The 60,948-nt window shown below is 39.8% G+C and overlaps 1 protein-coding gene across 1 annotated transcript; it reads right to left on the reverse strand.

Moving 5' to 3' along the window:
• Positions 1 to 5,013: 5,013 nt before the first annotated feature.
• On the reverse strand, positions 5,014 to 59,494 carry CPE (carboxypeptidase E; the record flags this gene model as incomplete). Its single annotated transcript, XM_084204598.1, has 9 exons — positions 5,014 to 5,251; positions 6,651 to 6,769; positions 9,081 to 9,180; positions 11,157 to 11,296; positions 17,722 to 17,900; positions 18,915 to 19,036; positions 19,949 to 20,116; positions 21,902 to 22,098; positions 59,215 to 59,494. The coding sequence occupies 9 exons, from the start codon at positions 59,492 to 59,494 to the stop codon at positions 5,153 to 5,155; spliced, it is 1,404 nt and encodes a 467-aa protein (XP_084060724.1). The 3' UTR covers positions 5,014 to 5,152.
• Positions 59,495 to 60,948: the final 1,454 nt, after the last annotated feature.

The following is a 60,948-nucleotide window of genomic DNA, read 5'->3' on the forward strand; positions in this document are numbered from 1 at the left end:
TTCTTGGCAGCCAAGTCCTCTCTTGAGTGTTGTCCATAGTTCCTGAAATGTGTTTAATTTACCTTTTGTGCAAGGGGTGCTGGAATACGGGGGAAGGACGTTGTTTCTACACCCTGGGATACCAGCACGTGCACCACAGCACACTGCAGAGCTGATGCTCTGCTGAGCTTATGAACTGGATTCTCCCATTGCAGCATGGCCTGGCAACACTGTGGACCCCTCTTTTGCTGCCATGCTACTGGCAGGGGAGATATTCATCTAGCTCTGTGTTTTGTCTCTAAATTAGGGCCCTGATCACATTCTTGATGGGTGAACGTAACAAAAATAGCACCCAGATTTACCTTACCTTTCACTGAGCAGCAGTTCGAAGGCTTAAACAAACTAGGTTGCAACTGATCCAGCTCACCTCCATGATTTCTACCTTGTGTCTTGCAATGAAACTTAAGTTCCATAACCAATTTTGCACATTGTGAAAGTAGACTTAATTTCTTATTTATTATTTTGTATCTTTCTCCCAGAAAGGATGAAAACAACTACTGCTCATGCAGAATGAGCAGCCCTGACAGCAGATGGTTCTGACTACTCAGATTCCAGGCTTAAAGGTCTTGTAATATCAGGAACCTTTCCAGAGTAGCTTTACCTTAACACTAAAGACCTGGACATACTGCACTCCTGGAATCCCACAGCCACATAACCCTATCCAGCCCTTACTAAAGAATAATTAGAAAAAAGGTCTGTAAAATCCACTTATTTCTCAACACCAGAGTGCTTCCAATGCATTTCCAGATGTCAAATTCCCTCTACATTCCCAATGCAGGAGCCAAATTCTTCAGCTTCTCTCTTTGACAATTTCCACTGTGCTCAGGGATGTGTGATTACAAAAATCTGTACTGGCTTAACCAAATATGAAAGGAGAACCAAGATAAAACAACATAGATTATTAACAACTAATTCAGGGAAAATGTAGCACTGTGATAAATGATGCCTAATCATGGACCTGTTTAAGTCATTGCTGAAACAGAGTGCCTGTGGCAGAGAGGTAAAATAAGGAGGGATGAAGAAAGATCAGCATTGTGAGGCCATTTAACTCAGTTAATATACTCCCATTATCACAGTTAATAAAATCAAACGGCAGTTGTTTCTAAATATCTCATTTTTATACTGCTGATTCCAGTACTTGCTATACTGCTGAAAGCCTTGGTCTCTGGATGTGTAGGATTACATCAACTTCTCTGTTGTCATCCACTTCTCCCCCTAAAGCAGGCTTTAGGAACAAAAACTTGAAGCAAGTTCACTTGGAACTCTCAAAGCTAAGAGGCAAACAAACCCACTGTTTTGGGTTTTTTTAATGCCATGGATTTCAGAAAATCTCCTGAGTGTTTTTGTTTTCTGGGTTTAATTATCTAAGTCAGAAGTAATGGAAGAGAGGCTGTGTCAACGGCCAAACCAAACCAATGTGCCAGTTTAACAAGCAGTAAATTATTCATAACAGACACAGCTCTACACAAACAGAAACGTACACAGGGAATAAAATACTTGCAAGGAGCTGATCAGAACAAGTATTTTGCAAGGTTCAGGAAGGTAGAAAGCAAGCACTGCAGCGGCATTTCTCAGTCCTGCATTTCCAGAGCTAACCACAAGCAGGAAACAAGGCACTCCTCCAGCCGAGCAGGTTTACTGGGAAGCTCTGGAGAGCTGCTCTATTCAGAGAGGCCATCATTAAACTGCAGCTATTCTACAGCCTCCACAAACTAAACACAGACATGGGAGAAAATCAGCTCATTGGAATGACACCTTTTAACTTTAAATTCCAGCTCCACCTAACCTTTCTCCTCTGAAACCTCTTCCTTTCATGGCCTAGTTATTGTTCCTAAGACACCTGTTATAGCTGTTAAAAAAACCTCAGAAAAATCTGGTAGCAATCCTATCTAACCTACCACCTCAGTTTTAATTTACACTTTAATTATGTCATTAAAGCTCAGGACTAGCCAAGGCTGCTGTATGTGAATTCACATACATGGATGTGAACACCACAACCTAGCTGGCCAACACAATTCAGATGCAGTGACTTCATTTGACTGGCTTCTATTTTTCTATAATCCTGACCCCTGCAGTTATAAGGAATGTGTAGTACCACAGATTTGCAAACCCACTGCACAGTGTGCTTTCTAATCCCAAGGATCAATACAGAAAAAGATTTGTAAATACTGTAAGACAGACACACAGACATACAGAAGTGTATGCCCTGTGCCCCCCAACCCTGCATGGAGGCAGAGCATCTCATTCATGTCCCTTACTTGATTTGAAAGCCTCCATGGGAGAAGTGCTCAGAAAGATGTGTACTCCAAAAGGAGGATGTTCTGGCACAAAGTTGAGGGGCTGTGGATGGCTCTCAGTGGGATATCAGCACTAATCCTGGTCTCCTGTCTCTGTTCAAACATCAAATTAACTGGCAAACACACCCACTGAGGATGTTTATGGCACACTTTGCAGACATGCACAGCCAAAGAGGTCACATTTTGAACCTGCAAATTACTCACACATTTTACATTTTAAATAAAACTGTAGATTTATTGTACAATAGTACAGCATGTGTCTTTTTAACCAAAAGCTCAGCATCACATAACACTTTAATCTTCCATTAAACATACACAGTCCTACAACACAGCTCAGCTCAGCAAGCTACATAATGAATTAATTTATTAAGAGTCCTGGCTACGCTGTTCATAAGGATGTTTACCTAGAGCAAGAACAGTGGCAGTGGTTCTGGTGCTGTAACATTTAATCACTTTAACCTTTTCTCAACACAGTAATAGCAAGCAGTCATCTAGAGCACAACAAACAGATACTTAAGGGACACCACATTTAATTGCAAATGTATGAAACAGTACACCAGGGGATCTCACACACATCACACAGGTGTGGATTAGAAACCTGTTATGAGATCACTTTGATGTAATGTCTGCACTAACTATGCCACAGGAAGACTGGATGCATGACAGGCATCGTATCATGAAGTGTCATTTGGATTGAAATTCTTAGGTTTGGAAGAGGCAGACCAGGGTGTTCTGTACAAATATACACTTGCCGTATTACATTAGCTTACACTCCTGTAGCCATTTGCCCATGTGACAGCAACGTCTTGTTGTAATTCAATTTTATACCATTTACTTCAACTTTACCTGGTTCAATTAAAAACAAGATCATTACAGACACAGACTGTGTTCTGTGCCACATCTTGGCCTTTCAAATTGCCATAGACATCCAAGTCAGTGTAACCAGGCATCCTTTATGCATGCTTTTGTGCACAGCTAGCTACAAGGTGTTATTAAGACACATTCAGATAAGATTCTTTATTTGCCACTGGGGTTTTTCATTGCAATGGAGAATCAAAGCTCATCGCTATATAATGACTTAGAGTAAGTAAATTTCCTCTGAAATTTGGAGTTAGACATCTACAACCCCAATGAGCTGCAGGTCACATCACAAACTCTTCATCAGAGAGAGAAAGTTTATGCTTTTTTATTGCTGTTCAGTTTACCATTGCGTGTCAAACCTTAAGCCTGTTCCTTAAAAGGATCAGGTGCTATTTTTAATAAAGAGTTTAAAATTCTCAGAAAACAGTATTTGCAGTAAATTTTTTAATACCCAAAGGAGGTAAATTTGGATCCTGCACCTGAATATGTGATTTTTCACTTACAGCAGGAGTGTGATAGTCCACCCTTGGTTCCGAACGAGCACCAGCTAAAATAATATGCTAATCAAAACACAGAGAGTGGTATTAAAGAAACAGAGGAAGGAAATCTCTATCAAATATCTGATCTTGAATTAAAATAGACTAGCAATATATGTAAGCTTTCAAACAGACAAGATGCTTAGCTTATCTCAAGTAGCATACCAGGAGTCACTTCCGAAGAATTACACCAAACTTGCACCTACTATGGTCCACGTGTATTCTCTGGCTCTGCAAATTTCACTCATCTTGGCCAAAATACTATAGCGTGTTAATTAAAGTTTAAAAAATCAAAAAGGGACCAAAAATAATTGTTTTAAATCAAAGTTGCTTTTGTATCACCTTCAATATTTTTCTGAAAATTTCACCACACTGAAAAAAATTTCACTTATCTGTCTTGTTTCTAGTTTTAGATAAGACTAGCCAGCAGAAGAAACAGAGCTTGAAACAAATCCATTATTGACTTGCAACACTAAAAATACAATCTCAGTAGATTTCCAGTTCATTGTCTAAACTGTAATATTTTGATAGCCTTCAGTGAAAAGATGAACTCTTAGCTGATTATCTAGACATCACTGATACAAGTAAAGATTGTTGAAAAGGTAATTATTTAATTAAAACAGACTTCACCTGAAATTATTTTTTTCTTGCCGTAAAACAAACACGAGCAGCCTCTATAAATGAAATGCACTGGATCTTCTTCTTCCACTCAGAATTTCTAATTTGTTTAACAAGTAATGAGAAATAATTAAAACCTGATCGCCAAACATTATCAACTGTTTAAGGAAAAAAGCTCTGCTTTTTCCTGAATTCATTCTATGCCATCTTTTAGTAAAGAGTTTACGCAGATTCTTTCTGCTTACTAAAATGAAGTCAGCTTGTGTTTCTTACATCTTTAAATAGCTCCAACACCAGAGACATACAAAGTGTTATACTGAATTTTAATCCTTGTAAAACATTATTTCACCACACACTGTTATTATAAATCTTTTCAATAACATCCATTATAGAGCTCAGTAAAGAGCACTGTCTACTACTATGCACTGTCAAATATTTCTGGCAGCATTGGTAATCGACTACAGCATATTTATTTCTTAAAATCAAGTGTTAACCTACGTATTCTGAACTTGCAAATAGTACACAACAAATTTTACTGTCATATAGGCTGCATATTCATTCATTTTTTCTGATTTTTATAGAAGAGTAAATTTTCTATAACAATATGAAAGAAAATTAATAACTTATTTATCTACCTAGGAGGCTAGTAGTTATTTGTAATCATATTAATCAAAAGATGACTGAAAAATTCAAAGTTAATTATTGTGAAGTGCACAAAATCTAGAATATAGGGAGTTTCCACAGTACATTATACTAAGTCAACATATAATAGATTAAAAGCTGTAAAGCCAAAATCATCATTTAAAAATTTAGTGTTTCTGACATCATCTTCCACCATTCCATCAACTCTTCTTTTTCCTCTTCTTTTCTTTCAGACAATGACTCCAGCTCAAAATCAACCTGATTGAGAGAAACAATCAAAAACATCAGTAAGACTTAGAGATAAAGAATAGTTAGGCTTTTAAGAGTCATTTATTGAAAGAAGATGCTTAACACAAACACAGGGCTTAGACAGGTACCTTCTGGTTCAGGCTGGGTTTATTCCAAAGTGTCTCAAAGCTGATTTAAGTATGTGCAATACTAGTATATTAATACAGTAACTTATCCAAAAATACACACAGGTGAGAAAATTTCCTAAAGAACCAGAGATCTGTCAATTTGTATTTGACTTGACTAAAAATTTCAGAAAGTATGGGCCAATGAAATTAAAACTGAATAATAGCCAGCCACATTAATCATATGGCATATTATAAAAAGCATCATCAGCATATTGCCAACACAGATCACAGAATATTCTGAGTTGGAAGGGACCCACGAGGGTCATCAAGTCCAACTCTTATGAACTCCATTCTCTCACCAGCTGAGCTAATCTCAGCTAACACCCAGCACTGCAGACCCCCAGCATTTCAAAACATGTATGCAATTTTACGCCATCAAAAAGTTAGGAAAGCTCAGGAGGCTTTTCCTAACACATGGCTCATTAATGTAGATACCACGTGCTAGTTTCACTGAATTCACAGAAAATGGCTAAGTTGGAAGAGACCTTAAAAATCATCGAGTCCAACCCAGCCCTAACACCTCAACTAAGCCATGGCACCGAGAGCCACAGCCAGTCTTTTCTTAAACACATCCAGGGATGGTGACTCCACCACCTCCCCAGGCAGAAGACCATTCCAGAATTTTATCACCCTCTCTGTTAAAAACTTCTTCCTTTAGTACATCTTAACATGTGATTCACACTAGTGAAATAGCACTTATTTTAAATACCTCCACATCTGCTCAGAGAGTTAATTAAAAATGTTTCTGAGGCCCTAGATGCAGTCTAGGTCTTATTAACCTCACATACTGGATATCTATGCAAAGCTGTGGCTCATTGCTACCAGCACAGAGCTGGCCACTGGTTTTAACCTAAGCAGGTATTCATTTCACAAATCAAATTTTAAAAATGTCTAAACCAAAGCCTCAACATCTCTTACTTGTTGTGTTGTGCTATTAAAAGATAATCCATAATATTCTCATTGGCTATTCAGACATGTACCAATAACAGGTTATCTCAATATTTCCCTTCTCTGTGTCTTTTTATTATAAATAAGAATGCCAAGAGATTAAATGAGTTTACAGTGAGATTGCTCTCAGTGGCTGGTGCATCAAGTGCTAGAAGAGTAATTTCCAGACTCTCTAAATTAACATGTTCTGGAATATCCTGAAAAATCACCTCCTCCTTACATGCACACCACAAAGGAAAAAGGGACCTTTTAAATGCATACTAGAGGATAAATGAACACATGTGAGCACTTACCACAACAGCAGGGCTGAAGGGCACAGCCACTTTTTTAGTTATTGCTAGATAGCCTGGTGCTGAGGCCGTAACTTTGTAATTTCCAGGCACAAGCAATCTCCAGTAATCACCATCCTTGGCTGTGAAGAAGAAGAAAAGAACCCAAATAAATATGCATAAGACTAATTACACAGCTAAGAAGAAAAGCTCATATGTCAGTCTTTTATACTCCTGTCAGTGCTTTCTTTTTGACTGCCTGACTTCCTTCTTTCTTCCTTCTTTTCTCCTTCAGTAAAAGCACTGTGTGTGTGTTTGTGTATATATATATACAATAATTGCTTCTTTTCAGGTAATCAAAAAAAATTTTAATTTTGAAGTTGTGCTGAAGCCCCCATGAAATATTATGCCTGCTGAGGCTGAAGGCTCTCCATCACACTGAAGAAAAGGACATTATGGGACATTATTCCACTTTAGAAGCACCCCTCAGCCAATGTAAAGACCCTGCCAAGCATCTGAGATTCTGTTTGCAACATGATACAGATTTTTAATGTTCCTCAGTGTTCTGATAATCCAAGTGTAAATACATTTTATTCTCATCAAATTTAAATAAGTGGGACTACTTTTCTCATTTTACAGAAAAAGCTACAAATCATAATTTCCTAGAATATTGCATGTGTATCACCCTTGAAGCGTCACTATCCACATGTTTCAGTACCCAGGCATTGTCAAGGGTTTTTTCTTTGGTTCAGAGAAACAAAGAAATGGAAGCTTGATCCACTCAGGTCAAAGAAAGGCTCCTCCCACACTGTTACTATTATAGTTTATATTTTCCAGTCACAGAATCAAAACTCATCATCATCTTCTCTAGAAATGACCCTATTCCATTTTCACAAAGACTCAGATCATCCCTGTACCAGCAGTAGACAATTATCTGATTTGTCACAGGCTAGTAATTTCAATTTCTCTACCTCCAGAAAAGATTGCAGAGCTGTTCTAAAGTTCAGGTAGCAGTGCCATTTAGAAGATTTGTCCATGCCCTTTGTACTAGTGCCTTAAATGCTTTTTCACCACATCTGCAGCTACACAGTGTACAAAGGGAAAAATTACTTAAATATCTGCTATTTGCATGGTCAAAAAAAAAATGTGAGTAGTCAATCCACTTGTTCCCAGCTTTTTCTCTTCATAAAACAGAATGAAAAAAAAAAAACCCAAACTGCTGTAGAACTACAGCAAGGATCTATTCTAATTTCTGTCACTGGAACAAAGCAGAATTTCAACTCATGAATAAAGAAGCAGGAGAAAAGCCAAAGAATATTTCTCCCTCATTTTGACTGTGCTAATATTCAAGTACTTGTTTTCATTCCTGTTTTGACAATACATGACTTTAAGTCTTACACACACACAGTGATGTGAAAAGATATATAATTAGATGCAATTTTTGTATCATAGAAGCATGAGCTCCTCTCTCTCAAATACCTCTTTGCACAGTTTATCCCCTTTTTATTATGCCTGACAATTTATTTCCAGTCTCTCCACATTTTGCCTCCTTGTTTACAGTGACAGAAGGTAACTCATGTTCCCACAGACTGTTCTCCTGCTTGGCAGAAGTGCTGGGGGTCTCTTTGCAGGTGACGTGCAAACACAAATCAGAGGAGACTGAATATTCTACCAGTCCTGTTCCATAATATTCTTTCAATATAGTGAGATATATCATCAAGGAAATGACCATAAATTAAGCTCAGGAACAAAGCAGTGACATTTACTCATTGTTTCTCTCATTGGTATCTTTTGCAAATCAAAACATGTCGTTCAGGACAGGAGAGCATAGGTGTACAGGGAAGGCTGAAAGTTGGCACACTGTGAGAGCCACCTTCTGAACTCACTCCTACAACAAAGCACATCAGCACTGAAGAGGTGACACGTCATTTTCTGTCAACACCAACCAACACAATGCTTTCATCTTTTAGAATCACCCTTCTGAAAAAACGTCACGTAATTGTAAACAGCAGAGAGAATTTAGCTTTGCTGAAGGAAGTTATGTAAATTGGAAATCTGTCAAGAATTTACATACCAAAAGGTATGACTGCATTGTGAAAAATGTAACACCTTTGGACTAAAATTTAGCATTCCAACTGAAGGCAGCACTGTTCTCAGGGCTTTAAATCCTGTCAGAGCTCTGAAACACTATTTGCTTCACAAATCAGAAGACAGACTAGAGCATTAATAACTAAGAGGCACCTGAACCAATTTACACCAGAGACCCATGAAGTAAAAAAACTACTCTGAGAGCAAGACACAAGTAAAGGATTCATTAAATCCTGCAGGCAACCTTGAGGTACAACATACCATCCTGTTTCAAACTTTTTCTCCCTCAAAACTGCAGTTATAAAGATATGAAATGGCTCCAGGTTGCTAAGCCAAGGAGAAGCACCGCTGAGGTACCACACTCACCTGATGTTACATCATGGCTTATCCCCTCCACAGAAATTGTAGCATTTGCTATTGGATTGCCCTGAAGGTCCTTAACAAAGCCCTTCACTCCTCGATGAATCTAAAATAAATAAGGTCACCGACAAATGGTAAACAAAAAATTCTTAAGAAAAGATGGTGTTTTTTAGCAATGGAATATCTATTGATATATTTAACAAAGCATGCTGTGAACTCCACCAGTCTACAGGCTGACCACTATAAATGATAAATACTAAATATCATAATGGAACAGGGAATTAAGAGGAAAAATACTTCAGCAGGCAGTTATAATAATATATCTGTTCAATGCAAGTAATTCTCAGAAGTACACAGCAAGTCATAATACATGTCAACATTGACTTGCAAACCTTTGTTATATTGGGGATTAATGAATGCACAGAAAGGCTTTGAAAGAACAGCCTACAGAAACCTTTTTTTAAAAGTTTCATCAACTGTGAGAATGTAGAGCTAATGATATTATCTCTTAAAGGTGAAGCATTAGCAAAGTAAATGCACTTTGAAGTCACTTGGACTTCAGTGGGCAACCCCTCTGTGAAATGCTTGAACTTTCAGAGTCCCAACACTCCCTCCTGGGCTGTGGGAGAAGAGCACTGGTGGGTCATGTCCTTGCTCCTTCAAGCTCCAGGTAACAGCCCCAGCAGTACCTCATCTGTCTGCTCCCACTAAACATGAAATTAAAATGCTGATATGATCTCAGTGTGCAGAGAGACCAGTCCTGACAGTGTATCTTGGGCACAGCCTGAAAGCAAACTCCTCAGAAGCAAGAGACTGAGGATCAACTGCCTTTTCATCTCCAGAAATAGGGAAGTCTTGGTGCTGGGGATGAGGGGATGTTGGCAGCCTCTGTGGAGATGCATCTCATTATGAGCCTGGAAACAAAGCAGCAAAGTACTGTGAAGTTCAGGCTTCTCTCAGATTCCATGTCCTTTGAAAAGGCTTGTGGATCCTGAGTTTTATTTTGAAATATTGATGTTCCCCTTTACGACCCTATAAGGTGAATTCAGCTGCACCTGAGTTCAGCTGACGGATTTAGTTCAGAGTCCTCTAATATGCAATCTTGGAGAAGCCTTAGAAAAGCAGAAATTCCATATTTGCACTGTCCCCAGCACTCCCAGGGGAGCTGGAGCATCTTATCCTGCAGGAAGATAAAAACCAATGCCAAACAGACCATCTGAACCTCAAGGATAAAGCCAGTAGCCCTGCAGGAGCAAAGGAAGCTGGCAAAATAGTATCTTATACATGAGCAATTTTTAAAATGCAGTGACAACATTGCTTTCCATGAGTCAGAGAAAATTAACTCCTGTGCAGAGGAGCGGAACAATTCGAGATGGATGCCATAAAGAACAGGTAAAAACCTGCAGAACACGTACAGCTTTTTCCTTAGCCTAATGTTTTAACAGCATGGTATAACACTTCAAATATTCAAATATTTCAGGGTTTTAGCTAACTGAAGCATTTCTGCATAATTAAGTCCTTAAAGAAATGAATGTATTAATTAATGGGTTCTGCTAACAAAGTGTGCTCCTCTTTTCACAATCTCAGGTGTGCAACACTAATAATATCAGATTTATTTGTAGTTTTTAACTACAATATTCAGGTTTCAGAAATTCTCTGTGGTCCAATCCAGCTGTCCAGGTTCCTGTACATCCACAGAATGATCCATCCCACATCTGCAAACACACTGGAATATCTGCAGGGGGCAATCCATCACTCTGAGCACACACACCAGCACTGGGGCAGTCAATTGTAGACTATGGAGATTTGTATTTTTTTTCATTGAGGAACCCAACACAAATAATTTAAATGTCAGCAACAGCTTAAGTAGGCTGAGAGGGATTCTATACTGTAAATTCATCCTTCTTTTCCACTCTTCTTCCACTTATTTAGAAACATCACACAGGATTTACCACCACAGAGACAAATAAGAATTAAAGCAACATCTGAATTAATATGGTATTTTGAATTAGATGTTCACAAAGCACAAAGTTTAGCAGCTTTATGCACAATAGCTGGTTTTGCCATCCTCTTCTCTGTTACCTGCTCAATGTAATTTATAAGAGAGTTCTTGTTGTCCTCCCAGTAGCCCTTCAGAGTTTCTTCAGGTGGGAATTTTTCACAGCTAAGCTCCACTGTGATTTCAAAGCAGTTGCTGCTGAGGTAATTGAAATCCTGCATTCCTGCAACGCCAGAAAAGAGAGACAGTGATGCATTTCATGTTACTCTGAAGTAAATAAAGGGGGGGACACAGGAAATGCTGGGACTATTAAGAAAAGAATAGTTAAAAATACAATTGATGCAGCTCCATTCCATCTGCCTAATTTTGAATTCAGAAGTTTTAAATCAGAGAAACCAATGGGACAAATAATTCCAAAATACATTTTCCTGCCAGGGAAAGTTAAAAAAAGCCTTGATAAATAGGCCGTATATTTCTACTTGATGCTGCATGCTACCTGTATACTTTTAACTCACACATTTTTGGATAGCTGGCATATTAATTACATTTTTTCTCTTTGGGAAATAAAATTATTTTAGATTATCGATGAAATATTTCTGTATTAAAAAACAACCAAAAAAAGATGCTCACCTTGTAAGCCAAGAAGAATGACGATTAATTATAAATCAAATTAAACATAATAAAGTGACATTGAAAAAGTGATTTATAAAGATGGGTCAAAAATGAGGTATTTTTCTGAAAATATAACATTTCACATTACTAACATTTTACATTTCCTTGTCAAGATTTTCTGCATAGATTTCAAATATTCTCCACCAAAAAAATTAAAATTATTTTTCCTATGAAATTTATGTATATGGAAATTTTTCTACGGATAGGGTTTCTCCAACTCAATGCCTCTGCAAAATCAATATTAGATAGCCTTTAAAAGAGAGGAGAAGCATCACTATAAATGCAACTTTAATAACTGAAATTTTAAAACATAAGTAGCACAATGGCATCATCACTAAGAATAAAAACTCAATGGAGAATATGTATTCTTTTACATTTCTGAGCCCCCTCCTGTCGCTGTAGGACATGAAAGAACACACGCACACACCGCTTTCAGGGTGAAGAAGAAAAAAGGCAGTTTATTTTCTGACTCGAACATTTATAGTTTTACAAAGGTGACAGTGGATTGGAGGGTGACAGTGACACCTCTCCACTCACACTGGTTTAACCAACAGTCCATCAACTCTCTCCTCCTCCATAAAGGAATGCAAAACAATGAGTTGTTTACAGAAAGTGTGTGAGAAAGTTCGCTACAAGAATGTCAACATCAGAAGGCTTAGAGAATCTCAAAAAACCAGGGTGACACCCTCCCTCTTACTACATGGGTATATTGGCTATTTGCTTAAATTGGTCAACCAAAATTGAAGGTGGTTTCCAGTTTTGTAACTGGATCAACCAACTGGAGAGGGACAGTGGCTGTTCCCAGGAGGGTTATAAATATATATGTTTTGCAGAAGCTGCTGTAGGACTATCTCTCCCCTCCCCATTCTGTTTAGCTGGCAGTCAGTGATTCTCAAATGGAGGCCTGAAAAGAAAGCAGCCACCAAACCTTTTGAGCAGCCCATGGAGGTCACTGAGGGATTCAGAAGTGTTTCTAGGACAGCTAGTTCATGCAGCTCTGTGATCCCCCTGCAAGCTGCATGTCAGACCTGAGGCACTTCACTCAGCACCAGGGCTGTTCACAGGTCCATTACTGCTCAGAGAGCTGGTGTCACATCCCAAAGAGAGCCCCGAGGATGGCAAACAGACTGAGTCAGGTGGGATTTTGCCAGCACACTAAGGTGAAGACACTCTTTTCTGCCAACCAGGCAGCAAGACTCCCAGCTACTGACAGGCACAGGGATTTTTCTGACTGCTAAAAGAGCCTTTTTATTTCTAAGCCTTCTTTTCATCTTAGAAAAATGAGGACACAGAAGGCAAAGGCTCCTGGGAGGGATGGCTCTGATGTTCCAGCAGGCAGAACTCTTAGATGGACCATTCAGCAATACACAGCAAGAGAGCAGTGGAGTCATGAGTAAAATCCTGACAGCAGTGCTGACTATCATGCATTTGTTCTGGACACTAGATAATGCTTCTTTTGTTGATTTTTGTACTTTTTCTAAAAGAAAGAAAGAATACATGAAGAGGAGAACAGGGAGCTGAAGGGCACAATGTAATTTTACTGTAGTGACAGAATTCTACACCATTACTGTTCCAACATTTCTGTTCCAATTCTCAGAAAATTTCTCTTTCCTCCCAGAGTATTACTCAGGCATGCCCTAGTTTCTCAAGAACAGAAAAAAGAAGCAATATATTTTCCAGTTTTGTGCACAATGTCCATATCCTATAGTTTGTTTCCCAGGGCCTGGGTTTCTCCAAGGTTTATGTGTTGCTCCTGAAAAAAATCATCTTTTGTATCTCTGGGACAGAGAATGTGATGAAGCTGGCCATGATCTAAACTACAGCCTACCTACCACATACACAATCTGGAGTGCATTGGGCTGTGCACTCTTCACCTCCCTGTTCACAATGGTGATTAGGTGCAATACACAAGAAACTAAAACATTTCTAAAGGTTTATTGGATAGTGCAGCATTTTTGCTGCCCCTGGTCAAGTCTTCAAAGTGCCCTATCCGTGGCATGTATCACATGCATGCACATCTTCACACTCTCAAAGCCTCTCACCATGACAAAGTGTAGCACTGACTTTCTCACACTTCAACAGGAACTGCCCTCTGAAGATCAGAAAGGCTTAGATACCTCAGATATGACTGAGGTTCAGCAATGAATGCCCTTTACTGCTGACCATGAGTAGGACTTTGAAACTGAGAACACAAAAGCTTCTCTGTTGCACGACTCCAGTGACTGAGGGACTATAGTGTCTTTATGTTACTGCTTACAAAAGTAAGCTTGGAATATGGGAAAAAAACTAATTTCTTCAGGTTTTAATAAAGGAACACCAAGCCTCATAAATGAAGTGGAATGCAGGGTGTGCTCCTGGCATCCAGGCATCAGAATTACTTAAGAATTTGAACTGCAAGCTAGAGCACCAAGGTAGCTCAGCTTGTTCACAGAGAAAAGACAGTAACCTTTAGCAGGACAGGATGTACTTGAATGGGAAGAACATGAATCCTAAAAAAAAACCTAACACTACTTCCAAAACTGGTAATCCAAGTTAGGAATTAATTGAGTGCCAAGAGTGATATGAGAGTATCTGAAAATTAAAAGAAGACACTTAAACAATAGCCTAATGGTACAGCAAAGTAAGCTGCTTTGGAAAGCTATTTTTGTAATGACAGGAATCTGATTAGACCCAGGTGACTCTGTAATGACAGAAAAAGCAGAGCAGGCATGTGGCTAGGTAGTCATTGATTACTGTCTGTTCTTCTCATTTATGGTTCCAGATAGGTACTCCACACAAAAGGTATGTTAAAAAGTCATTAAGGACGCTGAAAAGTTATACAGTCAGCAGCTAAGGAAATGCCAAAAATTAAAGCTGTTTGTGCAAATTTAGTTTGGCTTTCTTGTGCATGAGTGAAATCATTAATTACACGCTGATAGAGAGAAGGCCTCCATTAAAACATCGTGGTTTCTGTGCACAAACTTGATTCTCCCCAGTCTGATGGCTAAAAGAGCCATTCCTGAATACAGAAGACTGCCAAACAGTAATGTTGAGAAAAACCTCACAGAAACTGTAATCAAAAGAGAGAAGGAAAAATCAAATATTCCTCTACGTCATCCGCTCTCTCCACCCAAAAAGCCAGAAAGGGGAATTGCCACCTTGCATGAGGTTGGGGAGGAAATCCTGAGGTCAAAAAGGAAGGACAGAGCATGAATGCAATGGAGGGTTCCTCCTTACTTCCACTTGGAGCAAAGTGCTATCACCAGATGTCTCTGCCACAGATGTTGAGCCTTCCTACTGAAAGAATCCAGGTACTCAGAAAGCCACGGAAAGCAACCCACAGTCACATGAGAGCCATCTGCACACCACCCCTGCAGACTGAAAAATCAGTGAGGATGGCTGCTGGCCCACCTGTCTTTTATAGAAGGTACAAAGCCCTGGGGATCAATTATAGGGGCAAAGAATTGATGTTGCACAACTGGGGAACATTTATTTATTATATATTATATTACGTTACGTTATATTATGTTATATTATGTTATATTATATATTATTTATATTATATATTATTTATATTAGATATTTATTATTATATATTTATTGTTATATATTATTATAATATTTATTATATATTGTAGAGCAATAGCACCTATAGTAGTTCACTAGAATGAAAAATCCTCCTTTCCTACTGTCAAAGGCAGAACCTAGGAGATGGCCAGGAACAGAGATAGCAAATGGGCAGGAGTGGTTGCTGGAGCTGTGTTTAGTGCAGAAAGGAATCTTTAGTAGAAGAGTGAGAAAGGAAGGGAAAAGGGGAAAGTGGGGCACAAAAGCCCAAAGGAGCCCAAGGGTGCAATTGTAGAGGAGTACCAACTTAGCTCCAACAGGAGCAGATGCAATGGAGACAAGGCCTTCGGAGTCTCTTTTGATATATTCCTAACTCTGGTAAGGATGTACAGTGGAATACTTTCCCTAAAGCAAGATAAATGGCTTTCCAACAGTTTATGCTGCTGCTAACTCGGAGTTCATTACCACATGGACAGCAAAAGATCACTGATACCATCAATAACTGAATTGCCACATTTTGGTTTTCAGATGGAACTTTTCGTATCCAAACTTCCCAGAAAATTTCCCTTGAACTGAGCAGTGTTTAGGCATTCCAGCACTAGACATAGAAAGAGCAGAACTCTTCTCACTGAATTATATTTGTTTTTTTATGTCAGCAAACACCACCACAGAGGTTTTGTTCAAAAATCACATCTTGCCAGCTGATTTCTGCATTTGAAAAAACCCCAAACCAATAACAGATTCAATCTGCATGGTGCAAAGTATATTGTTGTCTCTCTATTTTTTATTAGTTGTGCCATATTAGGATGAGAGATCCTGCTTAGCACTAGGATTACTGCTTATTAATGTCTACACAAAGATGAGAAAAAGAAAGGCCTCACTTGGGAAATTAGCAATCTAACTTAAAATAAGATCCAAAAAGAGGAAATCAAACTTTCCAAAGACTTTTTCCAATGGAAAAATGTGTCTTTGCCATATGCTGTTTAATCAGAATCAAAGCATTTCATCAAAACAGTGGAAAAACTGCTTTTCATAGCATTTTCTTAAGGAAAAATAAGCTGAAGTTAAATATATCTACATTTTTATAGTTAATATTTAATATTTCATTAATTTTAACTGAATTGAAACAAATTTTAACTATTTTTATATTTTATATTTTAACTGTTTATATTAATATTTTTCAGCTTTTGCAAACTTCAGTTTTCAAGTTTTAATGGTTCCAGGAATTTTTTCAAGAATTTTAATGGTTCCAATTTAAAGTCTGAAAAGCTTCACACAAAGAGATATTTTGGCGTTTTAGTTACATTCAGAAATGTCAGTATTTTACTTCATACTCGGCCCCTGGTGATCACTGGCTGTGTGAGCACTAGCAGTTGTTCTTTTTCTAATTTCTTCACAGGAGCTTAAATATTTTCTTCTTTTAGTATCACCTTTACTGTAAAAGAAGCATTTAGGCTACCACTTAGGCTGTCTAATGCTTTGAGATTCCTATTCACTTCAGGTAAAAATTTAAAATTCATTCAGAGACTGTAATTGAATGTCAAGATAGAAGCAAAGAATAAAACAGTTATGTGTGTTCAAAGTCATCCAGCATAAATCAACAAACCCAAAGCACAGGCAAATCCCTCCAACACAAGCTGGCTCAGAAATCTTCAGCTCAGTTTTCATTCCAAGTTTAGCAGAGGCAGAACACTCTAAGATTTAGATATCCGAAGACCTGTTCGGCTCAGTTTACAGAGATATCAAAATTCTTAATAGAAAGGAATGCAATGTCTCATTTGAATTAAATGTCTCATTTCAGGCTCCTCTTCTGGACTTCTGGAAAATTAATCTGGACGTGCCTGTAGTAGCTCTGCTGCTCCTCTTAGCACAGAGGCTCTACCAAAGTCTAGGGAAACAGCACCTGGGCAGGAACCAGGCGCTAGCCAAGCCACAAAGTAGGGAGATGCAAATACAAGCACCTTCATGGCTGGTTTTGTTCCCATTAAAATCCAAGGCCAAAATCCCATTTCCTATAACACTGCAAAACCAGGCAACCAGGCTTCCCCACTTCCTTCAGCTTGGATGCCTTCATTATTGAGGTCAAATGAGCCAACAGCCTGCCCTATTGAGGGTTTGTCAGGGGATTTTTCACTCTTTTTTACCCTTCCCCCCCAAAAAAACTCCCTTAATATTTCATGATAGCAGAGCTATCACTTGTCCACTGTAGAACTATTAAATTTGCAATGACCTGGAGCCTGAAGAAACACCGTAGAAAAAGCAATAAAAAGGAGTATTTCAATAGTTATCACTGTGAGCTGTATTGGATTTTGGAGATGTACTGTGGGGAGCAATCACCCTCTGATTTAGCCTCAAGCAGACCAGAGCTGTGGATAACATAACTCAAGCCCAGAGCAAGCAGGGACACAGACCCCTGTGGGGTGGACTCACCTCCTGGGACACTGTACCATGCACCACCATTCGTTGTTCCATCCACAAAGCTGCTGTCATCATCATTTTTACGGCACGGGGGTCGGTTTGGATCGGACATGGCAGGGTTAAAGGAAGAATAACTGCGAGCCAGGCTTTGAAAAATAGCATCATCGGGGCAGGAGCTGTACTCATGAGCACTGCCTAGGGAAGAAGAAAATCCCAGGAACAAGGATTATTAAAAGGGCAGTAACAGTGACCAGGCTCACAATTTAGATCATCAGCACTGCACAGCAGAACTGTGCCTGAAAACACTGTGTACACAGGTAAGTGTCCTACAGCATCACAAGTTAATATAGCATTCTTTTTAACATCAACATTTCCCCTTTGCTTCAGCAATTGTTGCCCTATTGTTAAAGTGGCTAATCACAAGTCTCAATACTTATGAAAATACTACTTTAAAAGTGCACCGCAAAACCTAAGCTATTCTAGGTCTTAGATATTTCTTTAGAAGAACACACAGTTCAAAAACACAGATTTCTCCCTAAAGAGTTTTATAGTTGGATATCAGAAGGATTTGCAATTAAACTGTGATAAAGTCAACTGAAAGAAAAGAATCACAAAAATAATTTCATGAAACTTCGGTCATGTGCTCATCCCACAGTAGCAGGAAAAAGCAAACTAATATTGCTGTATATTTATGATAACATCTGTGCCACAATGTGATCCTTTTTATAAGGGACCAATACTGAAAACAGCAACAGAGATAGTTGTTTCTGTCAGCACACTACTGCTTTCAGAAATTCATTTTTACAGGTGCAGGAAACCTTAACCCAGATACATCTTTCTCACTTCATTTAGACAGGGTAAAACCAGCCCCAGCTAATTTACCAGCTAAGTTGACTTGATTAATATATCTGAGGGACTATGATTCCCTCAGGTGTTGCCTCATTTCTGTACTGAAACAAACTATCATCTTCAAAACTAGAAAATATGGTCATACAGTGACTAGCTTTAATCACATAATTAGCATGATAAGTCACTAAAAAACAATGGCTATAAATAAGGTTTAGAATTTTTTTCTCATTTTTATATGGTTTTGTGGTGTTTTATGGTTTTGGTTTCAAGGTTGATAAAGTGGATCTCAGCTACCAGTGAAATAATTACAGAATGAAATTTCTATCTCCTGCTATTTCATGTTAACTTCTGTTTACATACCACTCCGAGTCTCATCGTAAGGATAGTTTGCAACAAGGTCTCCTCCATGAAGATTGGCAGAGAGCACAAAGGGAATATCCATAATCCAGTGAATGACACCTTTTGTTTCAGGAGCAAGCTACAACAGAACAGCATCACCAGCAGTTACAAATCGATAATCCAGAGCAGAAACATTTCATTAAATACAGTGAGCTTAATTATTACCACATACACTGTGCAAGACAGTTAAGTGAACAGCAATTTTATTCTGGATTCAAAGAAAATTAAATCAGTCCTTAGATTAGGTTTATAATTTTATTAAGTGGATTAATATAAGTCCAAAACTGGTGTCAGCTATATCAGAATCAGACTACAAAAAAAGCAATCTCAACCTTTTACTTCTTCCCATTATGGATAAAAAAGCCTACCCAATTTTAAACAAAGGAATATAAAATATTTTTTTTTAAATGTTGGTGCAGTCTTTTCTCTGCATGGAAGGTAAAATTACTTTATTAATATCTTGAAGCCAGAACACAGCTATTAAGGCCACAGTCCTATGGGACTGCAGTCACAGCACTTGATTTTCTAGAACTTCCTCTGGGGGTAAACACAAGAAGATAAAAATCCCTCCAGATATACAGCTGCATATTAAAGGCTTAAACTTAACAAAAATGCATGTGTTATATGTGAGAATAGCTATCTGGCTAGCAAAATAATTAAGCACAATACACGAGTGAATTTCTGCAGAATATTTGGAAAACCATCTTAAAATCAAGAGAGAAGGCTATACAAAAAAAAAAATTATAAGATATTTTTTGACTGAGGAATTGTCTAAGGATTAAGATGGATCAAAAGAGTTTACTACAGCAATCTATTTTGAGGAAACAAATCAACAAGCATCAGATGGATAAATTTAACAAAATGAACAAAATATTCAGAAAAACATTAACAATAAAGACCATATACAGAGCTGTAAGGAGTCACTGCTGTTTGCTTACATAAAAGGAAAGAGATGGCCATGTCAGTGACCCAGCATTCAGCCCCTACTTACCTTGGGATTCTGGTCCACAGCTTTCTTCATGTTCTTCAGAAGATGGTTGTTTGGGCCACCTTCTTTCTCATTAATGTAAACTATTCTATCAAGATCGGGGAAATTCCGGTTCAGATCTATCCCTTGGGCATTGCTTCGACCAACAAACCAGTCTTTCAGCTCGCCAGGCTAAATGAGGAAAGGGAACACAAAGAGAAGGGAGATGAGTAGATTCAGGCTATCAAGCTTTACTTCCCATGTGCTTGAGAATAAGGGATCATGTGGGAGAAAAAACTCCTGAGGCACCAAGAGCTGAGTCAACCACCTCTATTCCTTCCTAGAGCTCTGTGGGGACAAAACCAACCCCTATTTCACTGAGGGTCTTGTAGGACAGACTTATTCTCATATGGCACACTTGGACTAAGGAAGAGTAAAATTACCAGCAGTATCAGATTTTTTGGTGCCACTGGTGTCTACCCCCAAGATTTGGCTTTTCCCCATGGCCTCATGCCCTGACTGTGAATTACAGATCTCATTGTAGTGAGATTCACAGCACCTGTAGGCTTATCTGGAAGCCAAGGAATGTTTGCATTTGTTTTAAATTCTTCTAAATAACTTTCAGGGTAAAGAAGGACCTTAATCTTTTGTTTGAATCTTTGATGGTGTCTGGCAGCCTTGTTCACTGAAATGGTAGCCATGAAAATTTTTTGCAAAATTATTTCTTTAAACTGATTCTCTAAAATAAGTTTAGGATTTCATTAAGGAAATACCTTCAGGATGCCTGGTTTTCCCTAACTTCTCTCTGTAAGCTTTCAGTACTCTTTAATAGGTTAAGTTAGGCTACTCTTTAAGTAGGCTAAGTTTGGTTCCTGATTTTAATTTGGGGTATACTGAATATACTGTCACACTCTGTGTACTGGATCAAGCTGTTCTAAATTAGAACAGCAGTTCTAAATCGAGTCTTATCGTATTTAAATTTTAATCATATTTAAATTTTGGACAACCATATAAAAGCAGGTGTACTTTGGCTAAGGAGCAAAGGTTTCAAACAATATTGTGAACCTCTACAGAGAGAGATATTTCAAAGTAGTAAAATGCCACATCAGTCTGAGGACAGCTTCTACTTCACTGCCACGAGAGGGAGATGTACGACCGAATAAAAAGAGTCTGTGCATATTTTTAAAGACTTCATGAGAATCAGTTTAATAAAGATCTTAATAAGGTTTGACTTATTTAATCATAAACAGAGAACTTGAGAACGTTCAACATTTCAATATTAATTTAGAAAATAAATATACCTTGTAAGCAAGGAAATTCTTATTTTTGTTTATAACAAAATACAAATCTGTATAACAGGGTTACTATTTGACTGCCATTTGCTAATTATGCATTAATATATTATATGTTTCTTGACTGAGTCATCGCCCTAAAATACATACTAAATTTTCTTGACTAATATCTTAATTAAAGTACTTCATGCATGAAATTAAGAATCAAAGTTATTAATATTAATAAGATGGCTCATAATGCTTGCTGTTTTGGGACCAAGCTCTGGTGAACATGAATAATTTTTTTAAGTGTATTTGCAAGGGAATATGAAGAAAATAGGGAATAAAGAAAGCAAACTTTCACTTTTCTAGAACTTTTGAAACATCATGTATTACTAGTTTAGAAAGTTAGATCTTTAAGAAGCAGTTCAATCAGTGAACTTAGTGAAAGAATATGCATGAAACATAAGCATAATAATAATTTAAAATCACAGGAGAGAAGGCTACTTGTTGAAAAGTCAAGCATAAACTTCTCCTTGTTAAACATAACAAACCTACTGTACTGTTAGGAAATGCTTTGGTTTTGTTGTTCCATCCAACAATTGCCACCAGGAGTCCATGTATCAGTAAACCTGTTAGTCCACGAGCCATTATGATAAAGCTGACAGACACTGGTAGGTATTCTTACACAGAGAGCCTTACAAACCTGGGATGCTGCCTTCTCAAAGCCATCTGGGTTCAAAGATGGCATGATATGGATACGTGTGCTATGGATCAAGTTGATGATGGTATCATTTCCTTTCTGGTATTCATTACACAAGTACTGCGCCAAGAAGATGAGTAGCTCCCTTCCAACAGCTTCATTCCCATGCATATTCCCAACATATTTAAATTCTGGCTCTCCTGCAAGAAAAAGAAGAACATGTCTTAGAACAACACATGAAAATCACCCACGGACCAGATCACACAGCACACCTGAGATGTGGGTATGACCATTACTACAACTGGGCATGGCATCCCCAGGAAGCCTCAAAACTCCTTCTAAACTCTGGCTTAACAAATGCTAATTAATATTCAGCTGCTTGCCAAAGGCAGAGAGAGAGGAACAGAGGACAACACAGTGTGCCAAAATAAACGCTAAGCACCAACATTAACATTACTACTGTTGAGATCTAATGCAGTTGATGCATCAATACTACAAAAGTGTGTCTTGATTACTTAGTTTTAAAATATATAAACTGACACTAACAGAGTTTCTTATCTTAACTGTTCTCTCCAAGATTAGGTAAAGCTTATTCTACTACACACACATTAAACTGCAATTCTTTCATGAAAGAAAGGCCATGACCAGCTGTTGATCACAGTGATTGAAAAATCTTACTCAGCAGGTGTTTTGGATATTCAGCTCAGATTTTATGGTCCAAGTGCAACAACCTCATAAAACCAACAATTTCCATTTGACATTCTACTAAACAGAATTAACTATATGCTTAAATATTGCATGTATATAATCTATATTCAATGCTTATGTGTATATTTAATGTCTATTTTATACCTATTACATATCCATACAATACACATATTAAATGTGTAGCACATATATATGTTGTAGAACATATAGAATGTGTAACAAATAGGTATTCTCTGTATAAAAAAGCCATCCAATATTCCCAGCTGCTAAATAGTCTCATTCTCATGACCATGTACATGAAAACCACACAACATATGCCTTATGGAGGGAGCAGTGAAGGATTTGCCTTTTAAAAGACTTCATTTTGAGCTCTCATTCCAGAGGGGTTTTAGTGTACATATAAATAACTAACTGAGATCAAGAGGGATGTCCCGGAAATAAAATGAGGAATATGCTGTTTTCTAAGCTGAAGCTCCTTTTCCCTTATGCTTTTCATTTGGAAATGTAGTTCTGTTGTAACTGCTTTAATCAAATATTCAGTTAATTGTAGGCTCTGGATAGTCTTCAAACACACTTTGTGATAGCCTTTAGCACTATTAAAGGGGCAAATTCACGCCAGGAAAAATGTTACACAAACAACACCTAAGTAATTGCTAATCAAGCATGCAGCCATATCTACTTACAACCCTTCAGTCTGTGCTTGTTAACCTTAATCCAGTGACAAGATGCTAGCACACACAGTGCTATTAATACCACGGCTTCCTTTCCTCCCTGCCAAGTTGGTTTTATAAACATGGATTCATCTCTGAAATGTTTTGCTAGACAGGTTTAAAAGTTTCCTAATTTGAGTGAAACAGTTTCACTTTATCCCACAGACAGAACACCATTACTGTGACTAACCCCCTCCATTTCCCCTTTTGGCACTGAGATCCTATTTACTGTTTCTTTCTATCTGCTAATACCAGGGAATGCAAGAGGTTTAATCAACAAGAGTAATCAGACCACACAACCAACCTGATCCCATAAAACAGATGGATACTGTATAATGAAATACGCAGCACTGCCCATCACATGTACTCAGAATACTCACACACATGTACACTGGCACGCTACTTAGGAGGAAAATGCTTCACAAGCTAACAGGCAAAATTGTTACTCCCCTAAATATCAACACAGCTGCATTTTGCACCTGTGCTTTTCCCTAGGACATACCTAAGGAAGCCTGAAGGAGAAAGTTTTTCTTCTGATTCCCAGACCTGTGTATTAATTTCCCACTTTCTGGAATTGAGAATTGAATTTTACAGGCCTGGTTCAAATGAGTGAAGAGAAACATATGTTTCCCATAGGGTATTACTTGGCCTTCCCCCAAAGCAGTCGTTAACAGTGTTTGTAAGGGTTCATGGAAACAGCCACACAGGGTCCACAGTGAGCCAAGAGTACAGCTCTGGATCTTCAGTAGGAATGACCCTTCCCAAAGAAGCCAGGAAGAGGTACTGAGTCACTGGAAATATAGAAAGTGTTTCCTATGAAAAGTGATTGAAGACATCAGCCCCATTTTCCTTAGGTCAAATATACCACACATCATGTCACAGAGGGCTTGCTCGGGAGAACAGGACTTCCCAACACCACAAACAAGGGACTGGTTTGCAGTGAAAGGAAGCAATGACAGTTTCTGGAGTGATAAAGAAAAATTACACAGCTCATAACACAAAACATGAAACCAGTATTCAAAGAATCCTCCTAACACTGAGGTGTTAGCACAGATCCGAAGTTCTGCTAGCAAATCAAGAGTTAAAGTATTGAAAAGCAGATGTAAAAAGAATGAAAAGATAACAGAAAACTGAATAACAGCCCTGCTTTAAAATGTAAATTCTGTATTTATATTTTATCTCCCTTGGGTATTTTTTTATCCCTATCTCTGAAGCAAAGAAACCCATCTCCTATCCATGCTCTGGCTGCAGAAGACAAGGATGTGCCTGGTCCACACCTGTCCACACCTCTGTCAGCTCCCAGCCCAAGCCATTTCTTAATTCTAGCCACACCAACCAAAGAAGTACTAGGTTTCTTCTCAATATAAGTACTGAATGTCATACTAGATCCAAAAATATTAGGAAAACTCATTCATTTCACCACTGGAATGCAGCCAGCATTCCCCACCCACTCCTGCGCCAGAAAGAACCAGCTGCTGCTGCAGCTCCTCCACTGCATGGGCTGACAGACGCCTCAAAAGCCAAGGGAGCCAGCAATCAGGGGATCCAACCTTAGCACTTCATGGCTTCCCTGGGCTAGTCATTTGCCACTCCATTTCCTCAAGGTTCAGCCTTCTCTGGAAAACAGCCCAGCCCAATGGAGAAAACAGCCTCTGGGTCACCTGTTGCCAGCACTCTACTTATCCAGAGGAAGAGCTGCTCTTCCCAGTAATCCTTCATGAGCCATTTAATGCAGACCTTAATCACCCTTTGTAAGGTTCCCTAACTGCAATTGCCTCAAAGAATTTTTAATTTTTTTTAATTAAAAGACTCTGTAAGTGTCAATTTGATGAAGAACTTTTAAACAGTGTCTTCAAACCAGTAGAAAAACTTCTCTGCCACTGCAGAACTGGAAGTGTCTTTAAAGAAGAAGCTTGAAGAAATAATAACTGCCTTTTCTAATTTCTTGGACCCCTACAGAAAAAAATAAGATTGTTTTCATGGATTCCCGGGGTCTAAGATAAAATAAACCCAAAGGAACATTCACATTGTCTGAATATATTTCTGACAAAATATCTTGACAAATGATAACCTGGCATTCCCAGTAGAAAAAGTATGTCTTGCAAACAATATATGGCATTTATAAATGCTTACACCTAATTTCAGCTCAGAGCTAATTTCAGATACAGAGATTTATGATAAGGAATGAATGAGTGAATTCTAGCATAAGAAATGAAATGCAGCTATCAGGTTTGTAAACATCTTAGTAATTGTGGTGAAACCTAAGCCATCACATCATTATGGCTCTTAGAAGGCTTTTACATCCCTCTTAGACTCTGTGTGGTACACTCATTATAACCTGATGAATGATTGAGGAAAAAAGTATTTTAAAATATCATGCTTTTCTGGTGCCTGGCAAACATTGGGCATGTCACCATTTGCTCCTGCAGTGACTGTCAGCAAAGGTCTTCCACAGTTTCCTAGGAATAGCGTGTACATCGTTAATGCTAGGCAGGTCATCCAATTAACAGTGACTAACAGTGCCATTTTCAGGTCAGGCTGTATTGGTACAGTAGAGACAGTAATTTTCTAAAACATAGGGACAAAAAGTTTACCACCTGCTAATTACATACCCTATGAGTTAAGGGTGTATAATGTAACATCATGTCACCAGCCATGGTCTAATGTCAGGCAGTGAGCCTTAAAGTGAACAGTATTTCACTTGTGGAACTGAAAGCCATATGGGAGAAAAACAATTAAATCCCAGGAAGTTTAAGTGCTTAAGGAATCTTTTGCAAACCAGCCTCAAATATCCTTAAAAATTTAAGACCTTCTGCTGTCCTGTATTTCTTATGGAAAAGCCAACAACATTCCTGAAACAACAAATTTAGTGTTTCTGATTACTTGCAGTTGTTTGTCATTTTTAATATGGCAACCAGCAAACTTTTCACATAGATAAATGACAGAAAAAAATCTCAAAACCTCAGTGGCAAGAAATTCATTCATTAAATGTTATTGAAGACTTTTTTACATTCCAAATTTTTATTAGCATTTCCAAGAGAAAAAAATTATTTGGAGATCAACTACATGGAAAACCAAAGATTATTAAATGGGTTTCTCCTTCAAATGTGAAAAAAAAAAAAGCAAGTAAAAGAATAAATGAAGATGCAAGATAAAAGAGTGATCAAATTAGAAAATTTAGATTTCTAATACCTTGTGAAATAAATGTCTTGAATCTGCCTCATAACAGCATTTCAATGTAAATGTTGATCTCCCCAATTTGTGGAGAAAATGGCATTAAGAGACAGAGCCACAATGCAGTAATAGTTTCTAAATCACTGGATAGGCCTTAGGTAAATTTAGGATTTACTAAGATGGTAGCATCAGCCTAACCTTGCTGAACAACAAACTCCTGGAAGTTTCACAGGTAGCTTACATGAAAGCAGAAACAGGTCAACAGTCAACACCAAAGATTTTTGAAAAAAATAGTATTTTCCTTTCTCACCACTAGCTGCTGGAAAATACACTGGAAGAAAACGAGATGAAAAGAAAATCAAGGATCTTTTGGCAACCTCTTGTTTTAAAAAAACCACATGTACTTTTAACAGCTATGACTTAAAATCAGTTTCAAGCTCTTTCTGGAAATTTTCACAATTACTTGAACACTACTGCTTAAAATCAAAGTTAACAATAAATTCTGTACAACAGATTAAACTTGGAGTGAAAGCTCACGAGCAGCAGCTGTTTCTGCTGGCCTTGACATAAAAATTAAGATGCGATCTCCATTCTACTGAGTACGAAGCCTGCGAGCTGGGCTTCAAACTAGGCTCTTACGTGTCCTTGCATTGGAAATTAAATTCTCCAGACAGATTACCTCATGCCCAAGACAGCTATTTCCACCACAAAAGTTCTGGATGACTCAGTGCTTTCTCCAGGTTTCCAACATCCCACTCTCACCCCGGCAGCTAGAGGACTTGGCACAGCCTCCCACAAAAAGTGGGCAAAGCATCTGCTCAGCTCCTGCAGTCCCCACCTACAGCTCTTTGCTGGCACATCCCTGTGATCTTTCCACAATATGCTGCACTTGCACTCAAGTGTTGCACAATGCAGGGCTGCATCCAGCCTAGTGGGAAAAGCCCACCTGCTTTACCACAGAATACAACAAATTTTGGCTACTAGATTGGTGTTACTGCACACAAATTGATGGTTCCATCCAGTACAGGTGGTGATGGTTCTTTAAATCACAACAAATCAATCACAACAAACCACTTGTAAAGGAAAACAAGTTTATTTATTTAATCAAACACTTTCAGCTTAGGGGGAAACACTGAAATGTGATATGCAAAACCCCCTCATTTTGTGTAAATGTGTTAAAAAGGTCTCTCAAGTTCAAAGCAGATTTTAAAAATCATCAGAACTCTAGAAGCAACAAATAACCTTCTACATATACATCTGGATTAACTAAACTAGTCATATAACAGATGGCATTTCTTCTGCCCTAAGAAAACTAAATAGGACTTTGCATTTACAGAATTCCTTAGTGTTACAGCAGCAAGTACTGTTAGCTCAGCACTGAAGATGGGGTTCCTAAGAAACCAAACATGAAATTGGTTTTCACCCTTCCCAATCTGTGACCCACCCTTACCAGTCTGTGGCAGAGCATAAAACAGGGTTTTTGCCTACCAGTTTCTGCTCTCACTGCTAGGAAAAAACACAGACCAAAACATACCCTGGCATTCTTTGTAAAGGACACTACAAAGGTGTCATGAGTAACTGTCCACAGTGATGCTGCCTCTGGGATGTAATAGATTCACTGTGCTCGGCAGGAGAGGAGGACTTTCCATTTATAACAAGTGAATTTTCATTTCAAAAGCACTCACTGTATCCCTCAAGTTTTGGTTGGCAGAAAGAGCAAAGAATTTTTTATTTTCAATCTATCAATTTATCATTGAAATAAACCCAGTTATGAGCAAGCTGACACATAATTTAGACATGTATTCATGATGGTTCCTCATCAAGTTCACTTTAACAAGCTTTCTCTCTTCAGCAAACTCTAGAATCAGCTTTTTCACTTCAGCTACAAAGGTACTTGCCAGTTATCACAGCACTTCAAAAGGACTAAGCTCAACTATCTCATTCCTTTTGCATGTAACAGCTATGTGGGGAATTTCAAAGCTAAACTAGTTCAAACGCCTGCTGCCAGCAGGAGACACATTTGGGCTCTGCTTTTCCTCATCCTCTTTTCATGAAGAGAAGAAATGAAAATCAGAAAAAACTCACAACATTTATATCTAGATTCCAGGCTCTAAAGTCGAAGAACTGGGCAAGAATGGACAAATAATTGAAAAAAATGAAAGTAAGGTCTCCCCTATTACTGGAAACAAACAAGGAAAAAGTCAATGAAAACATGTAAATAATTCTTTTTCAGTAAATTACACAGGCCAAATTAAACATTGCTATGTAGGTTTAGATCAGAAGAAATTCTTTGCTGGGAGGGGGGTGAGGCAATGGCACAGGCTGCCCAGAGGAGCTGCAGATGCCCAATCCCTGGAGGTGCTCAAGGCCAGGCTGGATGGAGCTGTGAGCCGCCTGTCCAGGGTAAGGATCCACGCCCACATCAGGGGAGTGGGAGCTAGATGATCTTCAAGGCTCCTTCAAACCCCAACCATGCTGTGATTCCCCTTCCCTACAGGTGGTCAAACCCACAGAAGTGCAGCCAAGAGCTTGTGCAGCAGCAACTTCCAAGTTGGGAATGATGGGCACTGGGATTTTCCCCGCAGTGCCCAGAGCATACAGCAAATCTGAAAAGAGCTGGGGGAGTAAAGTCAGGCAGGGCTCCTCCTCTGTAGCATCACTCCCCAGAACTCACTGCAAGGCCATTTTCCAGGAGGAAAGCAAGCTTGGGCAGCATTCAGGGCTGCAGTGCCTTGGGCCCTGGGCTGCACCAGCACGTGAGAGGGAAGCACGGAGTTCACCTTCACCCAGCAAAACTCCTTGCATTGCTCTCTCCAGAGGGGAGAGCTATTTCTGACTGAAAAGTACCACAATTTCTGCCACAAGGATGTTCTGAGTCCTGGGGAAATATATTTTCCCTGCTTAAGAGGAATAAGAAATAACTAGTGGTAAACAGACTTGCTTCCTGTATTTCCAGGAGCCTTCCTGAGACATCACAGTGGCACTTGTTACTCCACCAAGGCTCCTGGTACTGGACGTTCCTTCTTGATTGGTAACTGGAACATTCTTTTATTTCACTGCTATTTTGTCACAATCTGACACAGTGTGAAAAAACCTGTGGGCTGCAGAGCTGTGATTCAGGCAGATGATGCTGAAGTGCATTGGTCATTGCCAACAGAGGGAAAGGGATAAAATTTCCCCAAAAATGTACCCCCGCAACAAGTCCCTGGTATAGACAGCATGCTATAGAATTATAGCTCCTTTGGCACTGGCATTTTTATTCAGCTTCCCTTGCTAGGATGAGCCCAAATATTTACTGATCTTACCTTCTCTGATTATTGGCCATAGAAGTTACAGAAAGTGTTATAAAGTGACCTTTTATAAAAATGACAGAAGGACAAAGGCAAAGTGCAGAAGTTAATTATGCTGTTAATTTGCTCCTTTGTGGGAAAAAAATTTGAAAAATTGACTTATTATTGACTAACAGAGACACCATTTACACCAGAACACAACCAACCAGATTTATGTCAGTATTCTCAGAAACCAATAGATACCCAGGTAGCTTCTTTTATTCTTAAAAATTATTTTATTATCATCCTTTTGGTATAAGTAATTTCTAACAGAGTTCTGTCATTTCAAATGCTGGGGGCGGTGGGGCAGAGGGAGGTTTCCAGAAAAAATACATCTGCATTGTAGCCTTAAAAACCTGGCAAACTCTGTGAAACCCTGATGGGAAGGGCCTGATTTTAGCATCTATTGTTCTCTCGAGTTACTGCATTTAAGGTATGACGCCTATGTGATAACCAGCAGTAAATCACATTGTCCTTGTGCTTCAGACAGGAGTGGTTAAATCACATGAGTATAAAGCAGGAGAAAATAAAGGTTAAATGGGTAGAGAGTGATCAACCCTGGTAGAGTAACACTACATATCCAAACATTGCAAAGTTGGCTCCAGAAATTTTCAATGTTATGTGAAAATTTTAAAGAAAAATTGGTATTGTACCTTAATAATTTATTTATAGTCAGTCAGTAGAAATGTAGACCTGTATTCTTGGAGAAGGTCTGTCTGTTCACACTCACATATGTCTGAAATATGGACACTCTTTAAAAAATGCCCCTCACATCATCTTACACAATAAAAAGAAAAGCAAAGAAGCTATTATTACTGCTAGCAAGATAGAATAATAGTTTAAGGAGAGGAAGCTAAACTGGTGCAGAGGCTAATAAAATCAACCTTCATGCGTAAGAGGAAGAAGTGAATCACACAACAGATTTATGACTCAATAGTAATGATGGAGATAACTGAACCAGACAAATCCTTTGTCTCCACAGCAGATGTGAGTGGATCCAGAAGGCTTTCAGGAATGTTTTGCCTTTACATAAGGGAGCTCCAGACAAAAAAATCTCATATGGACATTGACCCTGACGCTGCAAAGCACAGTACAGCTGTACAGCAGACAGAAAAGTCTTCATAAGATAGAAATGGCTAACAAAAAAAATCTGGCTTATGGCTTTTGGGTCTGCTCAGAGCACACACTGCGCTGTCCTAAATAAAACCAGGTATTTTTCCTCATGTAGGGAACAAACGTAATGCTTTTTATTTTCTCAGTTTTTGTCAGAGCTTCCACTGGGTTTTCCCCCCAAAGAGTAGCAAGATGTTTCTGCATTTACATTTACAACGTGCATTGTGCACATTGCCTCAGTCAAGAACAACAGAAATTGCAATCCTGACCTTGAAGAGCACTCTCTAAGAGCAGAAAGTCAACCAGCAGCTGAGCACCCACCTATTTCATAATGAACCCTGTGTATGGCAATAGAGCTCTGTGAGATTTGGTATCAAAGGAACCTAGCTAGGGTTTATTCTAATTACACACAGAAAGGCTGTGCAAAGTAATGAGGCATGCTCCTCACAGAAGGGCAAAGTATAGCCACGTTCTGCCATGATGCCCAATGTGCCTCCAATATGCCAAGGACATCAAAGGGCACTGACCAGCAGGTTAGTAACCAAGGAGTAATTCCTAGCACGGTCTAATTACTGTTTCCACTGGGCAATACAAAGCAGCGACAGAAAATCCATCTTTTGTGGTCCCTTTCATCTCGCTTGAAACATCCTTTCTCTTTTATGTTACTAGCAGTAGATCAGACAAGCTCCTTTTTGACAATGCAGAGGAAACATCATGTTAGTGAAAAAGCACATCTTATCCAAGGACAATTTTGTTCACTAATAAAAGTCCAAGGGCTTTTGTTACTTCTGTCAGTGGTATCTGACATCGGTCTGAGCATTTTCACCACAATTCCTGTGTTGTCACTTACATTTTTTAGTAAGTGCAATAAAATACTGGGAGCAGAGATTTTGCCACACTTCTGAAATTCAGAACAATATCAAAGCACTGAAACCAGGAGGAAAACAATGACCTACCTTTCAGATTTATTGCATTTTATTTCAATTTTATGCAGGTGTAGAAAGCTGGCAAAGTATAGCAAAGAGGTATAATTAAATCTGGCACGTTTAAAAGCTGGATTCATACATTTTGTACCTTTATTCAAAATATTCTGTGATTTGTGAAATTACTTTTCTCACACATACTGTCATTATTTACGGCATCAAGTTAGCCATGAAGTATCTAAGTAGCCAGCCCACAGAAGGGAGCATAACACAGCCAAAAAGCATCTCCTGAGAAGCCCTAGAGCAATATTCTCACTTGAGCCATTTGGGGCACTTTGAGAAGGAAGACTTCTCTGAGAAAAAAGGGAACCTAGGAGATAATAATGCCAATCAAATAGGAGGATGGTGTGATCTCTGATCCAAAACATATCTATCAAGCTCTTAATTCAAGAGCAGTAATACAACAAACAGAGGAACAGTACTGAGTAGTGTGGCTGCAAAATCTTTTCTAACTGTACAAGCACTTCTCTACCTTTGTGTTTGTATGTGGATACATACATCTCAGAAAAAAGCAGGAACATCCCTCACTGAGAGACTCCAGCAGCAAGGAGGTCATCCCCAGGTCATGAAAATTATTTTTGTGTTTCTTTTGCTAACATTGTCTTTGATCTAAAGCACATTTCTAATTTTAACTAAAGAAATTGCATTTGCAGGTACTCAAAATCATATGAAAAGACAGATTTGGCACAGTTCACTAACAAAATCAAAACCACATGATTACAAGACAGAGAAAAAACCTTTTGAGAAGTGACCTAGTATTCCCTGCTTTTATTAACCCTGTTACACCTTATGATTCAGTAGATCATTCTTATTTAACTAAACAAAATGAAAGAAAATATTTTTAATGAAATGATTATATTTTTGTGCTAAAAGACAAAGTTGTTTGGATTGTTTCATAAAATATTTGCTCTCCAGTGTTTGACACATTTTCTACTTTTTTTTATATGTATGTCACTTTTTCTTTCAACCTGGTCTTAACTTTTATCATCACAGTGTGATGACTGCCAAAAGCATGCTTCAGGACATTTTTTCCAGCAGTCTGCTAAACCATAAAGAAAAAAGAAATAGTTACAAAATGTAACTAATCTAAAAAAAATTGTTCAGATTTTAGGAACACAGGAATGCAAAGGGACTGAAGATTACTGCACTGAACACTAAAAACCAAACCTAATAAAAGATAACAAATTTGGCAAAGAGCAGCCAACACATAAAATTCACCAAGACAGCTACTAACCCCACATGAAGGAACTATACTTTTCTCCCCAAACAACCCAGTGATATTTGACCTGATTCTACCACAGAACCATTCTTCTTCTATCTGTATACAACAGGGACATTTTCCCTTTCACCTGCAGCCAAAACTACCACTGAAATTGCACTGGGAGCTCAGTTTTGTCTGTTTTCCTTTATGTAGGACTTGAACCATTAAACATTTACATACCTTCAGCATATTAGCACTGGAAGAGTTCATCTGGAATGTCAAGTCAAGCATATACTCAGGAGTTTGACAGAACAAGGTATTAGACTCCAGCAAAAGCAACTTTGAGAAAAGATTTTCCACTGACTCCTGTAAATTCTCAATCAAGTTTTTATTTCTGAAAAGTTCCTCTCTAGATGCAATTTTTCTATCCACATTTGGTTTCTATCCACATTTAACAATTTTTTTTAAGCAAAAGCTTTTCACCTATTTATAAGCCCTCTGAGTGTAGAAAAATATAGGCCTAATTCAACAACTCTTTTATTTTCAAAGATGTTTTCTTTTCATTTGTGTACCTGGAAAAATTAATTTTTTATACTAGAATTCTCCAGGGGGCTTCTTTTCACTGAAACCTTCTCTTCAAACCAGGTATGAACTAAAAGATTACACAAAGCTTGACAACACCATGCTGGAGATGAGATTTAGAACCCTGACACTGTTTGAAAAGCTATTAGAAAAAGTGCACAGAAGGGCACACAGGTGTAGTGGGGTGTCAATGTAACTGCCTGATTTTGCTTGAAAAGGAAGACAGAAGTTAAAAATCACATCCATGTTCCACTATTGCTATGCTAAAACAACACTTTCAAACTCTCCCCTGTTAGATAATTACTCTTTTTTTCACAGAGGAAAACCAAAGTAGCACTTAGCAATAAGGCTGTGCTGGGGCCAAATACATTCCAGGATCCCAGGATAAGCTTTTTGTCCCCCACTGGACCTGGAAGCCTAGTGCTGCAACCCCATGAAAGTGACAAAATCCAAACCAAGGTCTGCTCATAAAAGGTTTCACACTGGGAACAATGCTGTTTTCACATCTTACACTACTCAGAAGGCCCCATTAGATCTAAATAATCAACTCAACATGTCAGAGGAAGCAGGATATGAGGGCCAACCTAAGGGGAAAAAAAAAAAAAAGAGTCCAAGAGATAATTTCAGGAACTGTGAGTTTCCTGACTAGGAAATGTTATTCTTTCATGGCTTCATAACTTACAAACTGCCAAGCTAAAAGATAGCGCTGTAACATAGGAAGCCAGACTTTATCAGGGTTTCTGACCCAGGCATTGCACACACCTTCTATGGGAATCCCATGCTTTGGCTTACAGCTTTTCCAAGTAGGCAAAAATAATCCAGCCATGTTTTTCCCCAGAAAAAGAAAGGTTCCTATGTAAGATTGCTTATTAATGGAAAGTGGCTTGAATCTGATAAAGAAATACAAAAAAATCACTTTACTATACTGACCACTAAACAATAGACATTAAAAAAAACCTCCCAAAACCACACACCAAACCAACCAACACATCAGTGGGAGCTGATAGACCCTCCTTGCCAACATGCACACAAGCATAATTAGGAGGGATAGTCAGTGCAGAACACCATTCTGGGATTGGAACCGTGGTTTACTCAAAGCTGCCACTCCAGCAGAGCAGGACTTCCCAAACCAGCATTACTGCCACTGTCACAAACCTGTGCCACCCCCAGGAAAGGACAGGCACGCTGTGCCATCGCTGAACAATGAATGGACCTGCTCTGCTATGGAGCATCTGCTATGGAGGCAAAAAAAAAGGAAAAAAAAGAGAGAATAGAACCATATAGACCTCATCAACCCCTTTTCCTCCCTTACCTTTAAGAACTGCTGTGATAAAAGTAAGCATTAAGGAGAGATCTGAGGAAAAATATCAAGCATGGCCTCTGACACTGCTATATGGGGAATTTGTTTGCCACCTGTCACAAGAGTGAGTGCAAGAAAGGTGGTTTGAAAACCTGCTCAGTGGACAACAGAAGCGACCTTTAACAGATCAGAAGTACTAATTAATATTTTAACACTGAGGTTTTAACATCTACTCATTGTATTACCTTACACTGAGGTTTTAACATCTACTAATACTTTGTTAATGTTTCAACGGCACAAAACCAAGTACCAATCCTAAATTATACTCCATGCCTTTGGACTCAGAGAAACTCCCAAAACAGGCAGAAGAAGCAATATTAGCTCAAACAGACAACTGAATATGAGTGCAATTTTTTAATAGGAACAGCTCAAAATGAAGAAACAGACAGGATGGTGTAAAAAAAGCAAGAGGGAGCAAAATGAAATAGCTTCACTGAACAGTTAGCATAAAAGCAAGTGAATAATGGCAGAGAAAAAAATACACAGCACCCACTTCTCATTACACTGAATTTTTTCTGGAGTATATTGCTAATATGGTTTTAATTTAACAAAAAACCAAAATAAGAGCCTCATGATATTTTTGAAAGTCTAGGCAGCAGTACAGCAGAGCTTTTTCTTCATGGATTTTTGCTACAGAAATGTCCTAACAGATGCAATTTTGGTATCACATCAACGCACACAAGGGAAAGCAGGATGGCACGTGATGTTCAGCTGCCATTTGCTTATCATCTGACTTTATAGCTACATGTTTTTATTTACATGAAGGAAGGAAATGTCCCATCTTATGGTTTTATTTGAGGCTAGCTGAATTGGGATTGCAGTCACACAAATACACCTACAAAGAAGGTTTGTGAAAACGATGTCACAGCTGGCGAATGTAACATTTTTCAGGTAAATTGAACACAACTAGAGAAGCATTTTCATTGTGCCCTTCTTGTGTAGGCCCATTTAAATCAATTTACACTAGTGAAAGACAGCTATTTTTTAACCATTTAAGTGGGAAAGACAGAGAAGCTGACAATGTCTGCATGGAAATTTTGTCTCCTTCTGCCAGAAGATTTTGCTCTGAAGTAGAACTAGACAATTTTAATTTTTTTTCTCCCCACAAGTGAATGGTGTAAAAGACTGCAAGCATCCTGGAGAGCCAGCATCCAAGCACCTGTCAAAGGCAATGGTCCATGACATAATAATTTTATTTTTAAAGTGAATGTGGCTGTTAAATTCATCAGTAAGAGTAAATATTGATATTTAAATATATTGTGACAGTTCAAATTCTCACCTTTATTGATACAGAGATCAGAGTGTTATGGTTCCTGTGTGAGCATGCCAACTCAAAAAGCACTTCTGACTTTTGTGAAGGGCTGGAAACATTAATTCATAAAACCCCAAAGCTCTACAGAATACAGAAATATTTTAGCACTCCTGATCTGACAAAACAATGTCAAATCCCATTGCTCCAAGTCCTGTGCCAAATTGCCAACCAGTTGAAGAAGGATTAATGTCTGAAGTGATCAGACTACAAAATTGCATTTAAACAAGTTACTGGTGAGCAGAAAAGTAGCCTGAAGGAAGTTTGAAGAGCTGGCATAAAGATCACCACACCAGTTCATAACATGACTTATTTATTTGTCCATTTATTACAACTTCAGTACCCACATTTTAATAAAAGGTTAAAACCCAGCTGCTTGAAGGTGCCAAACCTCCACACTTCAAATGCATAAGGATATCTCAAAGAAACAAGTGTTAAGGTTTGGATAAGTAACATTTTCTGGGCTTTATTGGGCTTTTTTTTCCATTACACATGATCCTAGTTATATGTATTATGTGATACAGAATGAGAGTTTTGCTCTTTAAAATTATTCTGTGCTGGACTTACTGTTATTGTTTAGTTTGGTGGGTTCACTCATTCAGTTCTGTGGTAAGGGATTGCTCTCTCTCCCCTAGATTTGGCTGTGATCCAAAGGAATAACAGATGCAAACTGATGAGCACAGCCAAGTATGGGTGGCAGCAAAACACAGGAGCAGCCCACTGCCTGTTCTAAGGAGCGCCACATCAAACACACGTGCATTCCATGAATAATGCACTCTGAGGATACACTGCTTTCAGTGACACTGTGCATTTCAGAGGTCTGAAAAGACAGGACAGATCCCCCTCAGAGCACATTTTCCATCAGATGTATTTTTTTCTGCCAAATATAGGAAATTGAGATTTTATTTTGGCATCAATATTCTTTGCCTGGAGATATTGGATACTGAACCTGACACATTTGGCTGGCAAAAATTCCTAGTGCTACTTTTTTCTCACAGAAACTCTGATGTAGGTAATTTTGAAGAATTATTCTGAAAGCAGAATCCTGGCTAGCAGACCAAGCTAAACCCCACTTATTTCTAAGTTCAAGTCTCTCCACCAGAGCTGCACATTGCAAAAATTATCCAAAAAACAATGAAGCAAGCCAAAAGCATCCAATCAACGTTTACATAGCAGAGCTATAAATGCTACTTTGCATCACAGTGCACAAAAACTTCATTTCTCATCATACAGGCTTGAAGAGGGGATAGAAAAACACACTTTTTCTCCTTTGAAATTTTTAAGGCTATGGCACTGTAATTATTTTCATGAACCTATATCCTATACATAAGGAATAGCATTAAGACAAAGTGTCTTTTTTTCCAAGAACTTATTTTCATTCAGAAACACTTGTGCATTTTTAATTTCCCTTACCATTTACAGAATGTTAGAAATGGGAGACAGAGAGGCTTATTAAAACTACCTACTCAGAAGGGAAGTTTATTTTAAAAAATGAAGAAAATACTTAGTATGTGCTAAGATTTCCTCTGGAAATCACTGTGAAAATACAAATGATGCTGATCTCCTGTAGCACTTACACATCCTTCATTCTGGGGAACAGGAGGCCAGGATTTCCTGAGGTTAAATTCAATACAGAAGATAATCACTCTTGAGTTTTTCCACCAAATCAAAATATTTGAAAAGGTATGGTGGATTTTAGGGTGAGTTAAGAGCTAAGCTGCCATAAGAGGTCAAACAATCAGGGCAATTATGGAGAAGAATACAAGACCAGCGTAAGCTACTCTAAGCCAACAATAAGATGAAATATGAAATAACATACCACGTCAGCCTCTGAAAGGAATAAGCTCAGTTCTGCTGCAAGGCTTGTAAGTGAACAAAGGCAGCAGCCCCACAGCATGGCAGTGACTGAAAAACAGCACTTTGAAATCCAGTCACTCGCCCAGAAGGCTATTCCATGATTCAAGATAATGTTTTTGAGAACAGCAGAGAAATGCTTTGAAGAAATTGGAAGTCCTCTAAAGTAAAGGGTGAGGGAGAAGAAATTGTCATTACAAGGGACCCAGAAAGAGAGAGGACAACAGGCAAAAGGTGCAAACCTGGTAGCCTGAGCTATTCCCTGAAGCCTGAGAAACAGAGGTGCCAGATGTGGAGCCACCCAGCCCAGGGCCCTCAGACAAGCAGTGCTCAGTGCTGCATGGTAGATGGAGCACAGAGCAGCTGTCCCCATGCACTGGGCTCACTCCCAGACAGGGACAGGCAGCACTGGGACACCACCTGAATGTTCCATGGCCTTGCCATGAGGTAACAACCAGCTTGTCACCATCATTCACCCTGCGAGACCGAACGCCCCGACCAATCGACCACGGCATCCTGCTGCTTTGACACCATCAAAAACTGCAGAGTCACCACACTGGCAGTAAAAAGGACAAAAAGGAGAGGAGGTGGGACATCTTCACTGACTTCTCACGCCACTGACAACACCACCTAGCGCTGGACTAACAACAAGCAGAGAATGAACACTTCTGGGGATTTTTTCTTTTTTCTTAATTTAACTTTCTTGCTTCAATCCTACAAGATTTTTTCCTGTAGGTTTTGTTTTTTCAATATGACTATTTTCTTACTTCACCTCTTCACTCACCTTTTTCTTTTAAACCATCTCCTCACTACTAAGTTTAAACAACTAATTACTTTCTCTCTGATCAAGTATTCCACACTGAATAGTGTTTCCACATGTGACCTCACCACTGCTTAATCCTTACCCTTGGCTTTCTGTCCATCCATCCAGAAAAATATTCCATTTGGCACAGTAATAGCACCAATTCACTGGAGACCTGTTGGACACCCAAGGCAGCAGCAGCAACTGTGTGTCCTGGGCCACTGCCAAATTAATGTATTTGCATCTATATTCTTCATGGCCTTGACAAGCACTGAAGTGGCCTCCTAGAGCCCCCAGCACAGCACTGGGGGTGTTTATTCAAGGGACTGGAGCTGATGGAAGATGACACGCATTGGGACAGTGCTGAGACGTGCACTGTCCCACTTTATGTGTCAAAAGGTGACAACATTATTTTAGCTGCTGCCTCTACAGGCTCAGTGCTTCAAAACTTAGTGCTCTCTCTCAGCTATTTTTCAGCCTTCCTCTCTTACATTTTTCCATTATATCCATCATCACAGTAGCCCTACCTCTGGAAAACATCTTGTAAGCAATTCCTACCCTCACTCAGATCTGTGAAAAGCAGTGCACTGCGTAACTGTTCACAGAAAAGCCAGCTCGTTGCTTCCACTATTGTGTTGACTTAACTATCCAGGATCAAAGCATTCATCTTTCTTGTAAGTGAAATAAACTTGAATTAAGTAAAAAGTATCCTTAAGAGTGATGTTTTGGTCCACGACACAGACCAAAATCATATTTCAACAACAGATTATTCTCAAAAATCAAATTAATACAAAAATTATATATACTGTGATTTTACTTTTACTAGAATTACAAAGAGTTTTGCCCAGTTCTTTCTCTTCTGATCATTCTAAAAATGGTTTGCACTTGATAATTAACTAAGGACACTTAACTCACTGTTTGCACTCCACTTATCAGTGAAATGTAATTCCAGAGTCTTTCTACAAACATTGCTTGTGATTCATGGTTCCTGAGGAAATTTCACAGAGACACGGGTCTGAAACCATAATTATGATATTATGACAACTTTATGAGTTGACATGTCAAACGCAGTCCAGAATTTCCATGGGAAAAATGAAAAGGTCAGGAATTTCCCTCCAGAGTTGTGATTTAAAAAAAAAAAAGAGCCAACATAAAAACAATGCAAAGAAGTAAAGAACAGAGAAAGAATTTTAAAATCATGATTAAGTTTTATAACTAATTTCCAAAGTGTTCCTTGAAGAAAGAAAATTTTTTTTAAGAAATCGTAATAGCTATATTCAATTTGAGTACTTTAAAAAATTATATTTATTTTGTTAGGGAACTGTGAAGAAAAATAATCCGTTTTAAGAAGTTTATTAACACAGTGGTATCAAAAAGAATGAGGACAATCAACTTCATCTTTGTGATAGAAACACTATTTTACACAAAAATAAATAAATAATAGTAGTAGTAACAATAATAATAATAATAATAATAATAATAATAATAATAATAATAATAATAATAATAATAATAATAATGTCATCATCATTTCAACAAAGAATATTTCTTTCCTTGCCTCTTTTCACAGAATACCTGATATTACAATACTTCCAATCCCATTGGGAATTAATGTCTCACACTGCTGAAAACAATTTCTTCCTGAGGGTGCCAACCTCCAGATTATTATTAAATATAATAAATTCGTATCTGTCATAATTTAAAATTCTGTGATGTTTCCTTTAATGAGTGGGTTGTTTATCCTGGTCCTTCCTTTAACTTTTGATTTGAAGAGCCCCACTGCACAAGAGAATCTTGTCGGTGGAGGTGTGAAAGCAGCATGGACAAGTGGGTGACAACTACTTAAGTGGGTGACAACAGTGATGAAGGTGTAGGTTTAAGCCAGGCTAGCACTACAAATAAGCACCAAAAAATTCCAGCTACAACACACTCAGGCCCTTTTAACAGAAAGGAAAACCTCTGGTAACATATTTTCATTTCTGCTTCCTGGTACAACTGCAGTTCTATTATTTAGTGGGTACCCTATGAAGTGTTGGGTTTGTGCCTCTCTCTTCTGAATAACTTTGTCCTCCACACGTACAATTACCCACATATCAGTAGCTTAAAAGAACAAAACTTTCCTTGAACATCTTAACTCCGATTTCAGAGTCGGTTTGAGTCTTGCTAAATAGGCTTGCCATGATTCTTCAGAGTAAATACAACTGAAAAGATCTCAAAACAGACAGATCTTTTAAACTGGCATCAAAACACTTCTTTCTCTTTTGATGTAGCCTACAGAAAATCCTTCCTAGAACAGTGGGCACTCAGTAAACATTTTCTGCTACCACACTATAATTGTTCACATAGCAACACATCAGCGCTCTTGGGAGAATTCTGTTTCTTTTTATCTAAAGAACTTTCACAGACTTTAACATGAGCTAGATTCTTTCATGTCTTTTCTCTATTTGCAGAGAGAACTTAATGAAACAGTTATTCAAGATGCACCCTATCCCTCTAACCTATCTGCTCTCACCCCCTCAATACATGAGAAAGTTTTAGAAAGTTACCTCTGGTATTTTTGTTCCCATTCTCTAAGACCACTTCCTCTTTCAAGTTATTTATGTTTTTCCCCTTTGAAATTACTGAACAGCAGACAAAGCAAGCTCTTGACTTGAGCGTGGTTTAAGCGTAGCAGACCTTTGAAGCTTTTGAGGCTGATGTGAACATTTCAAACACTGTTTTCTGGGGTATCTTTCATTTGGCCACCTAGCAATGGTATTCTGGTTGCCTTGATCCTCTGGTGAGACAGGATCACTGTGTCCACACTGTTACAGATACTGACTTCACTCATGCAAGTCAAGCAAACAGGCTGGCCTGAGAAACCTTCCCTGCGTGCACTGGAACTTTTTAATAGAGTTGATTAAAAGTGCAAAAGATCTTTTTCTATAACATGTAATAATGCTTCACGTTTTGAAAAATGGGTCAATATATTCCAGGAAATCACCTGAAAAGACTTGGTAAAAAACTGGTGAATTTCCATGTAAGAATGGCAAACTGAAACTTGAATTTCAACTATACCTTCATGTTTCAAACTGATTAATAATTGAGTAATTTTATGAGTTTATTCATTTTTATTAAAACTTATTTAATCAAATTGTGTCAGGGAAAAAACAAATCTTTGTTCAAGTGAAACATTGCCACTGAAGAATTCTGACCATTGCAGGAAAGACCACTCCAGAGCATCTTGACTGAACCAGGAAAACAAGGAATACAAACAACAAGGCAGCAGACTTGACTTTTCACAATTCAAAAGTTAAAAAAAAATTTTTTTTAAACCACCAAGACTGTCACGTTTTTTTAGATGGCTATCTTTCCTCTTTTCTGTTTTGGTAATTTTACACAGAATAATATCCATAGAAATTTTAAAAACACATTTCTGCTTTTCAAAGCTTTAAAAATAAAAAGCAGTTTGGAAAGAGTTTCTCATTTGATTTTGGTGTTTGGTTTTCAGCTGTTGGGGTTTTTTGATTTCCCCAAGAGCTTAGCAAAAAAGCCTGGTCTTTGAAGTAATCTGAAATTTTAATTGCTGCTAATGATAGCAAGCAAATAAGAAAGAAAAACAATCAAATGATCAATTTTGCACATGCTGAAGATCACGAAAGCTTTGCTAATAACATCACTAAAATCACAGTGTCCCAATTCATTGTGTATGTCACAATGGTCACAAGTGTCTCTGGATGACCAGAAAAGGGAAAAAGTGTGGGCTTCACATACTGTATCTGCCATTAAAGCTTTTATTGTGCACACTTAATACAGAGCAGCTTCCAACATGACATCAGCTATAATGCTGTGCTAATTTATATCTGCACATTCAGATGATCTGGGTTTCATCTGTTTATCACACAGAAAAATTGACAAAATCTCACAGCCATTGGTGCTGTGCTTCTTTTCAGATTTTCATACCACTGCTTTATTAAAAGGTATTTGCAGCATGAATATGAAGAGCTGGAAAGTTTACCAGGTATCTGTTTTAATGCAGACTGCTATCTAAGATAAGCACTAGAGTCAAGTCTTTCCAGTCTTTTAATTTTATTTTTGCTTCCTGAGTATTCCAGGAGCTTTAAAGATCAGCTGAGCAATTGCCCCACAGATTTGTGCACCTTCACGTCCAGATTAATAAGTTTCTGTTGCAGAGCCCAAAAACCAGATTCTCTACAGCCAGCAGCTGAGAGATTAGGTTTTTCCTTTCTATGGGGACCTTTTGGAAGATTTCTGATAGAAAATGTGCACGTACACATGAATATGTACACACAATCACATTATTTTAATTTATGGTAAGTTATTTCATATTATTAATAATGGCTTATGAAGACACATATAGCTCACCCTTGAGTCTTGCTTTTATAGTACTTAATAGTTTAAGCCACATATTGAACTCTGGATCCCTTCATGTCACTGGCAAAGCTTCCATTTACTTCATGGCATGCAGAACTGAATCCCATATAGATTTTCAGACTTTATAATTTTGACTGCTTTCCTGGAAGATACAGTGTGAAGCAGTTAATGGGAAAGCTGGAAGAAGCAACTCCTGATGTACCTTTCTTGAAATGCACTTATGAATGTCTTATTAACTGCTTCAAAAATTAAACAAGGGCTACCCAATTTGCCAAGTAAACACAATGAGAAATTATTCTGCATTCATTTCAATGTATTTTTAAACAACAAGGAGTAACAAGGGTAACCAAAGGGTAAATAACAGGAAAGCAGGATGTCTGAAGTGAACTGGACTTATTTCTAGCCTAAAGCAATCGCAGGGAGGAGTTTGATCCACAGTACAGTTTTTTGAATTGTGAAATTATTACAGTTTGGTTTTTTTTTTTGCTTGCTTCTATTCCTAGACACTAGTTAGACCCTGCACACTTACTGTCTCTTGTAATCCCATGCTCTTTTGCTCAGGGGTTTCTATTTGGACAATAACTGCAATGACAGATCCCAGCTCATAAGGGACTGCAGCAATCATCTCGCCATCTGCTGAGCCACTGATGTCATCATTTGTGTATTCCTTTTATGTATCCAAATGTAAATGTGATTCCTATCTCTGTTCAAAGCTTTGAAAGGGACATTTAATGAAACAGCTATAAATAACAGAGGAGGATTTCTAGCTGTGGTTTCTCCCTGGCCTTTTTAATGTACATTTCCTTTTACAGCTGCAGCTGCTTCAGTTTTCCTGAGATCCTGCTGGAGAATCTCCTACAGAAAGGGTTTCTGCTCTAAACCACAATGCTATAAACAGATTGCTGACTAATGTGCCATGCTCTCATTGTACATTACAACTACAGCTTCCTTCTAGACAGCACAATCTTGATACACCCTATAATGAAGCCTTTAAGGCTGGAGAAAACAGAAAGTCTACAGAATCTGTAGCAAAGCCACATTTTTTAGTCTTCTCTGTTTCCTCACCTCTACTTCACCCTTGCTGTATTTTGAGAGCCTGCTTTTAAAAGGCAACTGCAGTGACTAAAAAAAAACAGGTAAAAAGGATACAAATAACAGCAAAAAGAAAGGAAGAAAAAACATTGTAAATGAATCTTTGTATAGAAAAATATACATGCCATTCCCCACTTTCTAGGGTGCAATGAGTCTAAATCATAACTGGAAGCTTGCAGAAGCTTTGACCTACATTTTTTATACCAGCAATAGGCTACAATCTATCTAGCTCAATGTTCATATATTTAATAATCTGGGAAGTGCTCCCAGATGCAGGCACTAACAATAAGTAAATTTTAATTTGTTCAGCTGTGGATGATCACTTTCCCCTTGCAACATGCAGCACTCTTCCTGGCTCTAGTCAGTAGCATGATGCTCAATGCCCTGCCTCACACCAATGTGTTTTATGCTGGAGAAAAAAAAAAAAAAAAAAAAAACAAAACAACATGAGATCTGTAATTTATATTTAAAGCTACATAAAGTAAACTTTGATACCAAGTGAATAAGGAACTCCTAAAGACACCATATGCAGTGCTAGGAAGTCTGTACAGAGTGGATGAGGATGAGCAAACAACAATGCCACTAAGATATTAGAGAGGACACTAAAGAACCTTTTTTTCTTGTTTAGATCATCCCAATCCTTTCAGCTCCTAGGGAAGAGAAAATGAAGAATGGACTGGACTGCACCAGACAGCATCTCCAGTTTCTGTGGTGTCTGGCCATCCCAGATATCAAATGATTCCCTTCCACAGGCTGCCACCAGCTGTGCAAGCCCTGCTGCCCCAGGGTCCCAGAGGGTGAGCTGCAGCACAGGCACAGCAAATACTCTCTGCAGCTCTGAGGGGGCAGTCAGAGGTGTAACACGGGCACTAAATCTTCTTCTAGCCCTCAGATCAAATAACTGAGCACTCCAGATTGACCTCACATTGTGATTTCACTGGGATTACAGGAACAGCACGGGAATGGTATCCAAAGGAGCAATTTTCCTGGGACAAACCTTAAGAAGCATAAATCTAATAACAGCTCTGTTTATATTAAAACAAAGCATTTTTGGAACCTTTTGTTGATTCTTCCTACAGGACACATTCCACCTTCTGATGATTCAGCTGCTTTTAACTACAAGTTTCTGAAACTGCCCCCATCATATGTAATCATATTTTAATAATCCACTGAATATAGAAGATCTATTGTTAAAATAAATCTACTGCATCTACAGTGCTATTGCAGTGGTATTTTGAGAACAAGGGGTCATTAGCCATCTATAGCTGGTTGTTTCAAAAGCACATTTCCATATCATCAGTTTTCAGGGCTACTGGTAAAACATATCACAAAACTTAAGAAACAATAATCTGTATTCATTCTACCTCACATTAATAGTAGATTTAAAGAATTGTGTTGGACTATCCAGACACGAAAGCCTCGTTGCAACTATTTCAATTTCAGACAGCCAAGTCACCAGACTTTGCAACTCAGCAGAACGTTATGCAGCACAACTGGTGCTATTTCAGATGCTATTGTTTCTCAATTCTATCACCTTTTCTCACACTGAAATATTCAGTGAATAGCTTAGTCAGCTGCAGTCAGCTCATTTAAATGCTATGGAAATGCAGCAAGAATTGATGCAGCATTCTATCCCTGGAAATGAATGGAATGGATAAAAAACAAAAGTTCATTTCTAGACTATAAATACTGGCATGTCAAATGTCAGTATCTGGAGAACTGAAGCAAATGAAATCATGTGAAGGAATGAAGTAGCATCTGGCCAAAATCAGCAGCTTCAGAAGTTAAGTTTTGAAGCACAGATAATAAAACTGAAAACCAACAAGCTTACACCCCAGCTCCTCAGGCCAGGATCCCTCCTGATCCTCCCTCAAGGATGGAGAAGGCTGCTCCTGGTCCTAAAGACCTACAGGGTCTTTAGGAAACACTTACCTGTGGGTTTATCCAAACCAAAGGGTCCACAATCGTGCAGGGATGGCACCCCAGCCTCTCAGGTGATTTTAATACTTTTGCACACCGTAGAAGTAAGTGTGACCTGTTGTGAGAGTAGGAAGGTGCATGGGAGGCTACGAGACATGACAAGGTACTGCTGGAAGACTGCTCAGCAAACAGCTCTGTGGCAACAACATCTGCATCACCATGAGGTGGGTCTGGGGTGCACTGACACCCAAACCTGCACCCAAGCTTTGTTTCAGAGAGAACTGAATGGCAGCATTAAAAAGAAGCAAACAAAACAGGGAGCAAACTGATTTGCAAACTAGGAATTGGGGGTTGGGAGCAGGCTGGGAATACAAGTTATTTGGCTTTCTTCCTGTGCCCTATATTCATTTTGTTAAAACAGAACTAAGCTGTAAAAACATTAAGCACCAAACATAATCATTCTAAAGCTATTTGAAGGAGTGAGGACATTCACAGCTATGTATTTCTTGGGTCCTGCGCTTGAAGCAAAATTATATGAAGAATTTGTTTTGGCACCAAAGTCAGAGCTCCAGAATAAAAGCTTAAACCCTAAAGATTTGTGGAACAAACCCCACGTCCTTGTTTCATTTTATTACTGTACTACACACTTCTCACTAATATCCAAGAAATATCAATCACATCAATACCTGAGGAAAAATGTTGCACTGCTGCAGAACACAGCTAGAAATTCTTTCCATCAGTAGTTTCAGAACATCAGTAAGCTCCAAAAATGTCATGTAAATGTAAAAATGCCTATCAACTTAGGAATAATTATTGAGACTTGATTTCAAATTCCATCCAGTTTCAAGTCTATCCAGGAGAATAAAGCCTCCAGCTAGTTTTCCTTATAGCCACTTTCCTTACCATACCTTCAGAAAAGCCTCCACACTGGAACTTGAACTCAGACAGCAATATTTTCTGGCTCTTGTTTGGCCATTCTAACCATTCCTCTCTGTCTGGGAAAAAAGTCCTGAGAATAATTAAGTACCATGATAATTATTATCAAAGAAAAAATAGTGAAAATTTATAAGCATCTGAGGCATGTCAGCACTGTCATATAAGCTCCTTTGGAAGACAACTCCCACTCCAGAGTGGTATTAAGGAAAGCAGATGAAGACTCATTGATATAAATAGATCAAAGATAAGGTTTATCTTAGTCTCTACAAACTGCCTTTCTTATCAAATCCTTTGCTAAAAAATACATTTTTAAGATATGCAGTCAAACTAAAAGAAAATATGCTTTTCTTGAAATCATGGACCCTGAAGTAAGCTAAAGGGGCTCTTGTCTGGTTAGACCTTAATTTCTTCATTCAGCACTGCAGCATTACAACATACTTTTCCTCAATACACAAAATGATCTTGTGTTGGTTCAAGGTGGTGGAGCTGAAGTTCCTGAGCAGCTTTGCAGTGAAAAGGCTTATTTTTGAAAAAACGTGGCTGCCTTCACATTCACACCTGAAGAAACATGCAGAAGTGAGAGTATTTGTGCAGAGAATATTTCAAATATGTGCTGACTGAGTATAAAGCAAACTTCTGGAATTCCTCGTGCTGCTTCCCAAAGCCCCACTTCATCTCTGTACAAGCTGTGATTTTTCAGAATATTTTTGTGCACAAGACAGCTTCTCAAAGACCCTGTAACTCTTTGAGCTTGTCTTACAAACATAAATCAAACCATGTTGGCCAGCTCCTTCCGTAACAGGACTGCACCTTTAAATACCACTAATGCCAGATGGTCTCAGCATATAAAGCAGCATGAGACAACATATTAATGCTACTCAAACAAGCAACTTGTGCTAGCAGCAGACCAATGAAATCAGTCTCAGGCTGCTAATCCTATCTGTCTCCATGGCAACATCTATTTCAGACAATTCTTCAATTTTCAAGTCAGATGAGCTTCTTGGCTCCTAAACTTCTCTATTCAGGAGGTGTGCCATTGTCAGGTACTTTCTCATCTTGTACTGGCTACTGTTATAATACAGATTTTATTTTTATCAGCTGCTTCATGGAGTATCAGGAACAGATGTTCCTCTGTTTCTGTTTATTTATAGGCTTTTCCACTAAAGATTTGTACTGAAAGATTTTCACTGAAGGTTAGCAATATTTATTTTGACTATGGATTTGTTCCCATATCTGCAACACGTGGAAACCTCGCAAATATTGATGTCTCTGTTGTGACTCTCCCTATCAGCACCAGAAGAAAAGGATTTGGTTCCTCCTTTATATTTATCTGCTATGAAGGCAGATCTTTAAACAAAACAAAAAACTGTGTATCTGCAGCAGGCAAATAGGGAGAGACTCCTCACCATATGTCCATTAGCATAGCTAAGTCAACACAAATATTGGGGCTTCTTGCTACTAGTAAAAATCTGACAGGAAGCAGGTAGGGACTGCCTGTTAAAGGCAGATCAAACGCTGAGCCACATGCTCTCTCAAGTACCTCCACACCTGGCACATGGCACAGCCACATGTAGATCTAGCAAGGAGGCTGAGAAACTAGCATGGAGAGGAGAACAGGGAGGAAAACAGAGGAGTCACAGGGAGAGGGTGCTCTTACCCAAAACCACAAAAATTCCCAGCAGAGCCAGGAAAGCAGCCAGCTTTACCATAAAATAGATTTTCCTCTCTCTTGCAATGGCAATGTTTTAAATTTAAGCCCATGAAAGCCCAGCTCCCAACCACACAGCTTCTTTTCCTCTCCATCCTTCTACGTACTGATGTCACCAATGAGAAGGAAGACTTTTCATCAAGAGCAGCATAAACTTGGACCACTCATTCCTTAAGTGCAGGCTATTACAAAATTAGAGTCACATTTAGCTTTCTTTTTTTAGAATACACATGCAAGTTGGCTTGAACATTTAGGATTCATTATTTTCAGGATTTATAAGTCTCCTCCTTAAATTCAGATTAATAGCTCCCACTGACTTCAGTTTGATTTGTGGATGCTCAGAAGCTGGGTGGGAGGAAAAATTTAAGCATGGTCTAGTCCTACCTGGTGCAGATCTGACATGGAGAGTCTGCTTACCATAGTCACAAGGCCTCCTTTGAAGTACCATTTTTCAGGTGTGTAAAAAGTGTCTATGTCTTAGACTCACCCCAATTTTGCTTCTAGTTCTAGAACTGTGCTTTTGCACAATAAGCCAAAATGCTGCCAAAACTGCAAAATATTTGGTTTAGCACAGGGAAAAAAAGTTCATTTTGACTGATCAATGTGCAAGGAATGCACCACTGAAGGACAACAATGAGTAACTGAAGGACAGTGATGCTGAGTTTGAGGGACTCAAAAATAAAATTCAAATGAATGTTTTGCAGCCAAAAATGCCAAGAGACAAGCATGTGGCAATTCCCACATGTATTATCCAGATGTCTCTAATGTGATGGTATGGGAAACACAACTATGCAGAAAGTTTCAACCTTTGAAATGTCTCAGTGTCTTTCCACTTTCTTTGTATTTTTGAACTCTTAGTTGGATTTCTCATAGCAAAGTACTGTATGACTTCTCTTTTGTTTGGAGAGCTAATATGGCAAAAGCCTAGGCCATACTTTCTAGACACCTACCAGATCATCAGCCTAGCAAGGATGCCACGAGAACAGTCCAATAAACTTTGGCCAGTCTGATGTCTCCCCTGATCAAACAACTCTTTTCGTTTTTCTTTAAGGCATAAGTACTGAAAATGGCATTCAGGTTGTGTGAAAAATGCTTTTGTGATTTGTGTCAATTGGCAATGGCATCAGCAAATGCTTGTATCTGCTGTGTTAGAAGTGGATCCGTTCCCTGGGATAACTACAAAGAATGGCTCTGGAACTTTCTGACCAAATAGCCAAATAAAGCATGGAACAGAAAACAGAAGTATAGCAGTGTAAAAGAGATGAGGTGGCAAAAACAACTGATGCTTAGGATAAAATAGAGGCAGTTGAGGTAAAGCTAAGGGATATTGCAACAAAGAGACTAAATGCTTATGTATAATAAAAAGCTTGATGCACTTGTACAAGAGTAGCAGACCCCGGTGAAAGGCCTCCCTCCAGACGACCACAAGAGGGACAGGAAGCCAACGACCACCTGGAGAGATTATGAAATTGCTGACCCCAGCTTATTGATGTTTGCTGATTTGGACTAACTGGAAAATGCTTTGTAGGCTTAAAAACAGCATGTATGCTCTGGTGAACTTGCAGTGGTGTGTGCTGTGAGTGGAGCAGTGACTCCCCAGCCACCCAGCACTGCTCGCTTGCTTGCTTTAAAAGAAAAGATATAAAAATTAAATTTGGTTTGCCTATCAAAATTTTATATCAGGTTGTTCTTGCTTTGGGCAGGCTCTGCAGCCAGAACAGGATCTTTGATCATAAATCAGGCAGCTCACACTCCAAGGCCATGTGCAGCTCCATGCAAAGAACACCTGTCTCCATGGGACTTCATTTGCAAGCAAGCAAGGATGTGAGGTTCTGCTCATAATTCAGGAGGAACAACTACCAGGAAGAAGCTACTAGCTTATGCAGTTATAAATGCCTCTCCTTGCAAATTAATTAAAAACAAATGTTTACTCCTTTGAACTGCCAGCCACAGGTTTATGATTCAAGATTCTCTCTTACCTGGCCATTGTAGGTACATAGACACATCCCTAACATATGGCTTCATATTGACCCAAACCTCACAGCCCTTTGACAACACCTGCTGCTGTGACAAGAAGATGTGAGCAATGTCAATCCGGCTGGCACAGCCCTGGCACCCTGCAGGAAACCTCCATTTCAAAGGGAAGGAAGGGCACCATGGACCAACACCTCACTTTTAGTCCTTTTCCCCAGCAGTGCCCCTGAAAGCAGCAGGAGAGGCAACAACTTCATTGCCAGGGGCAGCTACTGCCCCTTGGCACATAGAGCTGTTTCTTCATGGTGTGGCAGAACTTCTGTTCCAAAACCCAAAACCCCAGCACGTGGAGCTGGAACTAGCTCATTTTCAGCACTGTTGCTCTGCAGAGCTCCCAGTCCACTCCCAGAACACCACCAGCCTTCACCCTTATCCTGAGATGATACAAGCTGATGTATGGCACTCAAAAGAGCTCCGTTTCCTGTGCCAGCAGATCAAACCTGCCTACTCCATTTTACTGATAAGGATTTTTTTCCCCCCAACCTTTTTACTACATAGACCCTTGATGTCTTCATCTAGCCCCAGCACACTAGAAAATAATCATTTATAACACCCCATTCCCACTGAATGCATGGAATGCTGGCTTTTGATGCACACCTCGCTCCAAAATGAAGTTTACACCCTTTGCTCTGCTTCTTGTATCCCTATCAATCATTTCAATTACCTTACCCAGATGCCTTGAAGTACATACTGTGGTTTTCACTTTTTTTGATTTCACAAAATTTTAAGAGAATTGAGTCACTAGTCTTCTTCACAGTTTAATTTCCTATCCAATTGAAAGGGGGAAAAAAACCCAAGAAAACAAAACAGCAAGGTTCTGTGGAAATACATGCATAAGACTTTTGTTTAAAGAGTAGACTAAAAAATTATCTGACAAGATGCTTTGGGTTTGGGGTTTTTTTCCCCTTTGGAGGAACATGAATTAAAATAGATATGAGGACTTAACAAAATTAATTAATCTGCTGAAAAAAAGCCCAGACAGGGTCCATACACTGTATGTTTTGCAAAAATAGCACATAAAGCTCAACAAGGTGCATTAGATGATGATACATGAAGGCTGGGATTCACCAGATCTTAACCATAAGCTCTTGCACACATTGCTAAGTCAGAAGCCTACCCAATGTTAGCTCCTCTTACAGTCAGTAGAGGAAGCAGATGCTTTCAGAGGGCACTGCAGCCTAGCCAAGAGGTGTTCCTGCCGACCAGGAAAAGGGAGATTACAGCATGAATATGCATGCCCGGTATGTAGGCTTCTAAATCACATGCCACCTTTGAAAACAGAAATTCGATGTAATGAACACAGAACGAATTCCAAACAAGTTTTAGTACTAAATTACCAGCTGAGTCTAGCAGCAACTCCACTGTTACAACCAAAAATTTGTGTTTATTCTGAAATCAGAACACCTCTCTTGTGTTTTTCACCCTCCATGTTATTTAAAGGCTTGAGATATTGATTACTAAATTACAGAATAATAAACAGTTTTTCCTGAAAAAAAAAATTAAAATATTTTAATAATGAGATCACTTTTGATAAATCACACAACTCCAACTTACTGGCTTTGACATGTCAGAAAATCTTGGGAAATACCCATGCTTTATAGAGAATTCTCAGGAATTCTCTGGAGTTTGCATTATTGCCACCCTAATAAAGCATCACTTAAGCCGAGACAACAAAACAGGCCCCCCTTCTGTTTTCTTTGGGAGCTGATAAGGCATTCTGAAGGTGTGGGAGGTGATGGCAACTCTTCTCTTTGAAAGAAATTAAAGTAATCAACTCTTTCAAAAGGAGTGGGATTGTCAAAAGCAGTCGGGGTCAGATCAACAAACCCTGACTAGTCTGCATACTCAGACTCATTTCAAGTCTGAAAAGTGAAACAACTGCCTTCTGTAGTCCTGTTTATTCTTAATGATTACAGACCCTTTAGCCCGGCTGGTTTACCATTTGTGTTATTCCAGTAAATAACAGAGGGACTGCTGAGATGCCGCAGCTGGGATGCACGGTGTTTCCGCAGGTAGCACGCAGCCTCTATTAACCCTTTCTGAAATGCTCTAACAAAAAGGGGGGAAGTCTTTAAATACCTGTCAGTGAGGGGATTCGGAGTGAGAGCATTGTATGTGTCGGGAGCGCTGCAGCCTGCCCAGCACAGCTGCCTAACCACACTCACTGGGAATTTCCATTGACTTCAATGGGAACGTGAATGGCATTAGCAACTAGCTGAGAATGAGATCTGTAAATGTGTCTGCCTCTCCTCGATTTGCACCAGTGCTGTGAGACGTTTTTCGTTTTGTATTCTACACCTCTATTTTTAGCTGAACATGAGAACTGAGATAGGATGAAATCAGAACTATTAAGGAAATATTATTTAGGAAAGATAAAATTAAGGAAGAAGAACCTAAAAGTCTAAAAAACTCACTCAGCACGCACATGCAGCCATCTTCACGCTGCTCTACAGCCCTCCCGAGACCTGCACAACCTACACGGTCTGTGAAGGACACTGAACATCCCACTCTGAACGCAGGCAGCATTAAAATCATCCTGCCAGAAACTACCCCAGGCCAAATCCTGGCCGGGTGACTTCAGAGGGATACCCTAACCGGCACAAAACCCAAAAGGGATTTTGCTGGAAAGGTAATTACAGCTTCCCAGCCTTCTGTAGAACACAGGAGGTACAGCCCGCCCCAGATCTGCGCTCCCAGCAGGCGAGTCAGTAGCATATCCCTGACAGGTTTTGATGAGAAAGCCAGAACATCCTCACAAGCTCTGAAAGAAAAGCTGTTCCCTGAGGCTCAAAGGAAAGAAAAATTCCAAATGCAGAAGGCTGCATGAGGAGTAAGTTCGACCATGTTTTACTCTGCATTTTCTACCCATCCCTACAGAGATACCAGCCACCCTGCTCGCGCTCGCCTGGGGCTGCAGGTGCCCAGGCAGCAGCTCACCTCTAAAGAGGATTGCAGACCTAAGCCAGGAGAGCAGCTAAACCACAGCTGACAGAAAGGGTGAGAGCACAACACGGTCAGCACAGCATCTCCTGTGCTCCTGACACCGACCTATGTACAGCCCATAGCCTTGTGCAGTGCAGCTGGGTGAGTATGAACAAAGCGCACACACATCTACCAGCAACCAGCCCTGTGCCCTTCCACACCTCCCTTCAAAAAGGGAACACTACACGAGTGGCCCTTGATAAAAACTGGTGTTTGCTTAAACCTCGAGCACACAAATTGGGCTTGCTCTCTGATATCTAGATTTAATAACAAGCTCTTGCCACGTGCAATTTGTATCGACGCTTTTCAAATATAAGAAAGATCAACAGGTCCTATCAAAGAGCTCCTAAGATTTTTATGTTCAGATTTGGGGCGCAAGGATAAGAAAGATTTAGAAAATCAAGTGCAATTAAGTGTGGATAATGAAGTTAGGACAGCTGTGTCTGATGACATCTCCATAACCAAGAGACAAGCTGTGTGCTTTCTGACATCACCAGGGATACAACACCCCACCACCAACCCCAGCACTGCACCCACTCTTCTGAAGCAGGGCAGCCCATAATACCCACAGGTGACATCCAGGGGTCTCCCCATTCTGGCTGCCACCTACTGTGGCACAGCTGATTCCTGCCCATGCTGGCCTGAAACCTCAGCAGCCTCCTACACGTTTGCTCATTCTTCTTCCTGCTCTCTCTTTTGAAAAAGAGCAGCACTTGCTCATGGTTCTCTTAAACAGCTGCAGAGTCATTTCAATTACAATAAATCAAGACATATTTTTTAATGGCTTTTGTGCAACAGTGGTGAAGACATTATGAGAAACAATTTTTCTCCCTGTAAATTCATCAGCTTTACTTATTGCAACTTCTTACCACTGAAAGCACCAGTTCACATGGCTGGTGCCACAGCTGAATACAGGAGCACTTCACTGACAGAATAAAAACTTGTTTGTATCAGCAGACAGATCTTTGATTTCTCCATTCATCAATATAGAGCCATGATTTTCACTTCTCTCTTAGTCACCCTCTAAATATTTTTTTGCAGGAGGAAATGGTTCTAGCACTGTATGGCTGGGGTGTGAGAGAACTGAGAGCCTCACATCTGGGGGCTTTGGAGGGGCTAGTACAGGAACTGCAACCTGGGAAGCCGAGAAGCTTATTTAGGCTCAGTGCCAGCAGTGGCTGACCCAGCTCATTTCCTCACCCTGCCAAGTGGAGTCTTTGATAAAGTGATGGGTCCAAGAATTATTGTAGCTAAGTTGCACCTCATAAAATTGACTGAAGTCACACCCAGAGGGCCCTGTGAATGTTCCAAGTCACAGCTGCACTGCTCAATTGGTGCACTCCTGCCCCACCAGCGCTTCACCATGCCTTGTTTGAAACTGCAAACTATGTCATTTTCTAGAAAATCAGTTGCCTCGTTCTACTACAAATTAGTAGTAGTTTCCTTCCATTTGAAGTATTTTTAAAGATGCTTGTGGGGAAAAGGATGAACAATAAAATCATTAACATTCTGTTCAACAGAACATCAGACATCTACAGCAAGAGCCTATTTCCTCTCTCAGGAGTAGTTGGTATTCTCCTGCATGTGAACTAAGGCAAAGTACTGTCCCAGAAAAAACAAAAATAAATCCGTGCTTTACCATCAAATGACCTGTTTTCCCCTGGTCCACCATCAGCTTCCCACAACTTCTTTCTCTTCATTTTATCTGACCTTGCTGTCCACAGGCTTCTGTCAACTTTGCCAATTTTTGGTGAGCACCAGGACAAAACTGTATTTTCTCATGCAATCAAAGCTACTCCAAAATATTTTTATTGCTTCCAGTCTACGTTCATGCATGAAACCACTGACACAGTCTTATTCTTCTACACATAACCACTGACACAGTCTTATTCTTCTACACATAACAACTGACACAGTCTCATTCAAGTTTTCTCTGCCTTCACTGCCTTGTCCTCAGCGACTCAGAGTGATGTTTTCTGCCTTGGTTTGAAACTTGATAAAGTTCAAATACCTTCATCTCCAGGGTGTGTTTTTCCTTACTCAAGGGCTTCTTTTCCATCAGGGATTGCAGACTCTAATCTCCCATACAAATGCAGTATCACCCAAAAGAAATCGTTGCCACAATAAACGCCCAAACAAACATTTTATGAAAAAACAAAACAAAACACCACAAAATGCACAAAATGACAAATATCAGTCCAAACACTGTTTGGCACAAAGCACAGTTGAGGCACAGGTAGTGTGGTGTTCCAGTTTGCAGGAAGGCAGCACATTCTCTCAATGTTTAATGTCGCATCAGAAACTTCAGGCAGTCTCACGCTTCTGGCATTTATCGTGTCCCTGGGAAGAGCTCAGTGGAGGCTCAGCTCGTGGTGTGCAAGTGACTAATTCAGGTTTCCAAGATTTGCAAAGACAAGTGGCATGACTGTGCAAGAAACCAGACTGGTTCACATGAAGTCATTCTGACTTCCTATGCAGTATCAGGACTTTAAAAAAAAAAACCCTCCTGATGAATATTTACCCCAGGAAAAATCGAGGCCTTTGTGATTTGTTCCAGTTTCTTCAGACACTGAGGTTTTTTTCCAGTTGCCTTGGAGGTCTAAAGCGCATTTCTGAAGTTTTCCTATTTCTCTCCAACATTTTTTTTCAAACATTGCACATACATTACAGAATAATTTTCAAAAATAGCTGATACTCAAAAATTGAAGTTGATTTGCATGCTTGCATATGACCAAATGCATTCACACAAGGCTACACAGCCATGCAATACATGTGATTATGCAATGGTTGCATGTATATGCAGAATTTGATTTGCTCAGTACAAAGCCTCTTTACTCAGTACAAAGTCTTTACTGATGCTCTGCTGACACTTTCCTGATCTATTTTGTCATCAACTTGCTCACTAAGTGAACACAAACATTTTTTTTTGTTTCACAGCTGTTCACTAGGTGATTCAGGTATCATCCCTGTGTACTCATCAGCCTTCTAGAAGCATGAGCTCTCTATAGACTATAAATCTATGAACTACAGCACATATTTTGTTCATACTTCCCTGTATTTAAAAAATAAATCCTGTAACATTCAGGATGCCCTGCAGGAAGAGATTATGATCAGAACTTACAACTTTTTGGCTGTCTGGAAAGAATGAAAAGTAACTATATGTATGTATATCTGTGTCTTTGATTCCATAATTTTTCAATAATAATAGATGATGATAAATCAGATTGTGATCCTGCAAGCTTTACCGCACAAAATATCCTTACTCTGGCTGTTGCCCTGGGAATTAAGCATGGATGCTGAGAGTGAGCAGGGTCCCTCCTTCAGGTATGAGCAGAATCAGTCTCACATTTCCTGCCAAGGCTGGTACAAGGCTCCACTTCTTTTACTACACAGCTTAAAAAAGCTCCCATAGAAAAATAAACAGTGCTGCCTTTTACTACAGAGTAGAAGAAAGGGCACATTTTTAAGAAGAAAACACCTCTAATACTACCATTGGCACAATATACAGGTTCTTAGGCTCTGTAATTAAGAAGCAGGGGTGGTATCAATGTTTTTACAATTTTTTCTAAGGAGTGCAAGGGTAACTATGCATGAGGTCTGTCTTGCTGCCCTTCCCAAAAAGATCCCGAGTTTCTCCCGTGCACCACTGCAAAGAGGAGTAGAGCTCCACTTTTTGAGAAGCGTTCAGAACCTCACAGAATGAAAGTGAGGGTTGAAATAAAACAATGAATTTGCTGTGGTTCAAACCCTGGTTAATCCCCTTCAAAAACCAGCATTTTCAGCATCCACCACTAAAGATTGCCAGGCCTCATCACATTCCCTGACACATGATTTGGACATTGCAACCTGTGGCATTTTTGTCTATAGGGCTCCCTTAGTAAGGTGCCGAGCATGTTCCAGGGAATGTTTGACACTGTCTATAGCTTGTATGTGGATGCAATCCATAGGAATTTTTCTTTTTTGCGGTTTGTTATTCATATAATGCTGGATTCCCTTTAGCTTGGGCTCAATGACAAGCCCTTTCTCCCATCACTGACACCAAGAGAAGTGTGTCTCCAGGAAGAGGCATAGCCCCATCTCAGCTGCACGGTGTGCTGCTCTTTCTGTCCCTTTCAGCTGGCTTGACACAACAGTCACATAAATGAGCTATAGCTGCTGTTCCCTGGCAGCAACGCGAAATCCCACAATTACTGTTATCACTCGAGGGTACAAATTACACAGCAGCAATAGATTCATTCTTCGCTTCGGGATCCTCACACCCTCTTACCAAGATGGCAACACACCACAAAGAAATTTTTCAAATTTCACTGCATTGCCTACATTTTTCATTCCAAGACAATGCTTTCCTATCCTGCCTTCCTCTTACAACCCCCTTATGCCCACTTTCCTATAACCTTTAACTATAGCCCTAACATTAAGACTTTCGAGGACACAAAGCAAGGTTATATTCAGGCCATAAAGCAGAATATTAAGCACTAATTGCATTGGCCAAATCCCCGGAGAGCCACAGAAGCCACACCTCCACCTAAAAGTCACGGACTTCCAGACCTGTGCTGTAACCCAGAGAGGGAAATGTGAGGACATGACTGCAGAAGGCAGATGGCTGGGCCAAAGGTACCGAGCAGCCCTCACGGTTAAGCGCTTTCACAGACTGACATTAGCGACACTATCGACTCTAAAAGCGGAAACAACGAAACCGACACAATCTTAGGCGCAATACAAGCGCACGGCATCAATCCCATTCCCTCTGATCAAGGTGTCCCAAACTCTAAGCACACGTATGCCGAGGCACCCGTGCCGGCTCCCGCAGCGTGCCGCGGTGGGTGACACATCCCCGGGGACAGCCTGGCCGCGACACGCCGCTCCCACGGGCGCGCTCCCGCCTCAAGCCGTTCCCCGGGCGCTGCGGTTCGTGCGGGGAAGGGCGGCCGGCGCCCGCTCCGGACATTCCACGGGGAATCCAGGCGTCTCTCTCTGCAAGGGGCGCTAATCGCAGCGGCACAAAGCCGCTCCGCGCCGGCTGCGGACGGTGGCTGACAGCCGGTGCCGGTGCCGCAGCGAGCGCTCCGGGGACAGCGCCCGCGGCCGCGCCCGCCGCCGTTACCTGCGCACAGGTGCGGGCGGCGCCGGCCGCGCCCCCCTTACCGGGCTCGTGCTCGCCGGGGCGGTCCGAGATCTCGATGACCAGGAGCTCCCGGCCCTCGGCGCTGCGCCCCACCGTGTAGATCCTGCTGATGGCGGGGCACTGCAGCCACACGGCCACCAGCGCCTCCCGCAGCTCGGCGTAGCGGTGGTACTCGAAGGAGATGCCCTCCTCGGCGCTCAGCCGCCGCCGCCGGCTGGCGGCCCCCGCCGCCGGTTCTGCCGCGGCCCGGCAGGCAGCGAGCACCGCGCACAGCGCCAGCAGCAGCACCCGCGCCGCCATCCCGCCCGCCTGCTGCTCCGCCAGCGCCCGCGGCACCCAGCGAAGGAGGGAGGGAAGCAGGGAGCGGGAGGGAGCGGGGAGCGGGAGGGAGCGGCGGGCGGGGCGGGGCGGGACCGGCCGCTCCGCCCCGATCCGCGTCCCGAGCGCTCCCGCGGAGGGCGGGCGCCGCGGCCGCACGGTGCGGGCGAAAGCCGCTCAAGCTGCTGGCATCAACCAGCCGCGGTAAAAACGCTGCGAGAAGCCGGGTGCGCGCTTTCCGCACCGCCTCATCAGTCTGTGCGGTCCCTGCGGGTTAACCCGCTGCCACAAACGTGAAGTAACAGAGTGCTCCATGAATGATTCAGTGCTATTGCAGGGCAACACAAATGCATCTGGCTGACAGGAAAAACTAAAAACCGTCATCTGCAGGGTCGCTTTGCTCCCCGTTTATAAGGCGCCTTTGCTGCATTACAGAAAGGACAGGATAAAACAAGACTTATTTTCCGATACTGACAGTACTTAGCATGCTCCAGTCTGTTCAAAGCGAATGCTAGTGTGAAGAACCATTCGCCATATATTAATAAATCCGTTTCTTCTAGACCACAGATACTACAGGACTTCTGAAGGCTTGTTCTTTTCAACTTGTCTTCATAGGCACAGCTGTTTAGATTTTGTTGAAACAGTCTGCAAAGGATGAGTTCTGAAAGCAAAAGGCTAAATGCTAAAGAGCAACTTCTATATTGGGTTGTTGATTTGGGCTTTGGTTTTTTTTTTTTAAAGGACACAAAGACTTGCTGGAAATTTTTGATGTTCAAAATTTTGAAAAGTGCACATCCAATTCATCCTTCTACAAACAGAATTTTGTCCACAATAGTATAACGTATGTTTATTCTGATCTTGTAATTTATATCGGTGAGCCTGTATAACACCTCAACACCTCCTTCTATCACCAATTAATACTGAATCAATTTTCAGGAAGATTTTTAAAAATAATCTTTGGTGATATTCTGGATATTTTCCTAAATTGTGGGTGTCTACTTCAAATAAGGTGATAATGGACGCAATCTCTTCTAAGATAATGTTTTCATTGACCTTTGGTGATGTACCAGCTCAGAAAATGATCCCACATCTGAAACATAGACCTGAATGTACAACTGTACATTGAATATCTGTCTCTATTTGCCTATACTCATTACCTATACTTGCTACCTTCCAGGGCCCTGAATGTCAGTCCTTAATGTGTTTCTTCATAGCAAGAACCAAAGTTCAGCCCTTCCAGTTCTCACCATCTTTCAAAGCCAACTGGGTTCAGAAGCTGCCCTGCCCAATTTAAATCCAGGCAACCACATGCAAAGGCACCCTCAGAGCACTTTTTGAAGCCTTCAACTCTTCATTCTTAGTGCTAGAAAACTTTTGGAGATGCCTATCATAGTGTGTCCCACTAGCTCTGAGGTTATCACAACACTAATTTGCTT

Source organism: Fringilla coelebs (genome assembly GCF_963513975.1).
Source record: "Fringilla coelebs genome assembly, chromosome: 4".
In the NCBI taxonomy this organism is placed as follows: domain Eukaryota; kingdom Metazoa; phylum Chordata; class Aves; order Passeriformes; family Fringillidae; genus Fringilla; species Fringilla coelebs.